At 47.9% G+C, this 70091-nt stretch overlaps 14 protein-coding genes across 14 annotated transcripts in view; 9 read left to right on the top strand and 5 right to left on the bottom strand.

Annotated features, from left to right (window-relative positions):
* The window catches only part of H6S33_007162 (uncharacterized protein), a gene marked incomplete at both ends in the record, with an annotated part of 3516 nt that extends 1479 nt beyond the window's left edge, over window positions 1–2037 (top strand). The window contains one exon of the mRNA XM_044838514.1: window positions 1–2037. This exon is cut by the window's left edge and continues 1479 nt beyond it. Within this exon, the coding sequence (XP_044689326.1) occupies window positions 1–2037 (2037 nt within the window).
* A 4306-nt stretch (window positions 2038–6343) lies between these two features.
* Window positions 6344–9504, top strand: H6S33_007161 (uncharacterized protein; the record flags this gene model as incomplete). Its single annotated transcript, XM_044838513.1, has 14 exons — window positions 6344–6362; window positions 6502–6548; window positions 6709–6716; window positions 6800–6825; window positions 7272–7372; window positions 7448–7514; window positions 7734–7747; window positions 7839–8100; window positions 8151–8228; window positions 8338–8463; window positions 8523–8594; window positions 8653–8762; window positions 9111–9276; window positions 9401–9504. The coding sequence occupies 14 exons, from the start codon at window positions 6344–6346 to the stop codon at window positions 9502–9504; spliced, it is 1200 nt and encodes a 399-aa protein (XP_044689325.1).
* Window positions 9505–9555: 51 nt separating this feature from the next.
* H6S33_007160 (uncharacterized protein) lies at window positions 9556–10263 on the top strand (the record flags this gene model as incomplete). Its single annotated transcript, XM_044838512.1, has 1 exon — window positions 9556–10263. One exon carries the CDS (start codon window positions 9556–9558, stop codon window positions 10261–10263), a length of 708 nt encoding a protein of 235 aa, XP_044689324.1.
* Window positions 10264–11695: 1432 nt separating this feature from the next.
* H6S33_007159 (uncharacterized protein) lies at window positions 11696–12617 on the bottom strand (the record flags this gene model as incomplete). The annotated part of the gene is made up of 1 exon (XM_044838511.1): window positions 11696–12617. A coding segment is annotated over one exon (922 nt), but the record flags the coding sequence as incomplete, so codon positions are not given.
* A 6898-nt stretch (window positions 12618–19515) lies between these two features.
* Window positions 19516–23711, bottom strand: H6S33_007158 (uncharacterized protein; the record flags this gene model as incomplete). Its single annotated transcript, XM_044838508.1, has 12 exons — window positions 19516–20980; window positions 21039–21674; window positions 21731–21755; window positions 21832–22005; window positions 22068–22181; window positions 22235–22255; window positions 22317–22421; window positions 22476–22689; window positions 22759–23062; window positions 23146–23316; window positions 23378–23482; window positions 23542–23711. The coding sequence occupies 12 exons, from the start codon at window positions 23709–23711 to the stop codon at window positions 19516–19518; spliced, it is 3504 nt and encodes a 1167-aa protein (XP_044689322.1).
* Window positions 23712–26813: 3102 nt separating this feature from the next.
* On the bottom strand, window positions 26814–27491 carry H6S33_007157 (uncharacterized protein; the record flags this gene model as incomplete). The annotated part of the gene is made up of 2 exons (XM_044838507.1): window positions 26814–27025; window positions 27188–27491. 2 exons carry the CDS (start codon window positions 27489–27491, stop codon window positions 26814–26816), a joined length of 516 nt encoding a protein of 171 aa, XP_044689321.1.
* An 8365-nt stretch (window positions 27492–35856) lies between these two features.
* Window positions 35857–36372, top strand: H6S33_007156 (uncharacterized protein; the record flags this gene model as incomplete). The annotated part of the gene is made up of 1 exon (XM_044838506.1): window positions 35857–36372. The coding sequence occupies one exon, from the start codon at window positions 35857–35859 to the stop codon at window positions 36370–36372; it is 516 nt and encodes a 171-aa protein (XP_044689320.1).
* A 7496-nt stretch (window positions 36373–43868) lies between these two features.
* On the top strand, window positions 43869–45500 carry H6S33_007155 (uncharacterized protein; the record flags this gene model as incomplete). Its single annotated transcript, XM_044838505.1, has 2 exons — window positions 43869–44924; window positions 44982–45500. The coding sequence occupies 2 exons, from the start codon at window positions 43869–43871 to the stop codon at window positions 45498–45500; spliced, it is 1575 nt and encodes a 524-aa protein (XP_044689319.1).
* A 3872-nt stretch (window positions 45501–49372) lies between these two features.
* H6S33_007154 (uncharacterized protein) lies at window positions 49373–52528 on the top strand (the record flags this gene model as incomplete). Its single annotated transcript, XM_044838504.1, has 3 exons — window positions 49373–49642; window positions 49714–50632; window positions 50691–52528. The coding sequence occupies 3 exons, from the start codon at window positions 49373–49375 to the stop codon at window positions 52526–52528; spliced, it is 3027 nt and encodes a 1008-aa protein (XP_044689318.1).
* Window positions 52529–54282: 1754 nt separating this feature from the next.
* On the top strand, window positions 54283–55068 carry H6S33_007153 (uncharacterized protein; the record flags this gene model as incomplete). Its single annotated transcript, XM_044838503.1, has 4 exons — window positions 54283–54364; window positions 54453–54539; window positions 54733–54832; window positions 54897–55068. 4 exons carry the CDS (start codon window positions 54283–54285, stop codon window positions 55066–55068), a joined length of 441 nt encoding a protein of 146 aa, XP_044689317.1.
* Window positions 55069–56853: 1785 nt separating this feature from the next.
* On the bottom strand, window positions 56854–58339 carry H6S33_007152 (uncharacterized protein; the record flags this gene model as incomplete). The annotated part of the gene is made up of 3 exons (XM_044838502.1): window positions 56854–56874; window positions 56951–57049; window positions 57131–58339. 3 exons carry the CDS (start codon window positions 58337–58339, stop codon window positions 56854–56856), a joined length of 1329 nt encoding a protein of 442 aa, XP_044689316.1.
* Window positions 58340–61718: 3379 nt separating this feature from the next.
* Window positions 61719–62536, bottom strand: H6S33_007151 (uncharacterized protein; the record flags this gene model as incomplete). Its single annotated transcript, XM_044838501.1, has 3 exons — window positions 61719–62128; window positions 62206–62253; window positions 62332–62536. 3 exons carry the CDS (start codon window positions 62534–62536, stop codon window positions 61719–61721), a joined length of 663 nt encoding a protein of 220 aa, XP_044689315.1.
* A 2491-nt stretch (window positions 62537–65027) lies between these two features.
* On the top strand, window positions 65028–67733 carry H6S33_007150 (uncharacterized protein; the record flags this gene model as incomplete). Its single annotated transcript, XM_044838500.1, has 6 exons — window positions 65028–65554; window positions 65665–65905; window positions 65968–66027; window positions 66127–66402; window positions 66468–66678; window positions 66730–67733. The coding sequence occupies 6 exons, from the start codon at window positions 65028–65030 to the stop codon at window positions 67731–67733; spliced, it is 2319 nt and encodes a 772-aa protein (XP_044689314.1).
* A 1247-nt stretch (window positions 67734–68980) lies between these two features.
* On the top strand, window positions 68981–69628 carry H6S33_007149 (uncharacterized protein; the record flags this gene model as incomplete). Its single annotated transcript, XM_044838499.1, has 1 exon — window positions 68981–69628. One exon carries the CDS (start codon window positions 68981–68983, stop codon window positions 69626–69628), a length of 648 nt encoding a protein of 215 aa, XP_044689313.1.
* Between the last annotated feature and the right edge of the window lie 463 nt (window positions 69629–70091).

Genomic DNA, 70091 nt, shown 5'->3' with positions numbered 1-70091 from the left:
GAACAGCAAAGTGCTTTCGACGAACTCAAGGAGAAATTTACGTCTGCCCCAATACTACGACACTATGATGAACACCGCGAAGTGATCATAGAAACTGACGCGAGTGACTGGGCTGAGGCCGTGGTACTCTCTCAGGTGTTCGAGGACGGTATTCTACACCCGGTAGCTTACCACTCTCGCAAGTTCAACGAAGCAGAGGTAAACTACGAGATCTATGACAAGGAGATGCTCGCTATAGTTTCTGCTCTCTTAACTTGGAGACATTGGCTGGAAGGAACGGACATTCCTATCCAGATACATTCGGATCATCAGAACCTACAGTACTTCACAACGACCAAGAAGTTGTCGAGAAGACAAGCCAGGTGGGCTGAAAAGATAGCACCTTTTCGCTTCAGGATTCATTACCGACCAGGCGAAAAGAATGGCAAGCCAAATGCACTCACAAGGCGCCCAGAGTTCGCTATGGAAGGGGGAGTAATGCGTGAACAACCCGTAAAACAGTTGCTCAGCGCAGAACAATTGGTCAGGAAATCACGGACCAGTGTAGAAACTGGCCCTGAAATCATTGGCAACCCCGAAGAAGGATGGACTCCGTTGGATCAGTGGTACGACATACCAGGTACTGAGCTGCCTCAGCCACTACAAGACTGGTATGAACAGGACAGACAATGGGTTCGGAGAGTGTTCCGGGATGAACCTCTCCCTGACGCAAACCTTGAAGTCTTCGGGACAGAGGAAGCTGATGCCGTAATAACGGAGCTTGCCACTGAATGGACCCCGGGATCGAATGAGGCCACCCACGATGGTCGTTGGGTAGTGCCAGGATACGCGGTCAGACAAGTCATTGAGGATCATCATGACAGACCCGTAGCGGGGCATCTAGGAAGGGATAAAACCCTTGAGCTGATCGATAGGAACTACTGGTGGCCAGGAATGTCCACAGATGTAGCCAACTTCGTCAAGACTTGCGATGTGTGCCAGAGAGCCCAGCAACGTCGGAGACACTTGTCACTCCCTCAACCCCTACAGTTAGCCACTACACCTTGGACTGATATCTCAATGGATTTCGTAGTAGAAATGCCAAAGGCGAAATCAGGATTCCGTAACGTATTGGTAGTCGTGGACCGTTTTACGAAAATGGCTCATTTCATTCCAATGACGGGAATCAACGCGGAACAGACCGCTAACGCCTTTGTCAAGGATATTTGGCGCTTTCACGGACTTCCTAGGAGCATTGTCTCTGACAGGGGAACACAGTTCGTATCGGCATTCTGGGCTGCGGTCACAGAACGACTATGGATTCGTAGAAGACTCTCGACCTCGTTCCACCCACAGACGGATGGACAAACAGAAAAGACCAACCAGCACCTCGAATCCTACATCCGGGCCTATACCGCCGGAACAGGAAAGAAATGGAAGGACCTACTACCGATTTGCGAGTATGCATATAATAATGCGAAGCACTCGTCGAAAGGGCAATCGCCGTTCTACTGTAACTATGGTTTCCACCCACGAACAGATTGGCCAACGGATGCGAAAATCGGACAGCTGGATGCCAAGGGAAGCACCTACCTGGAAGACCTTCTCCTAGCCCATGAGTCAGCAAGAGACACGCTGCAGAAGACCTTTGACAGAATGGCGTCAAGACCAGGGCCAGCAGTTCAGCGGTTCACAATCGGTCAAAAGGTTTTGCTGGATACTCGGAACCTCGGCGGTTACAATAAATGGTCAGATAAGTTTACAGGCCCTTTCGAGGTTGCCGCGGCTGTAGGAAACCGGGCTTATAGGTTGAATCTTCCGGTAGAATGGAAGGTTCATGACGTATTCCACGAGATGTTGTTGCGACCTTATCGAGAAGATCCCAACCCTGGCAGACAACAGAACACACGAAAACGACTCGCAACACCCGATCCTCAAGAAGCGCTCTTAGATGAGAACTTCAAACCAACCACGAATACTCGGCCCTACACACGGAGTCAAGGGCCAGCCATCGACTCGAGTCGGCCTCCGAAACGACAACGGACTAGGGAAGACTAGCTCGATACCTTTCCTACTCTATGACTTTTCCCACAGGGTTTTTATCATAGAGAGGTTTTAACGGTCGAGGGCGACGTCTAGGAAGGGGGAGTAGTGTTACAGGAAACACAAACACTGCTCCTAAGTCAAGGAATAAGGATAATACGAGTGATGGGGTGTGATGCGAGTACGGTCGGGTAACGAGGGAACAAGCATAGAAAGGTACCGAGGGGTGTGGGGGCACCGGGTGCAACCACACTAGTATTAGGCTGTTGTGAGGGTACGCTTACTATTGGATGTCTCACCCGGAACGGAATAGAAGCGGGGCTTATAGCTGCAGGCCATTCTACTTAAGGAAGTAGCTCTAGGACAATAGCCTGATACAGCTCGGTTACTGGCAATTGCAGGGGTTTATGGTTACGTGTCGGAATTAGAATGAAGGAACGGAACTATGCGGGGGCGCTTTTCTATTGAGGTTATCTTCGGGTTGATTGTCTTATTCTATTATCGTTATCTCATTAGTATTAGAAAGCGGGCCTTGGCATAGGTTCCAATATGTATAAATAGGGAAGGGTTCCGCCTCGTCTTAGTGGCATCATCAGTCACTCAGCGAGCGGAATCCGGTTTACAATATTACAAGTTTAAAAGCTACAGAACTATCGCTTAGCATTGGCATTTCCCCAAACATATCGTTTATCCAAACACCTTGGTGTTTGGGTAAACTACACGGGAAACTCAGCCATGTTTATTTAAACCACAGCTTGTTGTTTATATACACTAGTGTCGCGATGCTTGGAAATACCCTGTCTATTTAAACCACAGTTTGTTGTTTACATACACCACTGTAGCGATGCTGGAATAAACCACGTTTATTTAAACCACAGTTTGTTGTTTATATACACCACTGTCGCGATTCTTGGAAATACCCTGTCTATTTAAACCACAGTTTGTTCTTTACATACACCACTGTAGCGATGCTGGAATAAACCGTATTTATTTAAACCACAATTTGTTGTTTAATCAAACTAGACTAAACATATCTAAACTAACACTGTGTACTTAAACAACGCTATGTAGTCTAGCTAAACCACATCAAAAGTCTTGTGTTAAGAACAGTCGATTTGATGGTTTAAACAAACAAGATGTGGTTTGATTGAACCACAATCTGTTGTTTAGACAGACCGCTAAACCACAATTTGGTTTATTTTAAACCTCCTGGTTTACTCTAAACTATACCCAAGTTTGTTTAAACACCCACGTTGTTTAAACTAAACTACCTTGGTGCGGGTGGTTGTACTACAGGGTGTCATGTTGTTTGTTGTTAACAATTCTATTGTTAAACGTTTCATTGTAAAAGCTAGACGTTGTTCTATGCTATGTGTACTCTTACAGTAGAGGTAGTTTGGCCGCTAGGTTTATAACTAAAAAGAGAGAGCTTTCGCTCTCGCTCCTTTGTTTCTCTTCATCAGTTATAAAGTACATTCTTCGCTCTTCGGTTTCACTCTTTCGAAGCATCTCTGAAAAGAGAATTGGCCTCTTCCGGGGGTTATCTGGATTATGTTGGCTTACCACGAAGGTCGGAGGGGTGTTGGTTTGGAGCATATCTGGGTCGTTCTCATCTTCTCTATAAAAATCTACTCGCACCTGCGCCTTTTATGCTGGAGCACCGGGGGTCAAATCTCGGCGTCTTTGCGGCCACAGGCGACAAAAAAAAACAAGAAAAACACGGGGAGCACTAAGATCCCTACTACCACATAATGATAGTCCACGGGATACCTACTCTACTTGTAGGTACGTATTAGAAGGGAGGGACCTCCTGAGATAGCAAATCCCAAATCTAGCCACGTTGACCTGACTTGCTGTTTGGGGAAATGCCAATGCTAAGCGATAGTTCTGTAGCTTTTAAACTTGTAATATTGTAAACCGGATTCCGCTCGCTGAGTGACTGATGATGCCACTAAGACGAGGCGGAACCCTACCCTATTTATACATGTTGGAACCTATGCCAAGGCCCGCTTTCTAATACTAATGAGATAACGATAATAGAATAAGACAATCAACCCGAAGATAATCCCAATAGAAAAGCGCCCCCGCATAGTTCCGTTCCTCCATTCTAATTCCGACACGTAACCATGAACCCCTGCAATTGCCAGTAACCGAGCTGTATCAGGCTATTGTCCTAGAGCTACTTCCTTAAGTAGAATGGCCTGCAGCCATAAGCCCCGCTTCTATTCCGTTCCGGGTGAGACACCCAATAGTAAGCGTGCCCTCACAACAGCCTAATACTAGTGTGGTTACACCCGGTGCCCCCACACCCCTCGGTACCTTTCTATGCTTGTTCCCTCGTTACCCGACCGTACTCGCATCATAACCCATCACTCGTATTATCCTTATTCCTTGACTTAGGAGCAGTGTTCGTGTTTCCTGTAACACTTGCTGACTCCAAGGCGGAGTTGCAACTCTGGCACCCCATCCCTACATCCTCGTGTCCTCTCCCACAGCTTTATCTACATACTCGCTCCCTCTCCCCTCTCCACTTCCTCTTTTTCCTTCCCTATCCCCCCGTTTACTGCTAACGACCACCCCTTACTACACTCGCCTCTCGATATAAGGATACGGTCGGGACCGAAACTCGACACCCCTTACTACAGTTGCCTTTCGATACAAGGATATGGTCGGGACTGAAACTCTGTGTTGACTCTATTCTTATAAGGCTACTATCTCTCTACGAACTAAGGAGTGACGGGTAAAAACGTATTTCGGGACACCTGATTGCTATTATCATTGAAAATGAGAGTACCTTTAATGGTAGTGGGTGGTAATTGAAGGGCCGACTGGACAGTAGTGATGTGAGAGGTAAGTCTTATGAAGTTTCTTCTAAGTAACTAGGTTGTAGAGCTTCGTATAAACTAATCTATAATAGATGCAGACCCTTCCACCAGTCACCTTCTCACCCCTTCTTTCCGGTACTGTCAGGCACAGGCCCTTCCTTCCAACACCAGCCCTTTCAACAATGTGAGCCTTTATTTCATCAAGGATCACTAGATCAAGTATCACTATAACGAGAGTCGACTGTGCAGGCGTTGTCGTGCAGTTTTGGCGAAACTGTGTTCGGACACGGTTCAGCGGCTTCGTGGCTGGACCGGGTCAGGCATCATCACCCACCCGGCCGGCCTTTGCAATACGATGGCGTGGTTCAATCACGAACACCTCGAAGCTGCCGCACCGAGTTTGCCGTCTTTCACACGTCTTGCGACAGAACAGACACAAGCAAGATTGCTGTTGACCGTGAAAAGCTAATCATGGGGTGCCGTGCAATGCTGTGTTGCCTCATGGGGGTGGTGGAGTACGACGCGGAGGCATTATCACGGCTGGTTGTTGGCGTGTTACATGGTGGTAGGTGCCTGCCTCCTTTAGGTACATCTATTCATCTTTGGCTAAATTTCATGCCTTAGACGAAATGTTTAAATCGTGTCATCATGCCTTGACCGAAACATCTTCATCATAAGCGGCTCCATATGATATTATCCAGGATGTCTGGAAAGTGAAGGTTCGTCACCATCCTTCCTGAATCGCGTTGATCTAAGCTAATGGTGATGGCAGTGGGCGATCCAGACTACCGGAGCAGCAATCAATGACTTCTTCGAGAGGAAAGAGACATGGGAGTTAGAGGAGCACGGGAGGAAGTGGGGGGAAGGGAATGCATGCTAATTAATGGGGCGGTGATCAAGACATCTCATTGAAAATAACGAATGTGGTCGACACTAAGAGTAGAGACATTGGATAAATTTGGGAATTGTGTAATCCGAGAAAGACTGGATAAAAAAACAATATGAATACCGTATCAGTCATATCACTATTGTCCGCCGGTGATTATTACATTGGAAAAACCTGCGCATGATCCCCGGCGCAACCTGACCATAGACCTTGAGAGGTGTCGTGCCAGGACTCGATCTTTCCTGCGCCTATGAGCGCTAACAAGATCACGAAATTATATTATCATTCTACATCGCCCGCATCATTCCACAACACCCGCTCATACCTTCTCACTCGCTGGCGGTCGTGATCATCATAATCCATCGCTCGCGCCCAGGGTTAGGGTTCATCGCCTCGGTCCAACAAAACCACAGACAGAAGAGCGGTAAACTCGATACGATTTAGAGGTTTGGTCGCGGATGTCAGGTTCCAGGGGAAGGATTACGGACGGAGGCTGGAGCGGAGGTAGGTAGAGACGCTGGCGGGAGCGGAGATGGAAGGCTTGGCGGAGGACCGGGAGAGAGCGATATGAGCGAGCGAGAGAAAGGGTGGTGGTGAGGGTATATGTGTAATGGGGACTATATTCCAAGGTTAGTGCTGGTGCCAGTCTCTGGTGGGCTGGTGGGTGTGTCACAACCCAAAAGACAGGCGTAATCACGAGTATTGCCAACCTTGTCCCAAACACTGGTCATCATCGCAAGTAGAAACTGAACAATGCCGTTACCCTAGACCAATTAAACCATTGCAAATGGATCCCAATCAACACATTTTACAAAGTAATATTAAAGACAATGTCTCAAAGGTCTTTTTTTCCTCATGCCATGACCTTGGAATCCCACAAATGACCCTGGCAGCTTAATTTGGGAACTTCAGGAATAGCGGGTTTCTCCCCCGCCATGGCTGACTAAATATTCCGAGATGGCGACCCCACCATAGGCGAAAAGGTGACCAACTTCACATTTGTACTAGATCATATATCTGCCGGACAAAACAGTGTCTATTGTCCTCCGCTGACGCCCATCCATAGAGAGTTAGACATCAATAACTCTTTCCGTACCTGCTTCCCCCATCTGAGCTCGAGACCTTAACTCCAAATGGCAACTTCCAGCATGTCCTAGCGCGTTGAAAACGTCAAACACGGCGGAGGTTTCAGAGCCATGGCCGAACACTCTGGAACGGCGACCTGCCGGGTGGGAATGTGCACAACGGCTAATGTTCACGCATGGACTGGGGCGCCGATAGTTGTTGCCTCGGCCTTCGGGGCCTAGATCTCCGATGGGTTTGATAACCCGGTGAGGTGCATATCGGTGTTTTAGCATTTGGCGTCCATTTCGAACTCTAGACCGACCTCTGTGATCTTGCGCTAGCCAAACAGCCCGGAACTTGACCTGCCCACGTTGTGGCGCCGCGCCGGTTATGCCGTGGCCGTGTTGTGAAACGATTGCAATTGAATTCATGATCTGTCTTGTTTTCCGAGCCAGTGTATAAAGACTATCTAGGCTGCGGCACCATCACCATCACTCCTGCACATTCGTGCCTGAGCATAACCTATGCATATGATGGCGAGCTCCAGACCGCGAAAAGCCTCAGTATCACAAAGGTCTGCTGGATGTCCCCGTATCCCACCTGCATCACTTTACGCCCTCTATTAGAGCTGAAGCTGAACTTTCGCAAGCACGCGATGAGGGAATTGGAATCTCCAACTGGTCAACGCGTTCAAGGTCGTGGATCCCGGAACATTGGTTTGAGTACCGTTCGCACCGCACATGTGGGGCTGAGAGCCAGGTTCGACGCGGGGGCAAGCGGGGGAGAAAAAAAAAAAAAAAAAAAAGAGCAGGATGGACAGGGGGAATTGATACTTGGAAATATCGCATCCTGGGCAAGGAGCAGCCCCTCCTCCCCCGGGCGATGTCGTGCTTTGACATATGTTCTGTGGATTCCATCCATCGGGTAAATCTTAGTGAATAGCTTTCGGGTAACATCTCTATATCTCCTGCTTCCCCCTCCCCCCCCCCCCAAACCCTTACTCTCCCCCTCAGTCTGAACACCTCACATCCCCGCCCTAGATACTAGCTCCCTTTCCTTCTCCCGAATACCAACCAACCATGATATCCGCCGAATTCGCCGGCACAATCATCCAGGCTGCCTTCCCCGAGCAGGTCGCCACACCCCTGGCGCAAATCATCATGCTCGACGCCGCGCATGGGGACAGCAACATTATCGATATATGCACCAAGAATCCCACAAAGAATGGCACTTACGAGCCCGACTCCTACTCCTGGGAGCGATACTTGATCGATACCGGGCCAGATCATGAGATGATCAGACGTAATCTCATTAGGGTGATCGTAGCATATAAGCAGCCCATCGGTCCCAAGGGGGACCTCCCGGAAAAGAACATCCGAATCTTTTGATGGTACAGTTTACGCATACGGACGAGGATCATAGTGGTGGAGGTTTGTAGGATCTGTGTCCATACGTATAAAAGGATTTTGTTTTCCCACCCTGGCGTGGAGAGGCGGATGGTGATGTACAGATTGCTGATGAGCGGGAATATACATACAGGGCAGAAACTCCTTGAGGCATTAGCGACAGAGGAAACCTTACAAAGACACTTTGAGAGAACGGTCTTCGCGTTCCATTATCTACCAAACCGAAACCTCCGGTGGTTTTTGTGTCTTAATGAGATAAGTTAGTACATCCATGCTTGGTAGTGTTTGGGGATTATGCTGATACATCGCGATTATAAGGAGAGGAACCTGAATCTGAGGGGGGGTACGACCCGTCCCTCTCTATCCCCTCAAGGAACCATTCCAAATACTGTATGCCCACCATATCCCCTTACGAAATCTTCCTTAACCAACACATCCCTCAATCAAGACCCCTACATGGTGACTTGCATGTCTCTTGATTTCTTTGGTGAGCACCAGAAGGCCCTTGAGGATGGACGCTACAACATCTATCTTCTCTACACCTTCGCCATCAATCAAGTCAATCCCTTAATTGATGAATTAAAGGAAAAAGATAAAAAATAAAAAGAAGGCAAAGCCTTTGTCACCTCCCCGTCCCCCGAGTGCGTGATCATAGCTGCGGACATAGCCAAGCCAAGGGAGGTACTCACCGTCGACTGCGTAGTGTCCATGTTCAGACGCAAAAAAGTAGGCAACAGTAACCAGATGATAGAGTGCAACCTGCGCACAGCCCACAAGAACATGTTCTACGTCAGGGAAACATTTGACATCAAACTAGACCATACAACTGGGAGACGTATTCTTAAGTTGAAAGACCGCCCGCCAACGCCACGCACGAAGGATCTGCTCCCGGGTGTTGCTGGATAGGACCCTGTGACAAAGCAGTGTGTGCCCGCCGGAGAGAAGAAGAGGGCTAACCAGAGGTATCATCAAATCGAGGAGGGGTTGGACAAGGTTTATCGGGAAGAAGTGAAGCTTGGTCGTGCTTGGGAGAGGCCTTTTATACATAGAATGATCCTTAGTCCTAAGCGGGGTTTGTATCTCCCTTCCCCTCTTTCTTCTTTCTCTCTTTGGGTTTCTTTACTTTTATCGCAGTCTAACTGCGGCGTAACACGGTCTGGTGCGGTGGCTAACGCCAGGCCACGGTGAGCATATAGGCGATTGGTACCAGGCCCCGAACAGCCTCGGAACAGTTGACATTATCGGCCCGACAAAAACAATCTACGAGGAATTTATCGGCGACAGTATGCGCATGGAATAAGACCAGGACGCGATGAAAAAGGGTAAAAGCAAGGATAGTGTCCTCCACAACATGGCGAGCATCGTCACGCTTTTCCGCCGCTGGCCCTCCGCAGATCCTAAGGCCCGCGAATCAAACCCGGCGCTCAGCATGCTCTTCACTGGGGATGCCCACGACAGAGAACGCCAGATTCGAGACACGGTATTCGGCTTTGCGGGGCCAATAACCCCTAGGTCGGTCGATGTGCTCAAGATCCCACACCATGGATCCCTCTGTTCCACATCTGTCGAGTTCTATAACCGTATCAAGGCGAATGTCTATCTTGTGTGTGCGAAGCAGAGCTTGCACGGATTACCCAACCTGCGTATTCTCGAAGCGATGGTTAGCCATACCACTCGGCAAGGCAGCTCGACTATACACATCTTCTCCTCCAATCCAGACAGCCTCTGGAACATGCGCTCGGAGAACTCCGCTAACGGCGCACAGTCGAACCTCAATATACTCCTGTCAGGCAAGCGTAGGCCTGGTGCGATGGGTGTCCCGTCAAAGTACAACTACAAGTGCTACATCTTTAAACATCGCGTAGAGAATTGGAGATATGACAGTCCTACAAAGGGGAGAAATGCGGGGATAATACTTCTGGGGCGGGACTCGCAGGGTCGTCTCGTAGTTACGGCCAACGAAGAGTGGTGGGATATATGGGATGAGGAAAGGATCAAGGACCCTCGCAGCACCGCGGATTATCTATCGACCTATCGCAAGGTAAAGACTGAAGCTTGATGGATTCGGTGGTGGGAATGTTTGTTAGGGATTTTTATTTGTGTGGGTTGCTGCAGTATATAACGAATTGATGGAGTGCTACGCTTGTAGAGCACAGTATATTTATATAAGAAAACGCCAGAGGGAAGAGATAAACACGAGGAAGAGAAAAGGAGAGAAATGAGATGGGCTGGGCGGACTGAGTGACAGCGTATAGCCTGTCGTTGCACAGGGAAACGTATAATTGGGAAGAATAAACTCTCACGGCGTACATTTCGAGAGATATTATATTTCATCGCTGTTGTTATTTTATTTCCTTACATTTGTGAGAGGCGGAGGATGTTGACGGGAAGTTCTGGGGTCTTGTACAATATTGTCATAGCCGCAAGGCCGCATACAATTCATGAATTAAAAAAAAAAAAAAGGAGTAATAAGCAAACGTCATAAATACACTACGCCCAGTGATGCCACGTGAAGGATTACTGTTGATTCGTCGATGGATTTATCATTAATTAAATTGACTACCCCTGATTGGTTGATTGATAATCCATGAGTGATGGATCGTTCTGGCGTGCGAGGTCCTTACTGGTGTTAACCGTTATTCAGGCATCTTTACAGTTTAATAAAACAACCTGGCCTCACATACTCAGTGCGTCCCTACCGGTAATATCCTGACCGGTGATGTGTACATCTTTCAGCCGGTTGCGATGGAAGCACAACCCCCCCCGGCAATGTAAACCATGCAGGAGTCTGTCTGGTCGGCTCATGCTCAAAGCTGAAACACGTAAAACGCGCTTCACGCTGCTCGATAACCAGACCTTCTGGGATACATGTATGCAGCCACCTCCATGCGGAAATGATGAAAAGAAACGTGCCACACTTGCTCCATGTCCCCCGCCGTTTCCGACCGAGGCGCCGAGACTATTTGTCCTGTCACTTGGATAAAGGCTCCCCCAAGTCGGAGTAGGTTTTACTTAACTGTGGACATGGTTACGGACCTTCATCTTCTTTTTCCTTGATACGCTCGTTCCCGAACAAGCGGGTTACTGTGTTCACCGCCCACCGAGCTTCACCACCGACCGAGTGTACATGCGAGGTGCGTCCTCGTTCACGGATTAACACTTCGGCCCGCTGCTCGCCGTTACCGTATCATACCCGCTGGTGGTAGTACCCACTGATACAACACGACCTCCACAACCTTTACATTAATCATGGAATATCACTCGGCCGCCCTTTTTTTTTTTTTTTTTTTTATATCAAGCTCTATTGTTTCTAGGTACAAAGAATCGCATAAAGTATAAACTATGGCGTAAAGACCTATCCCCGACCGGCTGTTTTTCCACCTATATAAAAGACTTACGAAGACAAAAGAAAATATGAGAGGGGAAAAATCCTTAATGGAGCCTCCGAGAACCTAGTCTCCTGGGGGTAGTGGTGGGGTGGCGCGGCGTTTTTATGAGATTTCCATCGCGGTCTGGGGGTTGGGGGGGGTCGGGGGAGTGGTGGGTTTCCTGCTGGGGCAGGCTGGGGCGAAGGAGCGGTGGGTCCCGTTGCAGTTGACGCACTTGGCGGGAGAGATTTCGCAGCAGTTTTCAAGAGGCGTCGATGCTCCTTTGCACGTGGCAACTGGGCAGCGGTGGTCTTGGAGTTTGTGGGGGAGGGTGCACAGGGGGCAGGCGACGGGGGACCTGCATCCCTGGGTGGCGTGGCCTAGTTTGCAGCAGTTCCTGCATTGTGTGGTGGAGGATGCTCGCCACATGACATTGCAGCGTCTGGGGCGGGAGAAGAGGCGGATGGTGGTTCCAATGGTTGCTGCCTCTTCCGCCGTCACGGAGACGATGACAGAGGTGGTGGCCTTGGAGGAGCGGGAGGTTTCGTTCGTGTTTAGGAAACGGACGGCAGCGGGGGTGATGCCAACGGCTAGTTTAAGCGCGGAGGGCAGGATCTCCTCTAGGCATTCCTGGTTAGGGAGCTCGTAGAGGGGGACGCCATGGATGGCGAGATCGACGTTGGTGGGAGCGGTGCGGAAGGTGGTGAAGGGGTTTTCTGGGGAGGCTACCTCCACGTTCAGGATCGTGGTGAGGGCCTCGAAGAAGGGTACGTAGACCGTTGATGGGACGGTGGGAGGAGCGGTAACAGAGACTGTGCCTCTGTTGTTGATGGTGACGGTGAGGGAGGTGACAGGGGCGACTTGGTGGCTTCGGGCCAGAGCTTGACCGAAGAGGCGGGGAAGGGTTGCCGACAGCCTTTCGGCATTGGCGATGGGGCAGGGGGTAGTCCTGGTGGCGAAGAAGCGGCGGTGGGCAGACGGTAGGGGCTTCGCCTTCGGGGCGGATCCTGGGGCCGGGGCTGCGGCTGCCTTGGCTGCCTTCTTGCTGGGGGGGTTGGTCACTCGGCCGCCCTGATAGCCCTAGTGTTATAAATAAATAATAAATAAATGATAAAATATAATAATAAATAATAATAAATGCGGAAGACTTTGACTTTCTCAATTGACTTGCATAACTGTAATACAGAGGGCAGATCAAGCCCTTATTTATACAAAAATATTGAGTCTATAATAGTGTATGTATGACACTACTATGAGTAGTAGGAAATTGCTCCTATGCTCGCACAGTAATTTCAACACCTAGTCTATGCTCGACCCCTTATTAGCATCCGCGGAACCCTCTAGTAGCCACGGCGCGCTATTACTGCTGCAATCTCTCTACTGGCCAGGAGCGCGATGTCCTCCTTCCCTCCACGGGTTCTTTGCTTATTATTTCAGTCAGCTGTATCTAATAACTTGGAAAATGATTAGCTTGTTTTTTCCGTTTCAGTAGCATTTCGCAACCATGACTGTTTCGGCCATTACTATCTCCCTCTGTGGGACTAGGACGGACCTGTCGGGGATGATGGTGGACCTTGTGCGGGGCTCGCAGTGGTGGGCGCGGGCTTGTTCAGCTCCGGCGAGCTAGATGTCAATTTGGCCAAGTGCGCCCCCTATCCACAAGGATGATGAATGGGGCAGTCCGCGTGCCAAGTCGGCATCTTGATGTATACTTGACCCAATGATCAATGATAAGGGAATTCTGTCAGTGGGTTGGGGCTGTTAGGTTCCTCTTTCTGGCGAACATTACCTTATTTTTTCCCTCTTTTACCTGTGATCATGGCTTATCACTCAACCTATGGGTTACCTACAGTACCTACATAGTCACTTGTGGACAGTGACGTCGTCGGAAACCAGAAAGAGAAACGCGAGAGGTTGAGTGAGACATTACTCCGTTTCCCTGCTCTGCGAGATCCCTACTGGCCGAGACTTGGGGTCCTCTACGACAGAAACACTGGCCGCCGAGTCTGCAGCCAAGGAATATTTTGTATGTGGGTCTCGCCTAGCAGGGAAATCGGAGATAAACGAGGGCCATGCACGGATCTGGCAGCGGCTGCAGGAGCGCTGATCAGTGATCCGAGCAACGTGATGGCAGGGGTTGCCATGCAGGGGTGGTGCGGCTGGAAATCATGGTGATCCCGTTGCGCCTCAGCAGGGGTGTGGGCCAATTATATCAGGCAGGCTTTGGACGGCAGTATGTTTGTATGGTGGGCGCGTGAAGGTAGTACATGGTTCGGGGGGCGAGGTCACCGGAGGCATTTAGACGGAATTGGCCGTACTGCACGGAGAAGTAGCCCTCTTGATAGTCAAGTGTCCGATGAATGGCATGGGTCATGTCAGGCGTTTGGTCCGGAGCACATAAATGGCGTATGTACTCTCCCAGCGACGAACGCACGCCATCCGGGAACGCTTGTCACTGGGGCACCCCAATCAGGAATGGTCATGAATAGGAGAGCCAGGTCATGACTGGAGGCCGGTCCTGGATGGGGTGCCCAAAGATATCGCTCCTGGTTGGGAGTGTGATATTGTCCGTGGATGGTTGCTCCAGCCATGAACAGATATCAGGTTCATACAAAATCACTCGGGTTTGTTCTGACCGATACAGACAGTTGATTGGATAGGGTGATCCTGGCGCACACCAGGGTGTGTTAGTAGTGGAGCAGAGCTCGAGCTCAGCCAGCATGTGACGTAAGCTACAATAAAATTAAGATTTGACGCTACTGCTTACCATGTACCTCCAGGAAATAAAGTCAGCTATCTCTACCTAGTGTACTAATATAAACATCTGTCATATGTCAGAGTGTTTGGGGTTCAACATCTCGACCTGTAATGGGTTTTAGGCACTACGATATATAATTGAGGCCTCAAAGGTGCATCATATCGTCCACACGAAATGGATAGACGCCTTGCCAAGAGAGGAAGAGGCTTGTCCGATTACTGTACCATCAATTTATTCCTCTGGAGGTAAGGCATAAGACTCCAGCTGTTTATCCATTAGCGTAACCCCAAATTGCAAATGAGTTGGGTGGCAAAAGGGGTAAACAGCTGGCGAAAGTCGATGCAGTCTTTTTGTACGAACCGAGTGATACCTCATGATACACTGCCCCCAGTTGCTCGCTCTTTTTTTTTTTTTTGTTTAATTCATTAATTGTATGCAGACCATAGTCTATGACAATATCACACTACCCCGGAACTTCCCAAATCACTTCCACTGCCACTCACAATACAAACCAAAATAAAACAAAATAAAAGAAAACAAAACAAAAGAAAACAAAACAAAACCCAACTAAACAAAGCAAACCCAACTCTCAAACTAATAACTTATAATATAAGAAAAGTAACTTCTGAGCAATTTATAATTCTACGGGCTATCCCGCAAGCCACCCCAGACCCTTTCCATTTCTCTGGCTTCTTCTTCTCTGTCTTCGTTTCTCCCTCCTCTGTTATGTCGCCATTTCGTAAATTGCTTCCAGATTTGCAATGCTATTTTAATCCCTTGCGTAGTCCAAAGTAGCTTTATAACTGTCCGGTTTTCTTGATTGCTCATCCTAGCTCTCTCCGTTGCTTCGCACTTGGTTAGAACATACGTAACGCTCTATTCTCCTTTGCCGCATTCGCATTCGGGGCTGGCTTTCTTTTTAATCCGGTATAGGTATTTATTAACATCCACGTATCATGTCCGCAATCTGCTGATAATAACTCGATTTATTCAAATTTCTGTGAGCTCAGATCTGCTGGAGCGTCGTTTTGATGGCTTCAAGTGTGCATTATCTTTGTTGGCCCGAGTCTCCCACTCTTCTTCCCATTCCATAATAGTTCTCTCCAGGAATTCTCGCTCCAGATAGGCAAAGGATATAAAGTGGTCTCTTTCAATAGCTCCCCGCTCGACCGCCACTTTTACTTCTTTGTCCGCTTCCTGATTTCCTGTTATCCCATCATGCACTTTAACCCATTCTAATCGTACTCGTATTTTCTGCGTCTTCGCGGCGCCAGTTTCTCGCTCAGTGGAGCTCTATAGCCAAAAAAGATAGCTCTCCTCGCCCCAGTACAGCTATCCTTGCCCCAGGAGCTATTGTCTCGCCCCAGGATAGTTGTACTCATCCAGGGAGCTATACCAGTAACTATGCTCGCCCCAGCAGCTCTAACATCACCTGTACTCGGCCCAGGAGCTCTCCCAGTACCTATACTTGTCCCATGACCTCTATGCTAAGCCGGCATAACACCCCTCGCCCCAGTACAGCTGCACCCACCCCAGGAGCCCTCCCAGTACCTGCACTCATCCCAGAAGCGCTGGAGCCACTGCAGGAGCTCTTTGCTCGTCCCAGTACAGCTTAGGTTGCCCCAGTACAGCTGAGCTCGTCCCAGTATGTTCTAGCTTGCTGGGCTGGGCTGCCGCTTTCATGGGCTGGTCTAGGCCGGGCTGAGGTATTTTCTGGCCCGGGCGAGCCCATTGGAAGGCCTCAGCATGGTGATTGTCTCAGTATATGATCATGTGTAATTATGACAGGACTCATCTTCTGAAATTGCTATGTTAATATCCGACAAAGTGGAGTCAATTTGAGCATTCCTGTTTGGGGAAATGCCAATGCTAAGCGGTAGTTCTGTAGCTTTTAAACTTGTAATATTGTAAACCGGATTCCGCTCGCTGAGTGACTGATGATGCCACTAAGACGAGGCGGAACCCTTCCCTATTTATACATATTGGAACCTATGCCAAGGCCCGCTTTCTAATACTAATGAGATAACGATAATAGAATAAGACAATCAACCCGAAGATAACCCCAATAGAAAAGCGCCCCCGCATAGTTCCGTTCCTCCATTCTAATTCTGACACGTAACCATAAACCCCGCAATTGCCAGTAACCGAGCTGTATCATGCTGTTGTCCTAGAGCTACTTCCCTAAGTAGAATGGCCTGCAGCCATAAGCCCCGCTTCTATTCCGTTCCGGGTGAGACACCCAATAGTAAGCGTGCCCTCACAACAGCCTAATACTAGTGTGGTTGCACCCGGTGCCCCCACACCCCTCGGTACCTTTCTATGCTTGTTCCTTCGTTACCCGACCGTACTCGCATCACAACCCATCACTCATATTATCCTTGTTCCTTGACTTAGGAGCAGTGTTCGTGTTTCCTATAACAATTCCCCTGCATAACAGGAGATACTGGAGTACTGTCCCGTAATGTTTGTTCTATGCTGCCTGATTCTAAGCCAACAAGAGGTTCCTCAGGCACCGTGGCATCGGCTCGAGCAGTAAAAGGAACTCTTTGGCCCAGAATTCGTTGGTTGAATACAATGCTACGCTGTACAAGAACACTGATGCTTAATGTACTTATACCGGCTCTCAAATGGAGGCCGGTGGTGATACTACGCATGGTAGCGACATGGCGGTGACTTGCCATCGGCCATAGGCGAGAAAGCTCCGCTAGCCATGCGGCGACCTGGCATGGTAGGCGGGCTTATACATCTGACCGACTATCATAATTAAATAGCTTGTATGAAAGATAATAAAAATATCATCTTCCGCTTCATAAACAACTGTGCACGTACCCGTTGCACAGTACACAATCTCGTATGGTGACCCCTGAGTGGCAGAATGGCGTTGGCTGTTCATACCCATTATTACCTTGGGTAAAGCAGTTGTCCAACAGATGCTCTGGTGGTCTGACTCCCATGCTGCAATCTTCTACTTCAACAAACGATTTGCCTGTTCAATTAGACCTTGGCTCTGTGGATGACGTGCACAACCATTAATGACCTAATGTTGTTAGTGATTATTCAAACAGTGGTATCTTGCACCTACCTTAATTTCGTGATCCCTTAAGAGCAAAAGCAGTGCTCCTTTGAATTCGGTACCGTTGTCACAATGAAGGATATGTGGCGGGCCAAAATGGGTAATCCAAATAGATATGACGCTCGCAATAGAGCTGCTTTCCTTATCCCTTAAGGGCTATGCCGCTGAGTACTTGCTAAAGTGATCTCGCATATGACAAATCCACTTAAATTCTCCATCTGAAGTTGCTCTCATGTCGATAAGGTCAACTTGTACCCGTTTCCAAAGTTTATTCACCGTAATCGGATGAATTGGTGCTGTCTTCCTCTGTATCCTACCCTTTCCGCATGTCATTCAATGCTCTAGTAAAAACCCTACTTCATTGCGAGTAAAAACCCTACTTCATTGCGAGTAATGCCGTAGAAATCTTTCTCTAGATCACGATAGGTCTTCCCAACACCGGCATGTCCCAAATTCAAGTGCGACTTGATAATCTCATCATATACCTGGCTATCAAAAAGCATACACTTGAAAGATCCTCCCGACTTCTTGAAATACAAACAGCCATCTAACAGGGCATACTTGGTCTTTATGTCATGCTTCAAGCATCGTTCCTTCTCACCAATATGAGGTTTTCCGCCAATCAACTGCAGGATCAATCCCATACAGTCTAAATCCGGACGTGAGAGGTTTGTGTTCTTGGGCCCGCGAGGTATTCAAACCAAGCTACTCTGGCTTGATCAGAAAAGGGAGAGCTCAGAAGAGCATTCATAGTTCGAAAATTGGGCTGGAATGATAAGAGTATAAGACCTAGATTGTTGTACGTTTCTCAAATCTGTTCGAGTGAAAAAGTTTACTTATTTAGTATCAGCTCTTAACCTTATCTGGCTAGAACATTGAGTCTTAGCTACTAACTAGGCCGGCTTGAAATATATAAAAATACTAGATAGATATATATAATAATCATGTATAGGTAACGTTCAACCTAGTATTTACTATGTGTCACATGGTGGGTTGTTCAATCGTTGAAATAATTACAAAATAACAATTCGAGTGATCATATATGACTTAACCATTTGAGAAAGCTGCGGTTGGTGGTCCCATCCGGGAACTCCCCCCAGTCATGACTTGGTTCTCCTATTCATGACCGTTCTTCGTTGGGGTGCCCCAGTGACAGGCGTTCCCGGATAGGGCGCGTTCATCGTTCGGATAGCACACTTACAAAACGCAGTTTACAGACAGCTCTTTCCCCTTATGATCTACTTAACAAGTGTTTTGTGATATGAAAGCTGTACCTGTGACCTCAGTTTATCAGTTCAACCTGGAAGTACTCATCAACAATGCTGTTTCTTGTTTCTTTTATTGGGGTAGATGGTAGTTGGCCTAGTGTTGTTAGTAGTACAACATTGATCCCTGGTTTCGGGTCGACGCCGAGAGGGTACATGCGGCTACTCCCGAGGGTGTGGCATCGCCGGCACCGCAGGGATTGACCGTGCTATGTACGACAGGTGAGGTTGCTGGAATCTTGCCAATGCAGGTACCGCCGTCATGCCCGCGTACCTGCATCAGGCTGCATGTCAGCCCTAGAGATTGAGCATCTATCCCGGACTGCAATTTTATCTTGCAGATAGGGAGCTAAGGATGGTGATCTCTTCTAAACCCATGTTCAGTAATTACTGCGGCGTTCGTGAGTGCACTTTGAGAGTTGACAGTTCCAAGTCCCTACTTCCATTTTTTTTACTATATACGACATCTAGCGTGACCAGAGTAGAGGGTGAATACTTTGACAAGATGGATAAGGGCATTGGCATAGAAGAGAATTGGTAAAAGAATATGTGAGATTGGGAAATTTGAGATGAATGAACGTGATACTACACTACACAAATACGGTCTTAAGGGAATATAAGGAGAAGAAACCTAACAGATGAGATTGGCTGTTCGCCATTTTTCTTGCATCCAGCCTGCAGTTATATTTACATTATATAACATTGAAATAGTGAAAGATATAATGTCTTGTAGCTTGTGAGGAATGCAAAAGGGAACACATCAGCTATCTGAACAGCCTTTATACCAGAAGGTCTTCAACTGTGTTTCTTTTGCGTGGGATTTAACGTACAGTCAGACTGTCAAAGGCTAAGCGTCTCCCGTCTCCGAAGCACCTGCGGCACGTAGTAGGCGTGCTATTTCCTGATATCCGTTGGTCAAAGCCCGCGACAGTGCTGTGTGACCATCTTCGTTCTTTGCATTTACATTCACCCCGTCCACGGCCAGCAACATGGTTAATATCTTTTCACGGCCAGTATTCGCAGCCACCCATAGTGGTGTCCTCCCTGTTTTGCTCTTTGCGTTCACATTCACCCCGTCCGCGGCCAGCAACATTGCCACTATCTTTTCATAACCAGGATAGACAGCTCTAATAAGTGGTGTCTCGCCCGCTGTTGTTCCTGCGTTCACATCGACCCCGTCTACGGCCAGCAACATGGCCACTATCTTTTTATGACCACGGTGGGCAGCCCAGGACAGTGGTGTCTCGTTCGTGGGGTTTGCCTTGTTCACATTCACCCTGTCCACGGCCAGCAACGTGGCCACTATCTTTTCATGACCATGTTGGGTGGCCAGGGACAGTGGTGTCATACCATATTGATCTGATTTGTTCACATCCACCCCTTCTACAGCGAGCAGCATCTTTAATATATCCTGATTGCCATTTCTTGCAACCCATGACATAGGAGAGCCTCTGCGGTTCGCTTTGTTGACGTCCACTCCATCTATATCCAACAGCATACGTACGATGACCTCATGTTGCTGCCATGAAGCGGCAATCAATGGTGTTTTCCCCCCAAGGTTCTCAGCGTTCACTTGCGACTGGTCTAATCGTTCAAGTACATGCGGCAGGCCATAGTAACATGCCACCCAGAATGGAGTTGGAGTAGGAGTAGGCGGACCACCGTTGGAAAGCGTTGCCCGCAATTCTTCATCCTCTGGAGCCGCCCGATGACACCATGCGCGATAGACTGTTGGGTTATTCAAAAGCTCCATGCAACGATCAACAGTTGAAAGCCCCGAGAGGCGGGCATGAGAGCCCCAATACTTTACGGCATACCGTTCGAGTTCAGGTAATTGGCACCCATTAATACCTTCTGAGTCGTAGGTAAGCAGTGTAAGACATATATCCGCCATGTATGCATGGCCGGTCTCTTCAGAAAACTCGGGTTGACGTTGAAGATACTCCTGTACAGAGAAGTGTGCGAACCGTAGGATTTTTAACGTCTCGTCGAAGATAACAAGATTTTGACATGCGGCTAGAACTTTCTTTAACGTCCACTCGAGCGGTTTCAGATCTGGGACTGCCTCATTCGGTTTCACGGCCAAGGATTGAATTATTGTATCAGGCGATGAAGGCTTCACTGCGAAGTATATCCACTTCAAGACCTTCTCAGCAACAGTGGAAATCGATTCACCCTGCGATTTGAGACCGTGGATTATGCGACTGTAAGTGGCGTCCAGATCTTTGGGGAGAGAGCCGATTGCCTTGTAAATGTCGCCCTGCGTCCGTTCCTTGCAGATAGCGACAATTTGGAACTGTACCCACATGAACCTAAACAGAGAAATATTAGTAAGCGGTAAATCTTTATGATGCCTAACAATAATCATACATTCCATTCGCCCTTTCCTGCAATGTCGATTTTATGTAGTCCTTCAATTGTTTGGATACAACATCCCCATCTAGCAGTGGTTCTTCATCATTCCGCAATTCTCTGTGATTTGAGCGACGCTCGATTTCTGTCTCGATATAGTGATTGATGTCCTTTGAGTTGTCTGTTGCGTCAATATAATGACTAGAATGATCAATCAGTGTGTTTTGAATATCATCACTGTTTCGTCCCGTGACGAAAATCTTGATAGAATTCGATTTCAAGGAGATACGATTTAGCGCGCGAAATAACGCCCGTCTCGTATCCGTATTACACTCATCAAGGGCGTCGATGATGAGAGTGACCTTCTTAAACCCACGGCAAAGATCAATAATCAGGTCTCCGCTCTCCTCCACGTTGAGAGGGCCAGATGAGTGGCCGTTCCTTTCGCGTTGCTCATAGATTTTCAAAAGGGGGTTTGGTAGCGCTTTTGAGTCTTCGTCCATCGTAAGGCACATCTGCTTGACGATAGTCCTCAAAATTGACTCAGGATCGTTCCTCCCGTCTTCTGTATAGTGACAGTAGAAGTGCACAACTGCATATCTGCGGTCATGAACGTTCCCGGCCTCTTCCCGGAAGTGGTCGACTATCCGTGAGCTATGATGAATTAGCCTGTGTAATCAATAGAGGGCCAATCGTTCTAGGGGGCTTACGCCAGAAAGCTCTTGCCACATCCAGCTAAGGAGTTTATTGTCAGTATAGATCGGGGTGGGTTGATGGTTAAGAGGGGCTGAAGTGATATCTCTTCACCTACCTCCTCCACGTAACCAAAATATTGACGATTTTTCAGACATCTTCCACGCCCCGTACTTTTCATGTTGAAGAAGCCACTCCCCAGTACCCTCGCGGCGACGCTTACTGAAGTAATTATGATGATCGTTGAATGGCATTTTAGACAGCCACATTAAGATTTCAGACCGTCTTTGGTCTAAATTTGGGTTTATTGTTGGTATTACAAGCATGGATAAGGTAGGGATATCCCTTACTCACCCTTGACGATTGAAAGCATTTTTTCGACGGAGGATTGCATGCCCATGATCGGCACCTGTACTGTGTTCATAAGTTCCAGAAGGCATTTCAGGGTTTCGGAGTTCTTGATTTGATCTACCATTTATTAGCCTTTCCTCACGATAGACACACAGAGATAGGGAACATACGGGTGAGTCCGGCGTCCGTAGCTACATCATTCTTCTTTATTAGTATTATCGCAGTACCTAAGAATAGAATTGAGTATCTAACCCTCTTTTGCAGCTACTGCGGCATTATCGTTAACTACCCTTTCTAAAGCTTGCATCTCCAGCAGCATACTCTTGGACCCGGCCAAAAAGCTATTAAATACTTGTTCTGTAGAAAGTAAAGATTAGTACAGGGCTCTGCACATGCGACAGGCATATTGACCAGTGGTGCTTTTCTGGAGATGCCCCTCGGCATAGAGAAGGTATTCCAAGACTGATACGTAAAGATCGACAATAGAGTTTGTAAGGTGTTCTGAAATTTTGAAGCTCTCATTTATGTAAAGCCTCTCATAAATATCACAGCAGCATATGATGCGCAAGAGATAAGAAAAGCTCTCTCCAATAGATTTCATGTTCTCGGTGTGTGCAGACGCAACCTAGAGTAAGTGAGTAAAAAGGAGCTTGGAGCAGCTCAACCAGTCCACCAATATGTTCCGGGAACCTACATTTAAGAGAAACCGAAATCCTGCCCATGCCAGCGCAACAACGTCAGGGTTGTGCTGGATAGCAATGTCTCCTATGCCGGCGTACTTCTGTAGTTGCTCCAAGGCGGATTCCATATAGAAAACCTTGCTGCCATCCTCCTTCTCGTAATACCATCGCTTGTCGTCGATGTCGTCTTTTTTGCGTTCGACACGATTAATGAGAGCCTGAACTAGGTTTTGGTCGCAGCTTTCATCTTTAAAGACTCTTTCCCGCCTTTCCTTCGGTAGCTTTTCACGAGCAACTTGCCAGAGATTGATACCCTTCCTGGTAGAAGTTAGCAACCCATACGTATGAACTCACATTCTTGAACTTAAAACAGCATTCCGGGGGTGGGGGGGGCAACATACTTTGCCGTGACGGTGTCTTTTCTCTGCGGAGGGGTCAGAGCTAACGCCGGGGGGTTAGGGGGAGGCGAGAGAGCTTGCGTCACCGCTTCGGGGGCCTGAGTCGACGCTTGGGGGACCTGAGTCGACGCTTCGGGGGACTGAGTCGACGCTTCGGGGGTTTCGATCGGGACGCTTCAATATTATTAGTTAGTTCTATACCCTTGACTGCTCATCTAATCTATTGAGATACTACCTGGTACTAGAGGGAGCCCCGATTCGAAGAGCGGCTTCGTGCGGAATGTTCGGGGCACCCATTACAACAGAAGCATTCACTAGCGCTCTGGTGCCGCGAGTAGTGCTTGGCAATGTTATCAGAGTGCATCATGTTAATGGAGAGAGAAATGAATGTGTACGTACCTATTGACGATACCTTGTTGGTTCTTTGGCGAGCTAGGGCGTGTGGTATAGTTATGTTGGCCAGGGACCTGAGAGTTGATCGCTTCGAGAGCGGGAATAGAACTAGCATTTGGTTTCGCGCTACGGAATCTAGATACCCCTTTTTTGCCTTTGGATTGTGCAGAGCCCATGTTGTGCGTTTAGCGGCGGTGGACCTGATTGCTTTTATGGAGCTTATTTTGGACTCGGACGAGTCTTATAAGAATGGCGATAGCGATTGCGTTTCGGAATGAGATAAAAGTGCTAATGGTAGCAGGGTATGACTTTATGGTTTTGGTGCGGAAGAAGAGTAGAGGAGGGTAGCAAAGATGTTGCTGCCTAGAAGAGGAGACATGGATAGGGGGGGATCCGGACCAAAACACGTGTCTCCGGCTGATACGCGCAGCTTAACGAGCGAATAAGATCCACCGCCTTGTAGACTGCAGCAATCCGCGACCAGGTGCAGCCCATGTTACACAAAGATGCCCTTGGCAGGTTCCGTAGCAAAAAGGTGATACAGCGAGAGGTAGAAACAGGGGTCTAAAAACAGGGTTTCTATGGCTGGGCAAGCCAATAGGACTCCTCCCATACTTCTACAATAATCTTACCGCAAGCTGTAGATACATAAGTACATATATATATCAATATTATTGATGATAAGAGGAGAGCCTCTGACATTCTTCTCCAATACCTCACACAGTACAAATGCCTAACCACAATAATCACGGCTCACAGCTAAGCTTTCCACAGCGCGGCCCCCAGTGCCAAGCCTCGCTTAACCTGAACCCGGTTTCCGGCTCACAGCTAAGCTTTCCACAGCGCGCCCCCAGTGCCAAGCCTCGCTTAACCTGAACACGGTTTCCGGCTCCGTCGTTTTGGGGTTTTGACAACCGCGCGACACACCCACAACAACCAACTTCGAGCAACACAATCAAGCCCTTCAAAACTTTAAACAGCTTAGTAGTGCATGTAAAGAGATATTGTTTTAATACACCAAAATACAAATAAAATTAGTCGTCATCGGGGTTTGTTGTTGCCGGGTGGTTGGGTGTGTATCGTATCGGTATCCTCTTGCGTACAGCGAGAACTAGAATTTTTATTTTCACTATTTTTAGAGATCATAATTAATCCCAAGGACTCTAGGATTTGCAGCTTAGATTGCCGTAGAAATAGGAAAATTAAAAAATGAATCTATCTCCTGGAGAGCGAATCAAGCGAGTTATACAGTGGTTATAGATTGGATTACAAGTATGAAGTTACGAAAACGAGTAAGCTCTCATGTCTGGTTGCCATGCTCCCGTGAACATCGCTTATTAGTAGGGAGTCATTAACTTTTAAAAACTATTATATGAGGAATTTATAGGGTGTTTGGATGGGGTAGAGAGTTCACTATCAGATACATTGACCGTAGCGATTGTGCTGGTTACAGTAATAGTGACCCGGTTATTTTGTTGGGCCGCACTGGTGTCAAAGATGTGATCACCAGCCCCCCCCCCCACTAAGGGAAGTATTTTTCTTATTTTTTTTTTTTAAAAAAAGGTTTCTTACACTATTAATATATTCTGTATCTTCTGTTTAAAGATTTTCAAAAGGTGTCGAGGAGTATTCAAGGACGTGGCTGTGTTGCTTGAAAGTGGTTGTGGTGCTCCATTTGGTGTGTCGCGCTGGTTGCCGAATTCCCAAATTCGCGGATTGCACTTCTAATATGTATTGAAACTCGACTTGGACCGCTTTTTCCTTGGCCAATGTTATTGTCCTAAAATCTCAATCCAACCTACCCAACCCGATTAACCTTAGTTAGCTCTAAAATGAATATCGGAACACTCCGCGTTCACAGATCATCGGGTATCATCTGGTTTCTTGGCATTTGACCATGGTGATTATCACCCGCCAAGACCCCAGGATTCGTAACACGCGAGTGCCCTAGTTTTGATTAGCTCCCCCTACAACTTACCTTCGTCACGCAACCAATACACCACGCCACACCAGACCACCTAACCCCCACCCGCCCCAACACCTACTTGAGCCCATCCCCCTTCCCCTCGACATCGACTACTGCATCCAATAAGAGGAACTCACAGCTGAATTAATTGAACAATGAGCGCCAAGCACTCATCAATAAAGTTCTTACAGGAGCAGAAGAAAGCGCTATCTAAACCCCCGAGTCGGACCACTTGCGAGACCCGAGTCGAAAGACTAGCCATTGATGAGCTTTATGCTGGCGAAAGCCGAGAAGAAAATGTCAGACGAAAGACCACCTCCAAACGAGCTCAAACGGCAATAGGTAGGTCACGAACACCGGAAATCCACTAAGAACATTAAATGTTCGTTGAATGCCCGCACAAACAGATATTTCAAAATCTGGTATTGGGTATTCGGCGAAACCTACTGTTGTTCGTCGATTGCCGTTGCTCTAGGAGCGCAGAAAACGCATCACTTGATGCATTGTCTATACAAAAATGGTGCGTAAATGCATAAATTGATGCATAAACCTGTCGAGGGGTATCTCCAGCCATCCCGGTCTATGAACCTTCAAAAGGAAGAAGAAGGAAAAAGGTAATCGGAGGGAATGGTTAGGAAAAAAGAGAACTAGAAAGAAAATCTGAAAAAACCCAGGAAGAACCTAGTGAAATGAGGGGAGAAAGCTACTCCATGGAACAACTTGAAACGCGCCGAGCGGGGGATTTCGAATGGATATAAGTGAGATAATGCAGATAGCCATGGCACTGAGAAAGTAGAAGGACAAATCAAAAGGAATAAAAACTTATAGGGTATAGTTTCTCTGACCTCTGGTCGAAACTGAGATAAACTCAGTAGCAGTGGTGATGCAACTCCAACACACCAAACTCTCCACACAAGCCTCTCAATGTCGGTAAGAAAGATAATATCGGATGCGATTCCCCATGATGAGAGGCATGATGTTGCATAGCGGAGAAGGGGATATATATAATGAAGGTCTTCAGGGTCTCTCAAAACCTCTATGTGTTTCTTGAAAATGTCGAGCACACCATAGCTATCCTCTTGTGGTCTCCGGTTAATGTTCTCCTCGACCCAGAGCGGTCTCCATTTATCCCAATTCGTGACCCTCAGTTTCACTGGACTTCGAACGCCAAACGGCTTGTTCAACCAATACAAATATGTGAGGAAACCGGTGAATATTACGATATAGGAATATCCCTCGAGTGGCGTCACCGGCAACGGGGCTAACTCCCTTAGAATTAATTGTATTAAGGCAGAACACAATTGAACAGCGATTACGATTTTTGCGAAGGTATCCCCTGTTTGTCTTCTATCTCTTCGGAGTCATGTGCCAAGCTTTCGATCAGCCCTTTGGCCAATAGTCTTTTGAATTCTGAAGGGGAGATTATCATTCCGCCGCCCTCCCCACCATTGTCGTACGCGAAGCCGCCAGATATGACCAGGAAGGCACCGTTCATCTTAAGCTCGTCCGGCGTTAGGCCCCGCTCTAAGAGAGGAGAGTATCTATTAATGTTTTTGGGGGTGTTTGGGGGCACGTGGTGATTGCAAACGGGGAGGTCATCCTCAGGTTATTGAACGCTATTCATTTCCGGCCGCGGAGCCTCGAGGTAAGACTTATAGACGTCTCTGGCCTCTCGCAGCTGCTTACGGGCATAAAGAGTGACTGTAGCTGGACTGATAATGGCAGAGACTAACCAGACAGCGTTATAAAGGGTTCTTTGCCAGCTTTTTGCGCTGGCATACACGTCGACATTGACTAGACGCCAGAGAACCATGATCATCGTAATAATGGTCGACCTAAGAATAGTCGAGCTTCCTCTGTAGTTGGGCTCTGGACCCCAATGAAAGCCTGTTGTATTTCTGCGATAGAACTCTCTACCCGCTTCGTATCCCCCGTTTGCCAGCTCAGTTAAAGAGAGGTCAGAAATGTTCTTGCTATATGGGTCTTCCATTGCTCTGTACCGATGGCTCTTCCCTGTGGCACAAACGATAGCCGTCCGGTAAAGTGGCGTTGGCGTAACAAGGGCATTCCGGTAGAGGGAAGAAGTTTGAAACTCTATTTAGACGTATGTCAATAAGTAACTCCTGCAGGTGGCATGAGCGATATATGATATATTTAGAGCAGGGAAGTAAACATTTCTGGACATGTCTCATATGAGAAGGTCGGAGCTGTTCTGTCCCATTCGTAGGCGCTACCCGTTCACCGGACATTTTACTATACCGTACGCCAATAAGAAAAAAGAACAGTGACAGCGGTTAACAAATTTTCAACGTGGCAGTGTGAATAGCCCCCCACTAGCCGCCTTCTCTTTTGCTGTGCGCTGAATCTTGTATTCTTCTCTGTATTACTGGCGAGCTCATAGTCAGCGGGTGATGAGCAGGTAGCAGCTACGTCGCTGCTGCATCTGGCTCGACCGAACAGGCATACGCGGTATGCCCGCCGGCCTTGGTTATTAGGCCACTCGATAGCTTCTAGTAAAAGGCATCTTGAACACATACTTGATACCGTGAGCTATTCATATAGCATCCTTCCTTTTTTCCGATAACAAACATTTTTTCTGCTTCATCCTTCCATGTTCACTAGGCCTTTCCACGCTGTCACGGTTTATTTCATCATGTACGATACAATTTTTAATAGTAGCGGGTACGTGGTGGAAGAAGTGTCAACCGGATCCGACAGCTCTAATATCAGAGGTAAGTCTTATTATATTTGTTCTGATCTGTTGATCAAGATTTCGATTTGGCCAGGTGCGCAAACAATTTATTAAGTTTGATGGATAGGGCGATCCTTCTACAAGGCACATGTTAAGTTGGATGGTCTAATCTGTTGACAAAGGTCCAAGTATAAGTCACCCCCGATCGTCAAGATTCCCACTTATCTAGCCTATATTTTAGAGACTGCTGGTGCCCGAATTACTGACAGGCTCCTGGTAATTATAATGAATTAAGAAAGATAAGTAACAGAATTAGAAAAGGTACGTAAGGAACGTATTGAAAAACCGGTAAAGTTTGGTTTGTTGTAAAGGAGGAGGTCTAGGTGGTGGGGGTAGAGGCAGGTATTGTCTCCTACTTCTCGGCCAAGCACCCACTCCGCCAACTGACCGAGTACGAGGTCTCTCAACTGATCAGGCACTCGCTTCTGTAATTGACTGACTGTAACGGAGCCATTCCAACTATCTGGTGTATGAGTACACACAGGGTCCGGTTACATGCTGAGAGTTATTGTTAGAAGCCAGTTGCACAGTGACATGCAAGTACCGGCAGTGTGGTTAGCTACCAGCTGTTAGAGTAACTACATTCTGAGCGCTAGGAAGAGGATCTATTCATGGGAGCAATGGCTGACGAGTCTATGCCTCGCCAATGAATAGAAGACCAGCCAGAGTGAAGCTCTGAATGCCCGGTGATTCTCTACATCCGCTGAGCATGCAGGTCCCCCAGTAGCGGCAGGGACTATGCCTGTGAAGTCTACAATAGGCGGAAGCTCTAGAGCAATGATTAAGCTGACACCTGAGTGGTATTGTTATAGTCGATAGGGAGGTGGGCGCGATAGGAAGGAGCTTTTCTCTTGACTGGGCAATAGGGATGAGTACCAAGAACCTCTTTCCTTAACGGAAATTGTGAAAATGTTCTCTATACCGGATGTAGTAATTAATGTTTTTGCAGGGGTCAATTGAGGTTCAGCGAGGCAACTACCTTAACATGTACTTCCCGGAAAGAGAGGCAGCAAATGCTACCTAGTGTAGTAGTATAAACATCTGACATATGTCGCAGTGTCTGGGGTTCAACTCCGACCTGTGATGGGTTAGCGGTACATGATATATAATTGAGGGCCTCAAAAGTGCGTCATATTGTCCAAACAGAATGGATAGACGCCTTGCAAATAGAGGAAGAGGGTTGTCCGATTACTGTACCATGAATTTATTCCTCTGGAGGTAAGGCGTAAGACTCCAGCGGTTTATCCAAATTAGCCCAGCCCCACATTGCACATGAGTGGGATCACGAAAAGGATAAACAGCTGGCGTAAGTCGATGCAGTTATTTTATACAAACCGAGTGATAGGTCATGACGCACCTCCATACCAGCACCTCTATTCACCCAAGTACAGCTCTGCTCGTGCCAGAAGCTCTCTGCTCACTCTAGGAAAACCCTGCTCTCCCCAGAAGCGCTCTGCTCGTTCCAGTAGAGCTGTGCTCGCTTCAGTACAGCTGTGCTCGTCCCAGAAGTACTACCAGTACCCGTCCTTGCTCCAGTAAAGCTATGGGTGACCAGGAGCTGTACTAGTACCTGTACTAGCTCCAGTAAAGCTGCCCTCACTCCAGGAGAGCTGTACTCGGGCCAGAGGAGCTGTGCTCGCCCCAGGATAGCTGTGCTCATCCCAGGGGAGCTGTGCTCGTCCCAGGATAGCTGTACTCATCCCAGGGGAGCTATACCCGCCCCAGGGGAGCTGTGCTCGTCCCAGGAGAGCTGTACTCGCCCCAGGATAGCTGTGTTTGTCCCAGGAGAGCTGAACCCATCCCAGGATAGCTGTACTCGTCTCAGTAAAACTGTACTCGCCCCAGGGGAGCTGTACTCATCTCAGTAAAGTTTTCCTCACCCCAGGAGAGCTATACTCGCCCCAGGGGAACTGTACTCGCCCCAGGGGAGCTGTGCTCGTCCCAGGAGAGCTGTACCTGTCTCAGTAGCTTTCTACCCGCCCCAGAAGCTGTATAAGCTTGTGCACTCACCCCTGGAGTTATGGACTCGCGCTAGGAGGCATGGACTCACCCCAGGAGGCGTGGACTCGCCCCAGAAGCTCTACAAGCTCCGACACCTGTCTCAGGACCTGTAGCAGCTCGTGCTCTCAACCGAAAACTCTGCCATCGCCCGAGTACCCTTCCTATCGACCGAGTGCATTTCCTATCGATCGAGTACCTTTCCTCTCACCCGAGTACCTTTCCTCTCGCCCGGGTACCTTTCCTCTCGCCCGGGTGCCTTTCCTCTCGCCCGATGGCTTTCCTCTCGCCCGATATCGTTCCTTTGGCCCGACTGCCAACAGCTCTATAAATGAATGCGCCCCACGTCTATGGGTTCTCAGAACTTCAAGAACAGCTTACAGCAATCTCCGATCTTGCTTTCATACTTCAAGAATGTCTAACGTTTCCCGTAATCCTTTTTCCAATGCTGCAAAACTTGCATGGTAGGAACACCTCCAAAGCTACGGGTACATTAACAGATACCGGATTTCTCCTCAAACTGCTGATTTGATACGGGATTTTATTACGAGAGGCAGGCTTGCCGTTGGAAAAGAGGAACAATGCCTCAAGTATCAGGTCAGTCATAAGTATACAATTGAGAACAATGTTCTGAAATTTCGGACCCGCACAAAGAATAGCCCATTCAGACGTGTCGTACTGGATGATGAGGTATTACTTCACTTCACAGACTCGAGAACCAAACTGTAACGGGGGTCTCTTCTAAGAGAAATAGAATAGGATAGAATAGAGATGGCTGTGCAAGATAGACAATCTGGGTGCGGATTATTCAAAGATACTATCGCTAGAACTCAATAATCTTTAAGGGCTCTGCTACCGATAAGAACTTGGTTTTCCTTCTGATGAGGACTGGAGAGACTAGGACTATAAGGCGAGAATGGACCTGAGTACTTATACTCTGAAGGCCTCTATTTTCTGCTCCTAACTCCTTACTAAGTTCCGGTGATACCTTCCATCGGTAGGGGAAACAATACCACCGCTACCCCAGTTTTCTCTAAGCGCTAGCAGGTGTTTCCGATACTCAAGGCAACCACCCTTAGTCAAAGCCATTGTAACACCTACAGCCTTGGTTGCCACACAACCGGGGCCTGCATGAATGAGCTGCCACTCAGGTGTAAGCTTAATCATTGCTGTAGAGTTTCCGTTTATTGTAGACTTCCCAGGTATAGTCCCTGCTGATACCGGTGGACCTGTATGCTCGGAGGATACAGAGGATCACCGATTATTCATATCTTCACTCTGGTTGGTCTTCTAATCATTGGCAAGGCATAGACTCATCAGCCATTGCTCCCATGATTAGATCCTCCACCTAGCGCTCAGAATGTAGTTACTCTAACAGCTGGTAGCTAACGACACTGCCAGTACTTGCATGTCACTGTGCAACTGGCTTCTAACAATAACTCTCAGCATGTAACCGGGCCCTGTGTGTACTCATACACCAGAAAGTTGAAATGGCTCCGTCACACTGGACTCCTCAGTGAATGCAATCCATCTTATTACCGCACTTTTCTTTATATGTTCAATTTCATCCGGTTGGCCATTCTTATACCGGCTTCCATTCTAATCTCTCTTGAATCTTCTCTCCCTTGCTGGCAGACTTTCCAATAGGACAAGGTACTAGTTGGCTATCCCGGGACTAGGCTCCCTGGGCCGGGACTGGGCCAGCGTTTTCTCCCTGGGATTGGGCCGGGCTAGAATGTGCCAGTCCTAGGACTGGTCCCGAGGAACCCATGTTCGTGAAAAAGCATGCGTTCTCTGAAAAAAAAAGGACAACATCATATTGGGGCCACCGTTTATGTCTAAAAAATCATGATGCGTGACCAGATCTAAACGGCATCGGGTATCGGATATGTTAAGCCCCTATCTCACTATTACGCCAAAAATCAAGATATTGAGGTGTAACCCACCCAGCTCTAAAGGTATCTCAGTCCCATGAGTAGTCCTAGGACCACTCCCAGCAGACGCTCCTAGGCCGGGACAGGGTCCCTGATTTCCTTCCTGGGCCGGGCCGTAGTTTCTCAGTCCCGGGCAGCCCCATTGGAAACTCAGCTTGCTGGTCTGCTGCGCTGCGCATTAATCCAATTGGGCGCGCGCACGGGAAACGATGCTATTGGAAAGACATATCTTCCACGCTTGCGGCTTTCAACCCTACTGACCATCTTGAGAACATTTGTTGCGCTGCAGCAGGGATATTCTACACCAAAACCTGCATCTTGGCGTCCAAATTACGACTGCCTCTGGTTGGACGGGTTTTCTCAAATACTGCGGCAAATCTACTTCGCTTCACTACCGGCATCGTGGAAACGTTGCGGTCTTTGTATGTAAAGCTGCAGGTTTCCGGCAGGATGCACGCACGTACTTCGGGGGTGGGGATACTCGGGGCAGGTAAGAAGTACCGGACAATACAAGTTTTGTCTCTGGGCATTTTTTTGCAGTAGTTCACGCCTAGCACGCGCACCCATTGGTGAACCAAAAACCTGCATTGTCCGGTACTTTTTACCTGCCCCGAGTACATCGTGAGAAGACACCCTTCGCGCAGCCTTGGCAGCGTTGTGTCTTCTCACTTACCCCTGCGCCCATAATGCGTTTACTGTTGCTTTGTGAGGGATTATTTCGCATTTTCCGATGATACTGCTCACGCTTCAGACTGCGCACGAACGACTGCAGTACCTCCCTTCCGTTATCATATATCCTTACGCGAAATTATTCTCGTCCTGACACGCGCAAACTTAAACTCCTGCCATGTTGTGCATACTAACGCCTCGCTATTTCATATTACGGCCCCTTTGCGATATGTCGGGTGTGTGTATTAAATTCCCAGAGCACTTAGTTGATTGATTGCGGCACAAAAGTAACCAATGTATCCTGACCTTAGCCCCGCATCTCCAAATACCATGAAAGAATCGCACGAGTTCAGCCCGATTTCCCATATCATTGGATATGCTATCGGTCTTTGAGGATAAGAAAATTTGACAAACAGTCTAGCGTTGTTCATGGATTACCGTTATTCGTCAATTGACCAGCACAGATCTATGTAATGTTCGGCATAAGTCAGTCGTGCTAATAGAAGCGCGAACTGTCACTCGGAAGTGAAAATATACCGCCGATTCGGGCTGATTCATTAATTGATGGGCGGGTGCTTACAGCAAATATTGGATTTGAAGACTATGATGTCATCAACAGTAATAATCAATTACAAACATTGGATTCCTTCAATACGGTTTGGGCTGATAAATGCTCCGATATGTTGATTTTCTGGCTTGGATTGCCAAGACCGTACCAGGCACCCTCCTGTCTTGCTAATTTCACCTTGTGTGTAATTTATGATTTACGACAATACCACTGCACGGTTAATTGAAGGCAGGCTTAAAAATCATCTGTGAACGGCTGCAGGGCGGTAGTCTCGTCAGCGTGTGTTGACCACAGGCGTCTAGCGCGCTTCACTAAGCAGAGCAACACTCTATGAACTTTACTGATTCGACACTCCAGCACCGTTTCCAAAGAGATATAGTCCATGGCAGTAGAGTTGTTACGTGAACCCTAGTTGTGCTTTGCCGGGTTTCGTCATGTCGGGGGGTATCGGCTACGGGCGGGCAATGTTTGGTTTCCTATACATGCAGTGATACTTGGTTATCGATAGTGTATCGCGTCGGAGGCTGATCTCATTTAGTGCCTAATCATGATCGGGAGTGCACATTGACTGTGTGTACCTTGTTACATGGAGTTGAATACCGCTGCAGAGCGGTGGTCTTCGCTGGTCTGTGTATGCTTATATAAGCAGAGTGCCATTCCATGATGGGATTCTAAGCGAGGAGAGTTAACTACCGCCATGAGTGGCTGCACGTAGTTGGATGTAGCTCACCATTTGATTGGACTGGCATTCACTGTGTGTCCATCTCACCACCACCCCCGGACCGGCCATGCCCGAATTGCGTCCGAACGTACGGGGGGCGGTTACCCCGCGGACCACGCCTTGGAGTCTGTGTAACGGTATCGGACCGAGTAAGCCGGAATACCTCCATCAAGGGTAGAAGAGCATCCGCCGGAGGGCCATCAGGTATAAGAAATGTAGTAAAATCTTATAAAACTACTCAAACGATGCGTATTGAAGGCGATGACGAATGACAGAACTGCCCAGAATTGGTTGGTGATCAGAGAGCGGGACTCCGGCTGAAGCGGTACCGGCGACTGCTCTTTCTGGTGTTGTCAGGAGAGCGTGGGATATCGAGTCTGTAGAGCTTATCGAAACCATATCTGGAGACTTAGGCACGGTTTCACCGCTTGGGCTGGAGAAAGACCGGTAGTGCAGATATTCGAAATCCATATGACAGAAAAGGTTGGAATCCACATCCCTCGTGAAGCTGGTACGGATGTTGAATGTGTGCGAATAGGGGACGTCGAGCTTTTTGTACGGATGTTGAAGGACAAGAAGATAGAAAAGATCCCAGATTGCGCAAGGACGGTTGAGCGGGGTCAGCCCACTATCGTCGAAACGTAATCCCACGCATCTTTACATGCCCATGACGTTGCTGGATGTTGCTCCAAAGCCTGTTATCCCTCGGGAGTCTACCATGTCAGAGTACGTGGTCACGCCTTGGCATCTCTAATGTAAGACGACATGCTCTGACCAGATTAAACCCCAAGCGACTGCAAAGACGACCGGTGCGATGGTGAACATGGTCGATTAATTCATTGAAAGTTTGAACCACCCCCTATCATATGCCTATGCTGGTCGTTCATTTTCTCGAGTACTTCCATCGAGGGTTAGGGTTATTACGAATACTCTGTTGTTGTGATTCGGATCGAAGAGTGTATTGTGGAATATCCCAAGCCCAGGTACGGATAGAGCAGGAGGTACGTACAGGAGGTCCAAAGACCTTTGCGGGGGGGAGAGAAGATGGTTCTAATGAGCTTTTATATGTAGTAGACAGTTGGCCGTAGCTGGAGCTTTGCAGTCTCAGCGATTTTACAGAGCAGGTTGGGAAATGCATCAAATGATGCATTTCCCCGGGTGGGCTTGTTGGAAATGCATCAGGCGATGCGTTTCGTATGCGTTTCCCTGCACATTTCCTACGCTGCGAGTGGGGAATGCATCATTAGATCTATTTACTGATGGATTTCATAACCTCGTAGAGGTAATGTGATATATATAGGTGTGGTATGGTGTGGTGGGATGCGGTTGTGTGATCGCCATCAGGCACATGCACTTCCGCACCCGATCAACTCCACGGGAATATCCGTCGAGGTACAGAAGATCATGATATAACTATCACTCGACTTGGGCAAACTGCTACCAGCGGGTAACCTTAACCATCACGAAAATTGTGTCGGTCATACCATTAACTTCTCGAGATATGGATAGGACTTCTGTTGGACAAAGATCATACCACCGACTCCTACCTCCGCGGGAACCATGTAATCGCATATTCAGGCAACCCATCATAGGCGATCCAATCTCAATCCACCACGCCAGCGTACGTTACACAAGCCGTGACTGCGCATGAGATTGAAACCTTCACCTGGCTCCCTCACCTCCTCCACCAGCGCATAAAGCCCCCAACCTACCATGTCCTTAAGCCTAACCTCACGCCTCCTCCGCGCCGGGAGCTCCCACCTAAAGGCACCAAAATCAGCACGACGACACACCACGAAACGTCCACAGCACCCCACCCCCACCATGCCATCCCCCGCCTACAACCACCACCCCACCCCCACCATGCCATCCCCCGCCTACAACCACCTCGCCAACCTCCCCACCGAGCTCCTCCTCCTCATCACGGCCCACCTCCGCGCGCGCTCGCTCTGCAATCTCGCCGCCACCTGCCGCGCCCTGCTCAACCGCCTCGACTACCAGCGTACCGCGCGCTTCGCCGCCGCCTCGGCCTCGCCCACGTTTATCTACCGCCTCGTCAAGCACCAGTGGCGATGTGGGCAGTACTGCCGCGTGCCCGACAACGAGCGCAGGCTCGCCGTGCTCAACTATGCGGCGGACAAGGGGTCCACGGAGGTCGTGAGGCGGCTGGTGGATTATCATGGGCTGCCGGTGGAGGGGATGTGCTGCGGGGGCCGTCGCCGCTGGTGAGGGCGTTGAGGGGCGGGCATGCGGAGACGGTGAGGTGGTTGCTGGGCGCGGGGGCAACGGTGCCGCGAGTAGGGGGGAAGATGAGGGATGGGTGGGGGGTGGAGATGCAGATGGTGTTGGAGGAGTGTCGTGGGAAGGTGGGGGTGTAATTACGATGCCCGTGTTGGAAGGGGTGGATCCGTGGTCGGGTAATTGGTTGATGTAATTCTGATTCCTACGTAGCTTTGAATTTGAATTGGAAGGTGTGGTTGGGAATTTGGAAGGTTAAAAGAGACGTTCGCTAGTACTGCTGGTAGCATATAATAATGCTGTGTAAACTGCTTGTAGCCCTCTCAGTCATGAATTATCTTGAAACTCGAACGTTGCTACTTTTTTTCTCGGTTGGTTTGCGCGTTTATGCGCTTTTGAACATTTCTTATGGCGGAGAGCTGTACGGGAATATCGATTCCGGTGCTAGTATATCATAGGTTACACAGACTCACCCTGGTGTGGCTGCACGCTTCCGCCTAAACCCTGCTAACCTTAATCCCACCTCACCACCCTACAACGCTATCGAGTTTCTAGGGGTGTTACCAAGGCCGCCATGTACTAGTAGTACTAGTCATATCTTGAAGATCGCATTTATCTAAGATATTCAGCAGCACTCCCTTCCGTTTCGACCAGACAAGGGGCTACCGCGCGCACCCCGAAGTTTCGTAAGAAGTCTTTATTGAGAATCAGTAGAACTGTCGGGACTTATCGCCGAGAGTAATCCTCTCACCGTCACAGCGACAGGCCGCAAAGCGCACACTGCTACCCAACCAGCGTCCACCCCGGCACCGCCACAGTGTTGCTACACATGCTGGATGCAGAGGAATAGAAATACGAGGGTGGGAACGTACGTGGTGTAACGTGTGGTGAGAGAGGGGTATGAGAGTGTTGTGGTAATGTTTCGGAAGTGATAAATCGAGGCGCGGAGAGTGCAGAGAGGGTGGAGGTAGTGAAGAGGGAAAACACGGGAGAAACGGGGGTGTATGGGGAGGTTCAGGTGTAGTAATGGGCATGAGACAAAACTTGGCGAGACTTCGTCTTGAGGGTTTGAATAAGGCGAGGCCTATAGATTACCAGGTGTCGAGATCAGGTTACACAAAGTCTCGATGCCTAACTTGTTAGTCACTGGCAAGGCTGTGCCAAGGCCTTGTTTATGTGTTGGCAAACATCGCCGCTAATGAGAAACAATTTTAACCTCCATCCATATATTCGAGCAAGCGATACAGCCCCACATCGATAGAAATGAGGCCTCCCGGACTTTCTTTTGTTATCTTCGTATCCTTCACATCATTCATACCATTATTAGCCCCCACGGTCGTAGCCGCAAGCGTCGCGGGGCGATATACCTACCATCCAGAATCAAACCTACAGGATGGGTCTTTAACACCCGTTGTGAAGAAGATCCCAGTGCCAATACCGACTACTCTCCCCGGAAGCCCATCTTCGATACTGCCAAGATCACTGATTGGCCACGACAACGAGAGGAAAGGTGACGGTGCCGACTCGACAGCCGCCTCGGAGGTTACACATATGAACATGTTCTGGGTTCTTTTCACATTCATCTTCGCATATGTGATACACCCATTGAGTGGGACCATCGGTCTGGGCTCAGATTATCGATTCCATGCGCTAATCATACCTCCTGGACCTATTTTTGATGTATTATACCTATTATGCGACGTATTTTACCCTCCAACTCATTCTTGCATCCACGCGGCTCCACCTGATATCCCTGGGGAAGGTCCTTACTTCGTCTCCCACTCCGACACCGAACTTCGACTTAACGTTCGGCAAGCAATTCAGCTGGTGATCTGTAGGCGGCTGAACCTCCCTCTTCGGTCTTTGCCCTTGCCAGCTGTGCCTAACAACGATATTAATCCAACTACCAAGCGCTGGAGTGGGAAGATAATTAGCTTGAGAGCATTTCTTTCACTCGTGTCAGTACTTCAGTTTGTCAAGGTGTGCGGCTACAGTCATACCAGATGGGGCCTTGTTTGGACTGTAGTGGTCTTCATGCCGTGGCTTGCACTAGAGGCACTCATCCTGATTTTTAACGACGGCGGACTTTCACTTCCCTTGCCCAAGTCGAACCTTTGCCTGTGCGAGATGGGCTGGGTTTCGCATTCTGATAGAAAGAAAAGTTTGATCCGAAATGCCTTTCTTGTCACCGTTGTAGTCCTGAATTTCTGCTTTGGCTGCAGCCTCTTGCATCTAATCGTTGACACCCTCCCTCGTAAAGATGTCCCTAAATCTGTAACGATGTTACTCTCCTTTATCGTTGTTGCTGCTATGTTGCGTGGGGGTACTATAGCTTCATGGTGGTGGGCGGGTGTGGATTTACATGAGTTTTGGGGGATCATTCCGGTAAAACCCACGTTCCGCTTTATTACCCATTCTTCAGTTGTTTGGCAGGTTGTCATTCTTGTATGGTTTTTCTTCGTTTATGACTTATCTGGTTCCTCCAAGGCGGCATGGACGGAGAGTCTGCCATAAACGCCTGGGAGCTTTCTCAAGCCTCGCTAGCACAGCTTGATGTGCAACATTTGTCTTTCCTCAATTTCTCGATTTTCTTCTGTACTCAATGAATGGAGTGGGGTAACCTAAGGGAAGAATTTCATCAAGTTTGGAATTGGTAAAGGAGACGAATCGAATTACAAGCAGTGGGTTTGTCCGGGGGGCTTAAATATTCTGTTATGCATTTTCTTAGGATTGGATTTCTTTATTGTCTTTTGTCACAATTTGTTTTGTGTTGGTATGTTAGATATTGTCATAGGTCTGTTCAGGCTCATCCACAATGTCAGTTCATTCACGAAGTTTCGTGGGTAAACCAGTTCATCCAGGAAGTGAGATATATATCAGAATTACCCAGCTCAGTCAGTAGGTTTTGGTCTACTCACGAAGTCTGCGGTGAAATAATAAGGAACTAAACCAGATTTGACTGTGATCGCTTTCACAGGAGTAGTAGCACACCAGAAACCTCAAGATAACCCCCCAGACGCCGGGACACGCTGTAATTGATCTCACATTGACTTACAGAGGAGTATTGGAACACTCCAAATCTAGTTCATCCTGCAGGCTACAGATAATGACAGTACGAGGCTCTATTCCCCCCAATTACTCTATGCAGGGATGTAATACTCGGCTCACAAGGACACCAATATCGTCATCCGTAATAAACAACACTTCGTGAATGAACTGGTTCACCCATACAACTTCGTGAGTGATCGACTTCGTGAATTAGCCAGAACAGCTCCCGGGCGGCATACAACTAACGAATTATCAATCAATCAATCAATTCTGTACTCAATCGATCAATTTGTTATCGCCTCAATCAACATTTGTGATAATCCGTCGAATAAAGATATTTCTACCTATTTCCCACTGCCATAAGCCTAGTAGCTCCTATCTATGATATGGCCAGGAGGAAAAGTACGATGTAGTCGCTCGAGACATTCAACTCCACCCAGGCATTATTCTCTAATTAGCCAAACTCGACATACCCGGCATATTAGCTACAACAACCTTATAAAAGCCGCCAGCCACCCAGGTATACCTACTTTCTACTACGAGTGGAAATGCATCAGGAAATGCATCATATTTTGTGTGGAGAATGTCGTCGGGAAATGCATCAAATTTTGTATGGTAGAAATAATTAAATCGTGTGGTGGAAATAATTAAAATCGTGTGGTAGAAATAATTAAAATAGTGTGGGGGAAATAATTAAAATCATATGGAAGAAATAATTAAACTGTCTTGTAAAGGAATCGGGAAATGCATCAAGAGTGTATTAAAATTGTGTGGTAAAATAATTAATATTTTGTATGGGGAAGTGATTAAATATGGGCCCTTGTGCACCGGAGGAAAAGGGATTAAAATGGTTTTAAGTGCAATGGCATGCTTTTACATCCAATTTACATCCATTAATTATCCCATTTCCTCAACCGAATTTTGTCAAAAAAAAAACGAAAGAATATATGGATGCCTGTCTACATCGTTACCTAGATAAGGGTTGAACCTCTTATCTTAGGCTGATATAGCTAGGACTATATCAACTATACAAGCTGAATTGATGTAGATGACCGTTTTGGAACACCTATAGGCCCAGGAATATATGTGGTAATATTTTTGAAAAATATTAAAGGGATCGAAAAGGGAGGATAAAGGGACAGAAAAGGAATCGAAACGGGACAAAAAAGAGACAAAAAAAGGGACAGTAAGTAGATAGTAAATGGATATAAAAGAAATACAAAAGGGATACAAAAGGGACATAAATGGGATCCGGGGAGACCGGCCTTTGGAAAAGGAACAGTAAATTGACAGTAGATGGGCATCCCGGGGTCTACAGTGGCAAAAGTCACAGGAAATGCCACAGTAAAAGGGATGTAAAAGGAAAAAGGTACACATTTCCAACAGGCGTACCCATGTAAGCACATTTCCATGTGCCTTTTCCCAAACATTTGTGTGGGAAATGTGCTAATTATGCATTTACATTCGTAGTAGAAACTTTGACCCTTTCCTGGGTTTAAAAAGGACTCACAGGCTTGCCACCCCCCTGGCGTAGGTTAATATGCGTTGCATTGAAAAATTAGACCTTCATTCCGATACCGGTAGCCAAGCCAAGCCTCGGGAGCGAGTAACAAACTATTCAGCTAAGCACACTACAACCCCTGCTTGCTTATCCCTCGTCTCATCTAGTATGAATCATCAGAATCCTGGAGAGTACTCGTGGTCGACCTCATATGGCAGTGGCGGTAGCGGGTATGTCCTGACTCGTAACGGAGGGCTCTCAAGCCTTGTCGCGCGGCCGCCAGCACTACCTATTTCAAAAATGTACATTGTATAGGCGGCTTTATACACTCTTGACATGATACTCAGTACAAAGAGCTCAGACCTGAATAGTTTCATGGGTCTCGGCTCGGAGAAGAGGTTGGTAGTCGAGAGGTTGAAAATTACCTACGACCGATGGGATGCGTCGCGAGTTGAAGGCTACCTGTATACAGAATACCGAATGCGATATATGTAGATGTGATTCAGTATTAGCGTGATGCCTTAAAGTTTGGTCAGAGCAACATGCCTACTAGGTCATCCAATCCAAGCTATATTAAAGGCTGCATAGCGAGTAGGGGAGCTGGAGTCTATTTCATGTATATCATACATTCAAGGTGATGGAAGAAAGTCCATTATGGTGGTTCAGGACCTTGAACTCTGTCCGGAGCAGTAGAATTAGCCCTAGGGCGCGAAATTCTTCAGCTGATCGGTGAAGCTTGCGGTTTGGTGGCTTGGCACGAGTGACAATCTGTGATTGGGCCATGTCTTGGCAAGGGTTAGGTGTGATCATTATGGAGGTGCCAGTAAGAGTGACGATCTCCTAGCTGTGTGTTGTACGAAAATGCCTTAAGTGGTGGGAGGAGGGCGAGATTGTGAATGTCTAATACCTGGGGTTTGCAAGTATACGAGCCTAGAATAAAGTCTTAGCGGAGGTGGGGAAACGAGACAAGGCGACGAGTCAGGACAGCGAACTCCTCACCTGCCAATCCTCATATTAGCACACAGGAATAGTATCAACAGGAATTATGTTTCTCATTCACAGTGTTGGGGTTGTTCTGATACCTGCCGACACATTTGCCACCACTAAACGTGCCAAAGAAGCCAGAAGGTTCCTCAGCAGGACCAGAGTAGCACGTTGGAGCGCAGCAGGAGCAAAGTATAGAAATTGACAACACCTGCTCTGATTTGATAATTCTGATCAGCTTTCTGAAATCAGACATGATCATCGTTGGGAATGATCTTGCGCAGTCATTACCGCCATTACGAGTGAAATGCCGCTTTGTCTTAAAGCAAAGGGGTCGGAGTAGAATAAGAGTAAATAGTTACAAATGCGTGTAATAATGAAAAGACATCATTTCCCCTTTTCCTACTATTGCTTTGCTCTAGGCTCAAGGGGCCGGGGTTAATCGAATACTTGGCGGTATTTAATACCTTGCGTAGTCAGGTCAAACTGTTTCTGATCAAATCCCTGGGCTTTCGCTTCAGGAGGTTGGTCCAATTCAGTAGAAAGGCTGTCGTCTTACTATATTTCGTCAAGTGGTCTAAGTGCAAGTCCGATACAGCGCTTTTATGCGCTTTTATGCGCTACCGAGCAGCTGCCACCCGCCATGCGCCGTGCAGATCAAGCTCGGACTATTGGCCCGGGGAATGCAGGCTTTCCCCCCGAGAATTGTATTAGTGTATTAATGTATTAATGTGAGCTGAAAGAAAAGCAATTCGCTGCATGCGTCCATGCATATCATTACATGTATGGAATAAAAGTACGCGTTCACCCTCTTGGCATTCTTGGTACACTATCTTCACTTTCTTGGTATTCTTGGTATTGCGAATTGTCAAAAATAATGGGACAAACAGGCTCCAACGTAAGAATCTCTCAACCAACACCGACCACAAAGTGGCTATAAATAAGATAAAAGATAATAAGAAATACTAGAGTCTCAAAATACATTTTCATTCCGTGTTAGTTCGTTGGTGGCGAGGTTGGGTGGCCGTTGCGGTGCCCCGTTGCGTCCCATAATTTTTGAGAACCCGCAATACGCTATATCGCTGGCGAATGACAGGATTTATCGCAGCAGAAATCCAGAGAATTGGCACCAATGAAGGCCACACGGTCACTTGAGATAGAATTAGTGCTGGCCCTCTTTCCTAAAGCGGGTGAGGTGTTGCCTATTTTCCCCACAATTGAGTTGAGACACTGGAGTGTCGCAGGGAGGTAAGCGCAAAGGAGATCATTCATGCATGTAATCTACTCTAGTACGCAAGCCCAATACGTTCATGAATTAAGCACAGCGATTAAAAAGGAACGAAGAACGGTTCCTACCTATACCTCAGAGTCTGAGTAATATGAGATGGAGACGGAGTGAAATCCGTACTCCCATTACTGCAGATCATCGAAGTTTTGTCTCACCACCGGCATGGCCGAAGAGTAATTACTAGATCAATATGATCCCCAGTGTGATTGTTTTCCCCCTCCCACAAATTTGCACTATCGCGTGTTAGGATATGAATATTTATAATTGCCAAACAATATAGTCAATACATGTTTACCAGAGATCGTGCTTCAGGCTCCATATCAGCTGTCGCTTGTAATCTACCCTGCATATGGACTTACTTGCATGAAGTGGAAAGGCGCAAGCCATTTGTTGGACAAAGCGCCGTAAGATCGACAGGCTGTCGTCGGTTAAGGTTAAAGGGCAAACCTAGCTATTGATAGGATAGAATGCCAGCCTATCATTATCCCCTACCTGATCATGGGTAGAAGGTCAGAGGAGGTAGTCATTGCAAGATCGAAGCAGCTAGATCCCGCAGTTATAATAGACCCTGTCCGCCTGTGAGTCCATGATTACTCTTCAACTCTTTGCCCAACCTTGAGAAGGCGTTTGTCTTCAAAGTACCCACCTCATCCTGCCCGAGCAACCATGGCGTTACCTATTATTCTATCCGCCCTCCTCCTTCCTGTTCGATCACTGATAGACGCATCACCCATCCCCGAATCACCCTTATCAACACCTAGTGTAGAGCCTTCATGGGAGCCCGAGCCCACTGGACGTGGCACCATGACAATCGTCTCCAGCTCAATCATCACCCTCGCTCTTTGCGTATACACAGTCCTCCATATCAACTTACCCCATAATGCTACCCCGTTTGAAGTCATCCTCCGCAAGTTAAGATTCGTTGTTATCGGCATGATTGCGCCCGACGTCATCCTTGCCATCGCCATACAAGAATGGAGAGATGCCCGGGGATTTTGGCACAGCTGGTGCAGTCTCCACAATATTAGGCCTGGTGATGATAGTGATAACCTTGGTATGCAGGGAGCCTTCTTTATTGGCATGGGTGGCTTTTCTCTGGGACCAAAGGAGCTCTTTGGAAGCTTCCGTTCTGTCGTCACGTACGATGGCTTCCTCTATTTCACCAGAGTAGGTCAAGCCCCAAAGAACCTAGTAAGGAAGAGCGTAATCATGGACAAAAGCAAGGTTGAGAGCCTCGGCAAGGGCATGGTGTTTGCTCAGACAATGTGGACACTCATACAATGTATCTTGAGAAAGGCGAATGGGCTTCCAATAACGCTTTTGGAGTTCCATGTGGCGTTGCATGTGGTAATCACAATCATCACCTACGCCTATTGGTGGCACAAGCCTCTGGACGTCCAGGAACCACTTCACCTATTTCATGACGTGGACACCGCGATTATGCAAGCTGTCAGATTTGGCAAGCGCGGGTGTAGGCTCCGGAAGTCTGTACTTGCCGCAGTGGGCCTAGGGCCAATTGTCGACGTGAACGATCCGAGAGCTGCTTTAAAGGCTCACGTTTATGCAGTTGCGGAGAAAAAGGTCGAGCCAGTTTCCACGCCATTTCAACGAGTAGCCTTGGGTAGTGCAACGGGGGGCTCCTTGAAGATAGAGAGGGTGGTTTCTCTATCGCTCACGTTATCTGCTGAAAGCACAATACCCCCTGGTCCCCCAGACCTAGTGGTTAGAAGGAGCCATACTTTGATTATCGGTGGTGTGATAGAGCTTGAGGCATGAAAGATACAATCCAACCTTGAGAAGGAGGATCTTGCACTGCTTATGAAAGCCTCCAGTATTTATCATTCGGGTCGGTACGCTGCCACTCCAGGCCCCGACAGAATCTCACCCATATTGGATTGTTACAATAGGACGCCAGCCCTATCTCTATTTATAAATAATCTGAGATTCAATAACTGCGCTCCTGCAATCATTATTCCGATGTTGTATGGTTTATTTCATGCAACCGCATGGAACACACATTTCCCTACAGAGTTTGAGCGAGACCTGTGGCGACTTTCCGCAGTGGCAGTAGCAGCGCTTCCCAGCCTTATAACCATTGTTACTATCGGCGTTAATAAGAAATGGGGTGGTGCTGGTGAGGTTATCTATACGATGCTGTTATTAGCACTTTCTGGTTTGCTGTTTATAACACTCCTGGCCCGGGTATACCTATTGGTGGAGTCCTTTCTAAGCTTGAGGAGCTTGCCAAAAGACTCATGTAAGTCTATTCCTTGGGAGGATTATGTTGTGCACTTTTAGATGATTCCAGTTAATGAGATGATTGAGGGGAGGTATGAAAACGAGTATGTGTGTTTGAATATTATGGTTTTACTAGGACTCCTGCAGTCAGTCTAACCCAACTTCTCCTCAATTCATCTTCCCCAAAATGATATTAGTCTAGATTTCTTCCAAAGGAAATTCGCTTATGCACGCGTTTGATCTGTTGTCAGTCACCTAACAGGAGGATACATGTAAATAGTCAGGTTTACTTAGCGTTATTATCTGCGGAACGGAGAGAGAGTAGTGTGTTACTTGAGCAGCTTCTTGTTGAATATTTTAGTAATTTATCACCCGGCTTGATTCATTGATTGGCAGTTCATTAATTGTATTATGACCCTGGTTAAACCTGATATCCCTGGGAGATATTTGGAATCTTCCTAACGCTATTTATAATGACGGGCCGTATTGGAATATTACTCAAATGTCAACCTTCCCATATTGACTAGAGCATTTTGGTCCCCAATTAACCGACCTCGAAGTTATTTCATACAACATTATGTTAGTAGTTTCGAGTACATAGAGGTCTCATCAGGTCTCATCGCCAGGGACACGCACTCACCGTATATCTCACGGTTTATTTATATTTACTTAAAGATAGTTGCTTATCATAAGGAGTTCATTCCCTCTCCCTCTCTCGGCTGTTGTTCGGAGAGCTCCCCATTAAGGACTATCATTGGTCTACCTCATCTTGACTGAAGAGAAACCCAGCAATATGGCAATGTTCCTATCTCTGAAACCACTATGAGGAATCTATCAGCGGCTATATAAATAGTTCTAATACGAGGTCTCTCACGACCTACGTGCCCCCCTGTAAGTTCTAGGCTTGGCGTGGGTTAGGTTTGAGCGTTAAAGTGGGAATCGATAGATGAGTGGGCCTATGATTCCAATTCTGCTGCCTATTTCTTTCATGGCGCCGGTGCTCGGTTATTGAATCAAAAATTAAAAACGCTATGCTGTTGATTTCTTCTTTTCCATTCCGCGGCGGAGGTGGAACACTGGTGAAGAGAACATAAAGACGGAGGCAGTGAAGCCTACAGCCCTCGAGTGCGGTGATGCAGGACTCCGATAATGAGGCGAGGCGACTTAGTCAGATGCTGGTCGTGGCTACACTTGTTGTTCCTCATGTTGTGCATATATCCTGGACGAAACCGGGAATGCATCATGAGCTTAGCCGAGTTCCGACAGATATGTCATTAGGAAGCTCTGGCCAGGTTCCAAGCGGCGGGCAAAAAGATTGCAACGTAATCCCACCATGATAGACTGAGTCGAGAAGGACCGGTAGTAACCTCGAGCTGACCAGTTGCGATGTAGTTACAAATAAGTTTTAGATCCGGACTTTAATGTAAACGGCGCTTTATGGAAGTAGTTGGGTCGAGGAGTTCTCGACAGTACATGTACGTAGGCCACAGGGGGTAGCAGACCTGTTTTGTAAAGCGATGCCGGGCATAAGGGTTATATCAATTGACACGTCAACCTGATTACGAGAAATCAGAAATCTGAGTGATATCTCATGACGTGATGCAATACCCTCGAGTAGGCTTGGCGGGCTTGGCGGGCTTGGCAGCTACTTGCACCCACGCCAGGATAACCAGGGTATGGTCGGGGCTAAACAACAGTTGTTGAGGCTCCTACCGTTTACATTGAACCCGACCTCTTATTTCCCAGCGTGAAGTGGTAAATGCTCCTGCGCATGCTCCGCGCTTCGGAAATCGATTCTCCGAATTTCTGTTCACGTTGAAATTGATGACTTTTACCCGGGAGCTGAAGTGCGCTGTAGTTGGACATACATACCTTGATTAATTACACAATCCAAAGCTTCCAGCTATAGCGATAGTGCGCTACACGAATAAAAGCTAAAGTAAATTTTTTTCTACCCCTCAAGGCACACCCATTATCCGCAAACACCAGTTTGTCCTACCAGGGGGCGTTCCAGCGATCTGGCAGCCTGTCGTACATATGTTACAGTTCCGCCAGCTTCTCCGTTCAGCTAACGTCTTGGCGCCAAGGTGTCGGGAGTGGCATTAAAAGGAAAGGGACACGGTAATAGGCGTGTGGGCAACGTATCTTGAGCGATAGCATGATGACACTTTGTATAACTAGGTGGCACTAAGCGAAGAGGATAAATAGGGACGACAGGAGACAGGCCCTCTCCTCTCTTCCTCTCTAAGGCTCAAGACTCGAATACAGATTACAAATTCATGCTTCTTCTTCTACTTTCTCGTCAAACCTCTCTAGTGGTTCTAGGTCTTACATACATAGTACTTTAATCTTTATCGTTGGATAATTGATCGGTGAGAGCCGTCAAGATACGAAGGCACAGTCATGATCCACATGGCGTTGATGACTGCGAGCAAGATTAACCTATTCATTTCTCCATAACTTAAGAATGGGGATCTGTCCTCCACTCTACGGTATCAGACAAAAATTGCAAACAGCGCTAACAGGGTAGCTTTACTGCTCGGGGCCCCCTGAACCCTTTTTTAAAGATCAATGACTATCGGTCGCAGAAAGCCTAATTCGAATAAGTTATACTACCGGATGCTATGTTTTCCCTCCGTATCTGTTTAGGTGCTGGTTTGCAGGTTCAAAGGGTGTGATTTCATTTCAGAAGAGCTAACTAGAGCCGAATAGGAGACCTCCGGAAGATTACTAGATTCCCGGTGCGGTCTTTTTATAGTTGGGGTAGAAAACGCCCATGTTCAACAGCCATCATGACAGCCATCATAGCGGAGATCCCTGTGCGCCCCAAGCCTTTCATGTTTCCACTAGAGAAAATGTATGTAGAGAAGTGTTGTAATTGAGCGTGTTGATTCAACTAGCTAGAGGGGGGAATGCCCCGGATTTATACTAAGGAAAGGTAACACAAAACATAAAGAATCATAGCCGCATGAGTGATAGAAAAACATGACTAATAAATACCAGAGAAAGAACGAGTCAGAACCCGTGACTCATGACGACAAATGAGAATCCTCCAATACTATGAAACGTGCCGAGCGTACTATTTCAAGATCCACATATTCGGTAACTAGTCCATAGTGTCCACTTTAGTAGAATAAGTCGAGCACCACCTCTCCTCTTGTTTGAGTAATGACACTACATCCTACTGAATAACTCTATCCAGACCTCGAATCACACCTACAAACCGTGGTTTTCGAATAATTCAAATTCTAAGGAATCGGCGACGTGCAGAGCCATTTGAGGGAAGGGAAGTGGTAGGGGTTGAGTTACGGAAGATATGAATGATTATTCTGACATTATGAAGACCCAAGGCTGGACTAATAGAGTGTCAATGGGTGTTAAACGTACATACAGAGCAATTCCCGCTGGATTATTTCGTACCGAGAGTCATAATATATGTGTGAGCCTTGGCGCCAAGAGGTCGAAGCTGGGCATGTATATGCGATAGGCGATAGCCCCTTGCCCACTCAAGAAGCATGCTGCCTTGGCTGCTCAAGCACTTAACAGAATATATCTATTTGATTTTGAAACTCTCGAATTGTTGCGAGGCGCCCGGCGCGATCGACAACACATACCTTGGATGTTACATACGATGGTCTGATGCGCATGCACATTAGAATATTGACTTAAATAGGTAACGGAACTTATTAACAGTCGAAGTGTATCTGGAATATCCCCTGTATTGCTTGATTTATATTGCGATATCAAAATACGAATTGAACTCAATTATGAGCCTTTCGATATGTATACATAATCCCAATGTGTATGCGACCCATAATCCTGTTACACAGATCTGCAAGCAACCTAGTCGATTACGAACATCGGCAGCGCTAACAGGCATATGTTCCCCGCACGATATCTTGAGTCATCGATATATACCATCAAAGAGAAAGATGTCTCAGCATTTGGAGCACTTCGGGAAGCAGAGACTGACCACGGAGTTCCTCGATGGATCAACCTTCATTTATAGGCATACCTATTCGAATCCCGGAACACTGTTGAGAGTTGAAACCTGGGCCAGAGTGGAGACACTTGGATCTGGCACGTTTGGCACGGTGTATAAAGAAGTATGCGCGGAGACGAAAACCGTTCGGGCCGTGAAAAGGATTCACATAAGATTAGCCAAATCAAATGAGCTCGATATCTTGACACAGCTCCGTGCGGTAATTATTCACACCGACTCCATGCATATACTTCTAGGAGCCATCAGTTAACCATATTGGTGGCCTACTAGTATCCTGATTACTTTGTTCAATTGTTAGGGTGGTTCAACGATAGCGACTATATCTATTTGGCGATGGAGTACCTTCCGGGTGATTTAGGCGCAATGATGAAGGATCACAACATATCCGAGAATGAAACTAAGATGGTGACAAAGCAAATTTTGGCGGGTTTGGAAATAATGCATGAGAGGAATATATGCCACCGAGACTTGAAGCCAGGAAATATTCTCATTGCTAAGTGGATACCACTTACAGTCAAGATTGCGGACTTCGGGGTCTCCAAAAGTCTTGATGGTACACAAGGCCGAACCACCACAGGAACCAAGCCCTTCATGGCACCCGAGATTTGGGGGTTCGGACAGTCATCGAGTAGTGCATACACCACTGCAGTCGACCTTTGGTCCTTGGGATGCCTGGTGTATTATATGATGACTAAACGCGTGCCTTTCCCGGATACCAGGAACCTGATAAACTTTGTGCAGGGTCTTGAAACGTTCCCGCCCAACTCCAGAGAGGCTTCAAACCTATCAGTACTGGCTGTTGCTTTTATGGCCAGTCTTCTAAGAACAAACCCACAGGACCGATCAACAGCATCCAAGGCCCAGCTACATACATGGCTTATAATTAAAGATGACACGCCGACGATCTGGACCATGCTTCCCTCGGCACCTAGAGCTGCACCCCCTCCAATCCACATATCCGGACAGAGCGCAGCCCAAGAGGTCGCTAGATCGCCTCATAACATAGCGAAGCCGGTCCTAGATTTGGTTAGTCCTGGCCCTGCCGTTTCAAACGGCTCAGCTGTAGAGCTCGCTACACCTACGCCACTCCTCGATCCCGCGAATGATTCAGACCCTGATTACAAGGGAGAGCGGGGCCTAAAGGTTCCACGGCACAGGGTTAGACGTTCGGTTTCGCCAGCCCCTGGAGGTATGGAACGATCCTTCATTTGAGCCGGATATCGTCGAGGCTGATTAGCGTGGCACAGTTAAAATGAATTACGCCTTGGTAGCTGCAGCTAAGGGTGGGAAATGTGAGCTAATCAAGATACTGATTCAGAGAGGGGCGCTTCCAATGGGCGAAGACAGCTCCGGAGAGACACCAATGTATTCTGCTGCCAACAATGGCCATCTCCCAGCAATCAAGATATTACTAGAGAACGGAGCGAATATCAAGGCTACCGGGAGCAGGTGCTTATCTGCACTGCATGGCGCGGCCGCATGTGGAAGCTCCACCCTGGCCCAGTACCTCTTAGACGAAGGTGCCGAGGTTGACGAAAGGCAGTCCGACGGCCATACTGCGCTACATATAGCCGCGTGGAACGGTCACTTGGACGTTGTGCAACTTCTCCTTCAAAGAGGTGCCAACATTGACTCGAGGAAGGGGGACAACAATTGGAATGCTCTGCACATTGCTGCTCACTGGGGGGATGTGGAGTTGGTGGAGCTGCTGCTGGATGAGGGCGCCGGCATATCAACAAGGCAAAGCGTAGCCTTCAATGCTCTGCATCTTGCCATACAAGGGGGTCACCTAGATGCAGTGAAGGTACTCTATGAAAGAGGCGCTGATCTATTTGAAGTGGTTGGGGACAATGGATTTAACCCTCTTCATATCGCCTCTTGGAATGGCCATTCGGATATAGTACGGTTTTTGCTTGATCATGGCGCGGATATATCCGCAAAGAAGGCGAATGGATGCAATGCCCTACATCATGCATCTGAGAGAGGTCATCTAAAGGTCATAAGGCTGCTTTTATCTCGAGGTGCCCTTATATGGGAAACCGATAACCGTGGTTTTACTGCTCTTTACCACGCGATATACCAGGGTCATCTGAAAGCGGTGGAATTGCTTCTAAAATCATGTGGAGCCGATATGTTCGAACAGGCTGAGAGCGATAGATGGACTGAATTACATATTGCGGTATGGAAAGGCCATCTGGAAATAGTGAACCTGCTCCTTGACAGCGGTGCCAGTATAAGTGAGCGAAAGAAGGACAATGGTTGGAATGCTCTACATATTGCTGCCTACGAGGGGCATCTGGAGGTTCTAGACCTATTGTTAAAGAGGGGGGCTATTCTATCGGAAAAAGATAATTCCGGTTGGGATGCTTTACATTTAGCTGCAAGGCAAGGCCATTTGGCAGTTCTAACGGCACTTCTTGAAAAGGGCGCAGATGTGTTGGGAAAGGATAAAGCCGGTTGGGATGCTCTACACGTCGCTGCACATGCTGGAGATACAGAGACGGTAACTCTGCTGCTTGATAAAGGAGCAGATATTAACCACCAGGACAACGACGGCCTTCATGCGTTACATCTCGCCGCTCAGGAGGGTCATGTGGAAGTGGCAAACCTGCTTATTTGTAGAGGGGCCAAAACATCGGGAAAGGACGACAGAGGCTTCAATGCTCTACACTACGCCACACAGCAAGGCCATCTAGAAGCGGTAGGCATGCTATTAGATGGTGGAGCATACGTATCGGAACGGGCCGGAGCTGAAGGATGGACGGCACTAAATATTGCGGCGTGGAAGGGGCATGTAGATGTGGCTCGCCTTCTACTCGATAGAGGTGCTGATATCAACGCAGCTAAAGACGATGGTTGGAGAGCTCTACATTTTGCTGCCCAGGAGGGCAATGAGGATATGATAGAGCTCCTACTAGATAGAGGGGCAGATTCAATGGCCTTAACTGAGGACGGATCGACAGCAATTGACATAGCTATTGAAGAAGACCACCACAATGTTCTATTCCTGTTGCTCGAAGAGCCTGAACAGGATCTTCGCGACAATACCGGACTGAGTACTTGGGATAATGCCTACGGCCTGTAACACCGTAGGATACCCCAGTCACCTGCTGTATAATCAACAGCTATCCTCGATAACCTATTTGCTGTCATTGCACCTTAAGATAAAGGAATCGATTAGTTACCAGGCAATCGGCAGTAGGGCAATTCCCCCGAGAACTCATAATCACCTTCATTCTCACTACCTGGGCTATAATCGACACAGTTTCAAATGCCTGACTGTCAAAGAACGTTCCATGTATACCTTTCATTATTCTGTCATATTTATTGCGCCTCTCCTTTCACTGCCGGACCACATACGACTTCTTTCCATGCTTTTACTATTTTCGTACGTTCATGTTCTACACTGCTGCAATATTTGCCTAGGTATTCTGCTCGCATATTGTGATCTAGTTAGGTGGTACTTAGGTTAGAGTAGTAAGACTATACTTTCCGATCAAGATCGATTTGGTTGTTCCTTCGTTCTTGTTTTTTTCTTCTTCTTTTTCTTTTCCTTTTTGTTTTTATTCTTTTGCTTAGCAATCACGAGTATGACTATGTGGGAATTTTAGAGGTGCAACCGAGAGGCAACTACATATGTTCTGAGATATCAACTGGCTCATATACTTCAATGAAGCCTATGCCTAGGTATGTGTGCTAGGTGCGCGGTAATAGTAAGAGTGATTGCTGTCGCTTTTCAAAACACCGCCATTAATACACCTACGGCACTGTTCTCGCCAAGACATCGCCAAGACCTCCGAGAGTTGGACATGTTTCTCATATCGCTTGACGGGGTGTCCTACGTAGAAGAGAGAGCGGGCTTTCATGTAACGGAAGTCTCGGCTCGCCAATTACAAAATTTCTATTTATTAAGTGTAAATAAAGCGAAATTTATCACTTCCATCGCACTACCTAGCACCACAAGGCATCCTGCAGGTGCAGACTCAGTAATACCCGAGGGCAGAATATTTAGCATTACGTATTCCTCAGAGAATGACATGTCAGCTGCAGAAGCAGACGCGACTTTAGCTGCATCTGTTTCCCTTTCACTTTGAAAATGAAAAATTCGGGCCAACTGTAAGTCTCCCATGTCTGCTTCGCTGAACTCGGTATTGTGGGGAGCCCCAGAGCTTGATTTGATTGAACGTGCACTAAGTCAATTTCATTGTGGTCTTATATTTATAACTATATCATATTGGCTTTCCCGGCTGCAGGACCATCTCGTAATATATATGAGAATCATGGCGGGGTGAATGGTCTTCTGTAGTTCCAACCTGCCAAGCCGCATGCAGTAGCAGTCTCAAACAGAATACGTGGAAGCTCGCGTACTAGGCACCAACCAACCAAACGCCCTCGTTTCTTCCAAACTAGAGATCACAGCAAACCCTTCGATTGAATTTACAGGGTCAGGTGCGAAAAGGATTGGCGCATGGTTTTCAGAATGACTGATTTGAGGCCTTTATCCCGATTCAGCGGGGATGGAATATCGGGGGTAGAAACAATGTATGAGACTGATATCATATTGCAGGATAGAGTGACAAATTATCTCGACTATCCCCCCTCCCACGCTCGCACAAGTGACAGCACGGAATACATTGTATATCCCCACCCTGCTGACTATTATCGTAAGATGAACAGAAACACTATATAAATCTCGTTCACATCTCCGGCATAGACCCTTCCAAGAAAACGACCTCAACCTGACTGAGCGGCATATCGAATATCATAAGGCCTTTCGAACCTTCAAAGAACCTTTTACAAACGATTTCCACCCTCGACCAAAGCGACCTTAGGCCAGACATGGAGCCCGGATGCCCATTTAGTAAAGAGGCCATCGAAAAGGAGTATCACAACTCCGTCCCAACCAGAAATCTTGCCATCGGTGCGTATTCAATTATTCTCACTGTGTTTAATATCCGAGCCATCGCGATCGTCATTGAGATGCTAACGACACCTCCGGCGCTCTGCAGTAACATGCATGGACGCCTGGATCCAGGAATCCGACGCTTTCGGCGTTGCGGCCGGCGAAGCACATGTGATCCGTAACGCCGGAGGAAGTGCGCGAGAGGCTCTGAGAAGTCTCATCATCTCACAGCAATTCCTGGACACCAGGGCGATTATGATCGTCAAGCATACAAGCAAGCAAACCCCCATCTCTCCATGAGCTCTTAATCTTATTGAGATTTGAGGCCGGTAAGGCCATGTTACGTGAATCACACCCCGCTGATTTATTTGCCTTTAATTATACAGGATGCGGGATGTGTGGACTCAGAGACGACCAGGTGCGGGATAAGGTCAGAACGAACCTCAATACATCCGCTGATCATATCGCGTTTCTGGGATTTCAAGAGTATGTTATGGTACCCCTCCAGTCAGAGATACAGAGTGTTCCATCCCATTCTAACGCCGACTAGGTTGGAGCAGTCTGTCAGGGATGATGTGGCATGGCTCAAGGCTCAGGATCTCATAGCTCCGGGGGCGAAAGACAATATCAGAGGCTACATCTTCCACGTCCATAAGGATCCGAAACTGAGAAGGCTACAACGCATAGACCCGCCTGAGGAGGAGGAGGAGGAGGAGAAGTAGTCTTTCAATGAGCTGCGACGAAGGATTCTTTTCCGATAAAGCGCGATGTGGTCCGTAGCCGGCGGGTGGGGTGCCTCCGATCGAGAATCTCTATGCTCTGTCTCGATCCTTTTTTTGCTCTGTGTCCTTACAAACTACTCGCTTTCTTTCCGTATTCTATTTCCGAGCACTGCGCTCTCCCTGATCTATCCAGAGTCTCTGGAGTACTCTTTAGTTTTCATAAAAATATCGATGAGGTTCTACCATCTGACTGATTATGCTCGCTGGTGATTCATGAATACGGTGATAACACCAGACGAGACGAGACAAAACTGACGGTAGTCTTCTCGCGGTGCTGTGTAAACGTTCACCAGGGTTAGGGTTATTTCAGTGTACTTTTGATTTATTTTTTTTTATTTTGTTTAATTCATTAATTTACTTTCGATTGATTGATTATTGATAACTTCATTAATTGAATGTACTTTCAAGAAAATGCTGGCAAAAAGTCAATTTCATGTCCTGTGGCATGTTGGATCTCAACACCAAATAAAAATTATTTCCAGACGGTGACAGGGCCGTCCTCTGATTCTTGTGTATCATGGATATCTCACCCACGCAGAAGGAGGGAACATGTGGTTTTGGTAAATGTCAGTTTGGTATTTGATCGGCCGGTGATGAGCCCTTCGTTGCGGCCGCGGGACTAATCCTGCTAGGGAGAGTGGGGGTTTGTGACTCCGGGAGTGTGATTTGTCTCTTCCCCGAGGTATTGCGGCGCGCGGTGTGAATATTGTCAATACTGGGAACGTATATCTTGACGTTCCCCTGGTTACGGTGAGAGCTGGTCGTTGTTTCCCGTGGCCAAAGACTTCGTGGAACCGTCCTCATTTTCATGGTTGCCAAGACATGCCGTTCTCCATCTTCTCCTTGCCGTGACAATAAGTGTAGTGTATTGTGTATTCGTCAACATTAGATCACATAACGGCAACAGACCAGAGCTTTATATCTGCTTCTTCGTAAGAGGGTTATCGGATTGAAAAATCTATTAAAATATGGACTGCCTATCCCACAGGTACCGATTCAATGCATTTGCACCACCGATCACTCGCTTCACCATTTCTCACTCGCACCGGGATCCCGTTCCCTTTTTCGCTAAAGTTAAAGTCCCCCGCCGCCTGAGTAGGAGGACTGTTGTTTCCGATGCAAGCCAGTATAAGCGGGGATCTCCCACGCTCGCTCTGAGTCCCAACGGGTAACTACGGCTTTTAGGACCGGTTCATCGAATGTCACTTGGTCTTGGCGGGTGAATAGTTTCGTAACACACTAGCTAGTATAGGGTTAGTCATCACGTGGCGCAGCTGGAGGCGGCGCAGTGAGGAGACGTAAGTCAGGACTAGCTGGGAGAACGTTCTCATGAGGGACGTCTCGTTAAGACCTAGCGAGTATAAGACGGAGGGCTGTCTCTCTCTCTCTCTCACCCTCGCTCTTCTCCTCATCATCCATACAAGTACTTATCATCTACGTTTCTCCCTTATTTCATTTCCAACTCACGTGTTTCTGGCTTTACCGCTGGTTATCGCTTCCTTGATGATCGCTGAGATGGGGCTGGAATCTGGCTGGGTCAGGCAGCAGGAGTAGGAGTCGCTACGGAAGTGATGCGGTATGTGGCTATACGATTTCTACTCTCCCATACATGTTGTTTGCAGTCTGCATTATGTGTACCATGACCTCACGATTCCCTCCCCTCAACTCTACCGCCCAACTATACCCCCTATCGCCCATCCCCCGCACACCCCCGGAATTACCCCGTCACCCCCGAAACACCTTCACCTATAACCACCACATTAGCCCTCTCCTCCCCCCCAAAAAAAAAATAAAAAAAAAGCTGATAGCACAGAAAACTCACCGCCGCCTCCACCACCGCGCCACAGCGTCCCACTGGACAGCTCACAACCGGCCATTTTCCAGCCGGCCCGCCACCGACGCGCTCGGACACTACACATTCCTATCACCGCCGTCAGCATACTAACCTACTACTCCTCCTTTGCTCCTCCTGCTCGACGTGGTGGATCCCCGGGGGACTTACGGAACAGAGCACGAGATGCCCACACGGCCGAAACACACTGTCAGCAGGTCGTTCGTAGCATATCACACACTCCCCTCCTACTCCACCCCCAGCCCTTGCTCCGGCGCCCGAACTACCTGCCAGGTGGAGGGCTCGTAGCCCAGTAAGCGCCCTCTCTACCCTCCCCCACGCCGCACGGCTCGCACCAGCCGCGAGGTCAGCGGCCAGGGTTTCCAGCAGTGCAGCGGTGGTTTGGAGCGTCGGTTCCGGTTCCGCTTCCGGCTCTGGCTCGGGCTCTGGCTTTGTGGCAGGCTCCGGATCTGCCTTGGGTGTTGGACGCCTGTGCCCACTCGCCACCGACAGCCAGGTCAAAACCCCCGGATCACTCCACGGCGGCGGTCGCGGGTCCTGCCACTGTGTCACTCTTCTTTCTTGCGGGATGCTGACAGGGAGCTCCGATGTGAGGTCCAGCGGGACGGGGGAGGGCATCCGCGTGAAGAAGCCGTCAGACATACCAATATCCGGGACGCCCATCGGCCCAAGCATGCTCGGCAGCGGAAGTCTTCCTGGGCCCTCTGGGTACGTGGAGAAGAGATCATTGTATGTCTCTTCCGAGGACAGGGCCTGAGTCCGTCGTTCCATCCCCGGTGATGGTCTTCTCCTGTGGTTCAGTATGGGTAGTGTGGTCCATGAAAAATCCGGCGACGGCATGCGCGTCATGATGCTATCAGAATCATCCAGCGACGGCGACCGCACCCGCACCCGCACCCCCTCCTCCTCCTCCTCATCCCACGGCGCCGTCGAGGACACCCTCCTCTGGTCGTGCGGGGCTGTGGCTGCGACCAGCTGTAGTAGGTCAGTCGACGGCGTGGCGCTCCGCCGTCGGCGGATCGGGGTACGTGTTGGGCTGTGCTGGCGTGTATTCCTGCGGCGGGGGCGTGGGCGTGGCGGCGGCGGTGGTGTTGGGGACCTCCTCCATATTGGCGGGGAGGGTGAGCGGTCGACGGGCGAGACGTACCTGAACAGCGGCGAGTACCGGTCGGTTGGGGACTCGTAGTCGAACGGGGAGGGCTCTCGGGCGGGCTGCGACGGGCCGGGATGGTGCGTGTCGGTGTCGCGGGGGTTGGTGGGTGGGGACTCGACCCGCCATGCGGTGTGGATAGTCGGCTGCGGCGGGTGGTACGGGTTGATGGTGAGCGCGAAGGGGGACGTGTGGTGCGGCGTTGGCATTGTAGTCGACGGCGGGGGAGGTTGATGATGGGCAGTGCGGTGCGTTGCGTAGATTGGGGATTGCGGATTGTGGGCGCCTTGTGGGTTAGGGGTGGGAAGTGTGCAGTGGTCGGTGGGTTAGGGTTGCATGTGTCAAGGATGCCAAGAGACTGACGGGTGCTGCCGAGAGGTGTGGTCGACTTATCACCGAATCGTGCCTTCTTGCTGCTTCGACTGAATAAATGTTTGTGCTCTCGGTACCCCTTGTCAACGGTTTTTGTTTGGAGCTTTAATTACGCAAACTTGGGAGTCATTTCGAGTTCGGGGGATAGCCCAGCCTGCTCTGCTATGAGCCGTGTAGTTCGTTCCGAATCCTTCGATTTGCAGATCACCTGTATGCATGTATCTTTGAGAGCTCTCTAGCGATATCAGTTAGAGAAAAGTACTTTCCCCGAAATACAAACATTTAAAGTAAGTACACCCTACTTATTCTGTAACTTAGACAAAGGATGTATGTTCATATCGGATGGTGAAACCGAGTGAGATTCCATGCCTCGGCGCGCGCATTGAGCTCAGTGAATTAAATGGGCACCCTGAATCGTTTTTTTGCTTTTAATTACAGAACGTCTCCTGGAATGACATTAAATGATTCGTTTTGGAATGCTGGTTTAGTGGGAAACGAATTAATTGATCGGAGCGTTTAAGCTCGCTCGCCCTCTTCTATTAAAAGAAAAATGCTAAGAAACAAATCTACAGCCCAGAGAGCAGATCTGGCTATGGTAGAATGAAAGAGGAAGGTTTCAACCTCTAGCGAAGGTAATCCTCTTGATCCCGTTGATCCTGATTTTCAGGAGTTCGATAGGCGAAGTGAATCTCAACCCCGTTATTAGAGTGGGGCTGATAGAAATGATGGTTCTAGGAGCACTATACCATAATCCGCAAGTCGTCGTTCCCCTTCACCCGCTATTACGTGCTTGGCTTAATCGAGTAGAAGAAATCCTTTCGCTCTCAACCCGCGGCTAGTGATGAGGGACAAAGCGGTAGGATTAAGAGATTTTCTCACACGGGTGATGAGGTAGGTAATTGATATTCAAATATACTATTTTTTCAAGAGATAAACGTAGATAGTTGGTAAATGGTTTACAATCGAGACTGGGACAAGTTGAGTTTGAATTGTCTGTTGCGACTGAAAATCAACTATCAGAATCGCATTCAAGAAAGCAAGCAGCGAGACACGAGTACAATAAGGAACAGACTTTGATCATGAGTGTAAATGTTATAAGAGTACGAGTTGAAGCACTGGATGATTCTGATGAAACACTGAGTTTTGAGGGTAGTGAAGGGCATCTTTTATCTATCGGTCCGCATAGACTTCAGAGACCAGCTAGGTCCACGAAGAGGTGAAGGATAAGAAGGACAAATAGTAGCGGCTTAACTGAGAATGAAGTGAACGAAGCAGGTCCCTAAGAGGCAGCATCAGCTATAGCCACCCGCTTCCTCAAGCTACGCCTTCCATTCAGTTAAGATTCCGGCGTCCAGCGCGACCTTGGGGTGTTATCCCTTCTGATTCTCCATACGTGGTTAACCCTCCCTCAGTTCCCGACTCTCGACGTCCCGCCGTATTTCTGTAAATCAGAAGAGCAAGCCGCGAAAGCGGCCAATAGAATCTTGAGAGTTTAGCGTAGGAAATAGAAGGTTGGAAAAGGGTTCTGTTGTCGTTGCAGGAGGATATAAAGACCATAAGAGACCAGGTTGGGATTAACGGTTCGGCACAACACATACAAGGGCTTTGTGAGAATTCCAGATATATTATTTTTTTTTTTTCGTTTGTTTTTTCAACGAAAGCAAGTAAACCACTATCTCCATTTTCTCAGATAATCTTTTAAAAGCGGTGAGGCACAATTGAAAAAATGTGGAGGTTTCTGAGCCATAGATACAAATATGAATATTTGTCATGATTACCGTTACCCTGTATTGATTCCCAACAACTGTATCAACAAGTTGCTTTGTCGGTTTGAAGTCTGATGCTGTCCATAACCGGATTGTATCTCCTAAACCTCATTTTACACATTCATAACAGGTAGATCTATAGAAATTGCCTTATTGAAACTCTTCTCCTCCGCTATCATTTCCTCAATAATATGAGACTAAGGTGATAAGCAGGACACTAAACAACGAATAGGCTGAGTCTCCGTAGATATAAGAGCTTGGTGCATAAAGCTGACAAAAGTCTAAAAGGCCATTTGCATGTAAGAGAACATTGTCATTCCGTCTCCAATCTCAAACAAAGAGGTGGTAAATCAACATAAATATCTGTTGATTTAACAGCTCAATACTTGACTGCGTGCATATGTTTATAACCATTATACACCTGGCGCTGCCAACCCGTTCGACGGCGATTCTGATGAACCCCCAGAACTCTGTTCAACGATGCCCCCTTTTCATGTATTTTCCGAGCAAACAAAGGTAACCGAGCCTCTGATAAATGACCAGAACTAAAGTCATCAAGAAGGCACCCCCAGTTGTCTATAATAAACCTTTTGATCCAGTTTGTATCCTCACAAATTGTATTATAGGCATAACCGAAAATGAATTCCATTGTGCGCAGACTCATTAGCCGAACGAGTCGAGAGCAAAGATGAAAGAAGGCTTTCTCCGTTGTCATAGGTACACGGGACGGTGTTTGAAATTTCTCGGGAATGTCGAGGAGAGTACATATCGAATAAAAGCTATTAGTTTACAAAGAATAATTAAAACTATTACTATAATTAAAACATTCCGTAACGATATCATAGGAAGTAAACCTGGTAAAGTGCAAAAACCCATCATCCAATATAATTTTGACAGGTCAATTCTTACCCGGGGCTCCTTGAAAAAGCAAAACTTTGTGTTAAGTAGAGTAATATAGCCTCGGGTTCTGTATTTTGTAGCAAAGACGACATGATAGTACGGCTACTATAGGGCAAAGAAAGGGGCAGTTGTCGAAGGCGGTTGCAAAAGACAACCTATTTTATTCTAGCATGTGCCGTGACCATCCCTTTCCCGCATATTCTTTTCTTAGCATTTTTTTTCCTTACTAAACGCCGGGCGAGCTCAAAGGGGCTATTCATTCCTACATGCATGCAAACACGGTAGGCGCGAGTTCACGTTCAAAGTAAAGTAATCCCAATATGAATAGGATCGCCTGAGGTATAAATAGAAGAGTCGATAAAAAGAACGTGGAGACATACATATAAACAACTAAAAAGCTCTGAATCCCTCCTCAGAACTTCAATATTCAGCTAATTCTCATATCCCCCCCAACCCGTGTTCCTCCCAACCCCCAACTCATGACCCCAGCACATCTGCTCCCTCCCCAGCAACGCCCTAACTCCCCCAAAAAAACCCACCTCCAGTCCGCCTACGGCAGCGCGTCAATATCAATCCCACGAAACTGCACCAGCTGCAAAAACGTCTCATAATACAACGCATGCCCCCTACTCGCGTCCGAAAGAAACGCAAACAATCCCTGCCTTGCATCCGCCAACCTCAAGTGCCGTCCCCTGGCGATGTTTCTAAACGAGGCAAAATGGGGCGCCGCCGCACCTGGCAACGGATCCACCCGCAGCGACACCTTGTTGAGCAGCGCGATCATCTCGTCTCTGGCCCGCTGGAATGGGCCCGATTGGAGAGTCCCGGCGGGTGCCCCGGCCCTGCGCGGCACGAGGTGCAGCACGATAGCTCTGAGCCCGTCATCTAGGTCCTTGAGGGCGTGCTCACCGAGGTTCGCGACGTCGCCGGCACTCACGAGCCCGAGGTAGACGCCGCGGCCTGCCGGGGGAGGGGAGGGGAGGGGTTAGTGACGGGATCGGGACGGAAGGGAGTTGCGCTGGCTGGTGACTACTAACCTACTGTGTTTGGGCCGCGGACGAGGGACCGGCACTGACAGTTGCAGTCTTTGCAATTAACGAAGGTTGATTAGAATACGTGAATTTAACTGACCCAACGAGGATGGGAGGGAAGGGGGGCTTTACTTCCCGGGTATGCCGGTGGGTGGGGACCGTTAGGAGGCAGGCGTTCCTGCTCGATGTCGATGTGTGGGGTGGGGATGGGCCATTCGCGATCGCCTTTGCCCTGAACGATGTCCAAGAGCTCCTCGGTCTGGCCCCCCAGCAGTATGATCTTGAGTGTCAGTTCGGCGATCTGGTCGCGGAGCGCATTGACGTTGTCGGAGTCCATTCTCGGATGTGGGGTGTAGTGGTGCGTGGGTTAGAGGCTCGGAGAGGTACTGGAGACTTGGGGTTTGGATGTGGGTGGTTCAACGACGGGGTTTGGGGGGATCTTTAAACCAGGTTTGTGGAGTACAAAGGCTCGAAAAGACGAGCCAATGTCTCAGCAGTCCGAAGGGTATTGCCCGGTGGGATGAGTGTGCAGCATGATACACTGTAGTCACAGAATGGGGTGCAGATACGAAAGGTCCGCATTAAACCTATGGCGTCTTTTCTGGCAAGTTAAAAGGTCTACTCGATGGAAATTATGTTCAGAGAGCTTCATTAATCCTCTGGGATCGGCGTGCCATTTATAGCACAATTTTCACTCACTAGTGCTAGTGACAGTGACAGTTAAGCTCACATTAAAACCAGTAGTAAATATTCCTGGATGTGTTATTATATGCAGCAGTTAATCTGGACAGTAGAACTTCTAAGTCGCCACCGTTGCAACACAAAAAAAGGATTTACTCAACTTGCCCGATGACCTTGATCAATGGAAACCCAGTTAATAGCCGTGCTCTCACATTTGTACGTTTCATACCTTTACAATGACCTCTGTGAGCTGCATTGAAAACACCATAACCACTACCTCCGGCTAGTAGACGCTCTGAAGCGACACAGGAGTGAGATTTGGCCGAATTTTGCCAAGACCCCATATAAATTCGAGGTCTTGGCATATTGTCTGAGAACAATCGAACGAAATGCTCTACCACCCATGCTGCAATGATTATTTTTGGAATTTAATACTCCTAGATGGTTCTCCTAACTGTTAAGTTATCTTTTACTGATTGGTATAAGTTATATCTTAAAATGGTGGGTTCTGGGGCTATTTGAAAATGGCTGGGTTTGGCGTTCTTTGGTGTGGTTTTGCTTCGCAACGGTGATTTACGTCCAGGCATTTACATAGAAAGAGGTGCATGCTCTGACGGCAGAATCGAAGCTCAATTGACTGACGCCGCCGCAGTCAGTCCAGTTGCATGTCGTCTTCTGGTCCTGGTCCTGGTCGCGGTCTTGTTTTTCTTTTTTCGGTCTCGGCATAAGAGGTCTATGTAGTACATAGTACTGTTTTGGCTTATGCGACTGCGGATGGACTACCTAATGGTGCCATCCCGCGCTGATATTGACCTCCATTATTCGTAAGGAATAATTCTGAAGACTGGTATTCTGAGCATTTGACGGCGTGTTCTTAAAAGCACTTAAAAAGTAATATATGATACGCACTAGTGTGTTTTTGCCAACGACCCTGAGAGGTGTTACCCAAGACCACCCTACACGCATTAGGGGGACCTTGCCCTGTATGGTATGAGGAATACTCGCAAAGAATAATTTTAAGGATTGGTATTCTAAGTATTTGACGGCGTATTCTTAAGCACGGAATCCAAAAAGTGATATCTGATACGCATCCTGCATGCACCAAAGTCTTGCATATTGACGTCCAAACACTGCGTATGGTTGCCTTATCCCTTCGTCTGTCAATGCTGCCCTTGGAGCGGTGAGACATGCAGATTCCCCGCCTTCCGTTCTTAGGAGGTATACGCGGTGGCTCAGTAACTTCGCCACAGTAAAGCCACAAAGGCGAAGTGACTTAGCCACTGCTTCGACCTCTCGTATCTGGAAGGCGGGCAATCTGCATGTCTCACCGCTCCAAGGGAAGAGAGAAAACGAGATCAGTTAGTAAAGCCGCACCGGATTTTCTGTTTCTTGGGGTGACGGCAATTAGCTAACAGACGAAGGGATACCCTTACTGAGGCGCCGCGAATATTCTCAAATACTGCTGTCAGGGAACAAAATTGTGACTCAGTGTTGTTTGGAACCAGGTCAAATTATCGTCTATAACAACTTCGGTATTTGAACCTATTCGGGCCTTTGCGCAATCTAAGTTCTGGTGACCTGATTGGCGCCGTTTCTCCCATCAACCAATCGATCATACAAGTTCAGCTCTGTCTGCGCAAAAGGCCTATTGTCAAACCCCACCTTACCCCGCACTTATGCAAAGTAATCTATCCCCGGTGATGCGAAAGGTATGGAACTCCGATCAGTGTCCCGATCTGTGCGCAAGCGTTCCTAAAGCAGTTCTTTCGGCATCAACTATGTCTCAAACGAAAATAATGATAACCTACTTATGTATTCTAGACCATGACGTGTCTCCCTGTCCAGGAAGCTGAGAGCTTGGGGGAAGACGTTTTGCCGGTCCCTTTCTTACTGAGGAGGTGTTAATAATACTCATATCAATCTTAATACCTCCCAGCTATTAACGGATAGGTATCAAGCTCATCTGTCCAGATTAATAATTGATAGATTTGCACCCCATGTAGGTACCTCTCTAGACCGTATGAAGTTACACTTACTATACTTGTAGGGGGACCGAACCCCACAGACCACTGCCACATATGTGGCGCAAACGACAAGATGTCAAGCATTTAAGGGTAATCTCCCGTAGTTCCTTTCGTCACTCCGTCATGCCTCTCACACTACTCCTGATGGAACAACGTCAACCAAAAACCATGGCCTCTCCGCCGTCACAAGTCCGTGAATTTTTAAATTCATTGACCGGCCGCCCCTCTAAATCCCGTTCCCCTTCTCCTGTTCCGACGTCTTCCTCAGCTACATCCGATTCAATCTCTCCAGTTTTGACTGCTTCCTCGTCTGCGCTTCCGGTGGCTATCCCCCGCGCGGCTGCCCCAGGCACTGTGTTCAGAGTGACTTCCATTCCCATCGGCACAACCATCAGTGACCTACACGATACCCTCTCAAACTTCCCAACACTGAAGCCTAACCTGACCGCTTTGTGCCCTTCCCCCGATAGTCGTTACCTAACAGCCCTCATACATTTCTCCTCCCCTCCACCAGTGCTCACCACTTTGAAGCATGGCGGTACCCACGCTCTCAAGCTTGTAAGCACCGGCCGCCGAATTTCTATCGACCGTGACTTTTACGGCTTGACACAGCTTTATCCCACCCCCGAGGACTCCCCTATCCGTGCTGAGTGCGTCATCCGTTCCTACTACCCCCCCCCCCTTCCCCCAAAACCGAACCCCCCAGCGTGTCCAAGCCATAACCCCAAGATAAGATATGTTAACGCCCATTGAAATATAGCGTCATCGCTGTTTGCGGGCTGAACGGCCATGCCTATGATTCCTGGGCTGGTGAGGTTGACAGTGACGGCGATCGGGTAATGTGGCTACGTCACTTCCTACCAGAGGACGTTCCGGGGTGCAGGACGATGATCTATGGGTATGACAGTAATCTTTCCCCCGATACTCAGGGAATACACACGATCTCCGATTACAGGGACTCCTTTCTCGAGGAGGTGACGAACGCAAGAAGGACGGAGGAGGTGGGTATGCTCCGTTACCAGTTGAACATCGTGGGCAAATGGGATGCTGATAGAAGCATTAGGAAAAGGAGAGAGAACTGGTGTTTATCGGGCATGGTTTTGGAGGAATCATCATTGCTCAGGTTTGTGGTGGTTGTCGGCGGATTACCGGTCGAGTTGGCGGGACCGTCTGAAGAAGGGTACATGCTGACAACTAATCGTGGGGGCGGTTGGGATGGTAGGCGCTTGTGAAGGCAAAAGAGAGCGAGTATAGCCACGGCTCCTTATTCCGTCGCACGCGAGCGACGATGTTTTTTGGAACACCCCACCGTGGTTTCTTGGTGGACGATATTTTGGCGATGGTCAACGGGTCAACCCGCTTAGCCCTCGTGAAGTCGCTTGAGGAAGGGAGTGAAGAACTAGCGACTGAGTTGAATAAGTTCATTACATCTGCCGCGGGCCATGGAATGCGCATAGTGAGCTTCAAAGAGACTCAGCAGACGCGTAAGTTGCAGCAGGTGCGTATACGCTCCCGAGCGTACGTGTGTCTATACAGGGAGTGCCAGTTCTGACTATGAAGCAGGGAGCGGATGGCCGGTGGACAAAAAGCGGGCCAGCTTTCACTGCGGTGGAGGCAGGGTCTGCGATTTTGGTGCTTCCGGAGACGATAGAAACCACCCTGCCAGCAGCAGGAAATCATTCAACAATGGTAAAATTCAAGAGCCAAAACGAGACCGCCTATCAAAGCGTAATCAACCGTCTCGAAGTTTGGTTAAAGGACTCAACGCAGACTGGTATTCTCTATTCCTTTATACCACACAGTTCGTCACTGACGCTGGAAATAGCTCCGAGTCCGCAAAAGGCTGTTACAGCTTACAAGGCGGTGAAGGATGGAAACGCTGCGGGCCTTGAACATGCACTGAAGCAGGCCCGTGTTAAAGTTGATGAGCTGCAGCGAGGCACTACACTGCTACATCTTGCTGTTGCAAATGGGTATAAGGAGTGTATTCATATCCTGCTCACCCATGGAGCAACGGTAGACATTCCAGATGTGGACGGGAATACTCCGCTGCATTTAGCTGTTCGAAAAGGGTATGAATGGGTATGGGCTATCGATATGCTTATCGATGAGGGTGCGGATATCACCACAATGTGTGCGGGGTTGTCGGTGCTTCATATTGCAGCGCAGAGCGGGAACGAGAAGATGGTGGCATGCCTGCTAGATCGAAAGGTGGATATTGGGACGGTGACCGCAGACGGAGGCGGCTTTACAGCATTGCATCTTGCTTCAATGGGGGGGCATGTTAATGTGGCTAAGCTGCTGCTTGACCGTGGGGCGGGTCTGAATTCGGTCGGAGAGGATGGGGATACCCCGTTACATTCGGCAGCATGGGAGGGGCAGGAGAGCGTTGCAAGTGTGCTCTTAGACAAGGGGGCTGATATGAGCATTACCAGCAATAATGGGTGTACACCATTCCACTTCGCGGCGTTTAGAGGGCATCTAGGGATGTTGAAGCTTTTGATGCTCCGTGGGGTGAACATTGAGGCAACTGATGTGTCACAGCGGACGGCCCTACATATTGCGGCGCATGGGGGTCACTTACACGTGGTCACGTTTCTCCTTAATGCTAAGATGGATATGTCTGCAACTAGCATCAACAAGCATACAGCTCTCCATACAGCAGCGACGTCTGGGCGGAAAGATGTGGTTCAGTTCCTACTTGAGAAGGGAGCTGATGTCACAGCAATTGACATTAATAATAATACACCTTTTGATCTGGCAGTGGCTGGTGGACATGACGGGGTGATGGAGGTCCTCTCTGCGAGAACGTCATTGACTGAAGGCTAAATTTCGTGTGGAAAATCGATCGGGTCCCTACTTTTATACTTTTATTTCAGCGTATAACGATATTCAAGGCCTCTGCCTGCCCATTTACAGGATAGCTCAACCTGTCGTGATAGGAGAGGCAATGTGAATGGTGTAGGTTATTTCCCAGGATATTTCTATTCTGCTGTAGATCAAGTAAGGAATGTTGTTTGCATTATATTAAGACCTAGAATGTCGATTTGATACCGTTGGCCAGGGTGTCGGAAAATGATGCACATTTTTTGATATTTCAATCATGAGAGAATCAATCTCCACACAGGTCTATCTTGAGGTCAATTAAAGTGTGCGGATCCCAGCTTTCACAACGAAAAAATAAATATAAATCGTCTGTCACCAATACTTCCTAGGTTTTTACTACTAGTTTTCGCTATCTAATAGTGACTTTGTTATGGCTCATCCACGAAGGCAGTTTATTCACAGGGTTTGGTGAATGAACTAGTTCACCCAAGAAGTGAGATATATATCGGAATGTTTCAGCTCAGTCAGGAAAATTTCAGTCCACTCACGAAGTCAGTGGTAAACTGATGAGGAACAAGGTCCGACCGTGATTGCTTACACTCAAAGAGAAACTCCCAGACACCGGAGGAGTACGCTGTAACTGATCCCACCTAGCTTATATCATTGTCTTCGAAGAGTCGAAATATATTCAATTTTAAAGTCAGCTCATAAGGACACAAATATCTTTATCCATAATAATCAATACTTGAATGAACTGGCTCACCCACAAAACTTCCCGAGTGAACTGTCCTCATGAATGAGCCGGAATAAACATCCTGGGTACATACCAAAAAAGGATATAGATTCGCTGCGTTGTTCACAAAATTATGATAGAAACCATCAGGACGTTACAGCGACAATTTGCAAAACTCCTAGGAGAGCAGGCGGCATTCTTGCATTCCAAGCAACGGAGAAATACAAGAAACCAAGCTCCTGAGCAGGAAATCAAAAGTAACAGAAAAGAAACCAGGACAGGGCGCGAGAATAGAAACATGGCAGAAGTACAAGTTAAAGGCGAACCCAGGAGCGCAGTTAGGGAAGTCCACGGACCAGGAATATCAAGAGGATCTGTAACAGGATCAAACCTGATGCCACTAGGCTCCTACCCAACCAATAAAACCGACAAAGGGACGGAAAGCGGGAAGGACTAGAGGATTGCTGGAGAGGAGAGGAGGAAAAACCCGGTGGAGAGATTCACGGAAAGAAGAGAGATGATGAGGAAAAAGGAGATTATTGTTGATATAAAGCCGGAGCAACTCGACCAGCTAAATAGCCAAACAACATCAGCAGATGAATTCATCGAGAGTCTTGGGCTGAACGAAAACCAAATTGCAAAGGCTGTGATTATCAGTGATGACAAAAGAAAACCCAAATCCTTGCGAGTAACCTTTAAGTCTAAGGAGGTGGCTGACAGCGCACTTAAAGGGGACTCGGTCAAAGATGAGGTTAAAGATTTGGTCATGATCTCACAGAAATCGAAAGATTGGGCTGGGGTGGTAGTTTATAGAGTAAGTACTGAGTGGAACGACAAACTATCAGAGCTTAAAGAGCATATCCAGCAAGAAAACGGAGTGATGCTAAGCAGGACCCCACACTGGCTCACTAGAGAGGATACAAAGAAAAGAGGCACATTGGACATAGTTATCCACGTTGCCACAAGACAAATTAGCGAAAGCCTGCTGGCAAAAGATGTAAAGTTAACGGACGGGTATACCTATAATGCGAAGGATGTTAAGGAATACCGCACAAGAGAATATGTTCCAAAGGCAGTAATGAGAGAAATCCAGTGTACCACATGTTGTCGTTTTGGTCACCTGTATATGAACTGCGCAGCAAGGGGGACCAACGGCGTAAGATGAGGTATTTGCGGAAACAGTGGTAATAGAACAGATCAACACAAATGCCTCAAAGAAACCTGCAATTCACGAGGCTGGTGCAGAGCACACAAACAGTTTCTAAAGTATGCAAATTATGAAGATCTGTATGGAGCGCAATCGAAGTGGTGCGGGGAGAGAGACAAGTAGTTGAGGAAGACAACAGGGCTGGCAGTAGAACCCACGAGGAACAGCAATGGAGCATTCAGTGTACACGAAAAGTCCACTACCGGGGCCAATGCCTAGAGAATTTATAATTCTACAGCTTAACTGCAACGAATCTATCAACGATATGCATGGGCTGATGGAGAGTGATAAGGGTGTGGATATTATTGCAATTCAGGAACTACACATAGGGAATATTAGAGCGAAGAATATGATGGAGGGTGCGGTGGAGCTAGAGAATGCAGAAATTACTGTTGGGAACAGTAATTTTGATATTATATAC

This window comes from Morchella sextelata, assembly GCF_020137385.1.
Source record: "Morchella sextelata strain SCLS chromosome Unknown scls_22, whole genome shotgun sequence".
Classification (NCBI taxonomy): Eukaryota; Fungi; Ascomycota; class Pezizomycetes; order Pezizales; family Morchellaceae; genus Morchella; species Morchella sextelata.
This window is presented reverse-complemented; position numbering and strand designations above follow the sequence as displayed.